Consider the following 64,843-nt stretch of genomic DNA (forward strand, 5'->3'; position numbering starts at 1 on the left):
GATAAGGATTTGGTTTGCCGCTGTTCTGTAGGTTTCAATCTGTTTACAAATGTAATAAAGAAATGTGCTGAAAAACCCCTGAGTGAGGCTTGTTGGAACCTGCTTTGAGGTCTCAGGGTGAGAAGTGGGCAATCAAACGTAAATGCTAAATACAGAAAAACTGCTTGTTAGCTGCACCTCCACGCCCAAGGAGAAATTAGCCAACCCATTCATTGGCACTAGCAGCTCTGCCCCTGGAGCTGCTGCCTGCGCATTCAATGGAGAACGGGAGCTCTTCTCTTTATTTTGGTTTTATTAACTGTACAGAAGAAAGAGGAGGCAGTAGTTACCTGGGTGAGCAGAAAGTTTTAGCTTACTGTAAGCATAGGAGCAAGAGAAATCTATACAAGTAGCCCTGGGCTGGCTAGCAGGACAGGTGAAAGCCCCAAAGAGAAGGGGGCTTCGTTTCAGGGCAGTGCTGGATGTTGCATGCACAGGACTCTGCTTTCTGGGGTTCCTCATTCCACTGAGGAGCACGGCAGCAGGGAGAGGAGGATCCGACAGGAGGGCACATATGTAACTGAACTCCTGATAGCTCTGCTCTGCTGTGCATGAGCCAGGGGCAAGCTGCATGGGTCTCCCTGAAAGTAAAAATGCATCTCAAAGCTGCCGACAGCAGCAAGAGACGCAGAGCCATCGGCTGCTGAGGGCCAATGGGTGGGGAAGAGGAGAGGGCTGTTTGAGGGAGAGACTGCTGGGTAGGTGTGAGAGACTGCTGGGCGTGTTGAGAGAGACAGCTAGGTAGGTGTTGAGACTGCTGGGAGTGTTGAGAGGCTTCTGGGGACTGGGGGTGGAGGTGATGAGAGAGACTGCTGGGTAGGTGTTGAGAGAGACTGCTGGACAGGTGTGAGAGACTGCTGGGTAGGTGTTGAGCGAGACTGCTGGGTAGGTGTTGAGAGAGAGGTTTCTGGGGACTGGGGGGTGGTGGTGATGAGAGAGACCAAGGGGTAGGTGTTGAGAGACTGCTGGGAGTGTTGAGAGAGACTGCTGGGAGTGTTGAGAGAGGCTTCTGGGGACTGGGGGTGGAGGTGATGAGAAAGACTGCTGGGTAGGTGTTTAGAGAGGCTGCTGGGTAGGTGTGAGAGACTGCTGGGAAGGTGTTGAGAGGTTTCTGGGGACTGGGGGTGGTGGTGGTGGTGGTGGTGATGAGAGAGACTGCAGGGTAGGTGTGAGAGACTGCTGGGAGTGTTGAGAGGTTTCTGGGGACTGGGGGGTGGTGGCGGTGATGAGAGAGACTGCAGGGTAGGTGTGAGAGACTGCTGGGAGTGTTGAGAGGCTTCTGGGGACCGGGGGATAGTGGTGATGAGAGAGACTGCAGGGTAGGTGTTGAGAGAGACTGCTGGGAGTGTTGAGAAGCTTCTGGGGACTGGGGGGTGATGAGAGAGGCTGCTGGAGGGTGGTGATGAGAGAGAGACTGCAGGGTACTGAGTCCGAGGGTTACTGGTGTGGCCAGGGTAGAGGAGAGGTCAGCCCAGCCCTTTTGGTTTTGTACATCTTAGTGTGGCAAAGGTTGGCCTCCCCTGTTATAAGGAAGGGAGAAAGGAAGAATGGCACAAGAGACATTTGGAATTCATGTTTTGTGCCAGGATTTGCTAGTTTGGGCTATTTTTGTTCAGAGCTGGAGGAATGAATGGGAATAAGTTTGCAATCGGCTGCTGTAGTATTTGTAGCTGCAGCAGGGGGAGAAGCTGCTTGCCGGCCCTGCTTCCCCTCCCTCGGTGCCTGCCCAGTCCCCACAGTGCTGCTGAGAGCTGCAGACACCTCTGCTGCCTCACTGCTATTATTCAATGCCCAGAAATAAAGGTTTCTTTTCTTCTTTATTCAGGGATCGGGCATTTAGTTTAGGCCTTTTCATTGGTAGCTCAAGGCGAGTCACATTCACGTACTGCACGTAGGTTAACAAATAAAAAAATATAAGCTGAGCCCTTTTTTATTGGCCTGTTGTGTGGATGAGCTTGCAAGCGTCCTTCCTCAGGACCTAACAGAATGGGCAGAAGATGACATTGCCAGAAAATGCAAGTGAATCATAAAATCATCAGAGTGCATTCTATGATTCAATCATATTTAATGCATTTGTTTTACTGACAGAGCACCCCAAGCAGGTACATAACAGCATGACACAAGAAGTCACATGGAATCATACTGTACAGAAAGTATAAATACATGAGAATTAGAGCAGGAAAAGCCACAGAAGCTGCACTTATTTCAGACCTCAAGCCTGGTAAAATGCCATCTTTTGCTCATTGCATTCTGACCTGAGGAACGGAGCACTGAGCCCCTGAAAGCTGGCATGAAGTTCGTCCCTCCTCCTCGCCTTTAGAGTGCGTTAAGCTTCCTTTCCTCCTCGCCTGGCTGAGCGCCGGTTTATAGCTGGAAGGCGGCGGGCTCCTCGGCGCGGGAGCTGGGCCTGAACTGCCGCCGCAGGAAGCCTCCGTAGCGCTTGGGGTTGTCCCATCTCTGCTTGGGCCGGATCCTGCGCAGGAAGCCCCCGTAGCGCTTGTGAAGCTGCTGGGCGCTCCTCTTGGGATACTTGCGCAGGAAGCCCCCGTAGCGCTTCTCCTGCTCCCGGAGGCTCGCGCTGCCCGGGCTGGCACTCGGCTTCTTCAGGCTGCCTCCTCTCTCCTTTTCCAGCTCTTTCATGAAGCTGCCGATCTGCCTGTCCACGCTGAGGCCCCTGGCTTGGGCCCCTGCAGGGTCCACGGAGAGAAGCTCCCTGCACCTTTCCCACTCCTGATAGGAGGGTAGAGACCCCTCACATTCCAGGGAACAGACCTGGAAGAGAGCAACAGACCACCCCAGGTTAACTCCCTTGTCTGCCTCCATTACCCACTCCCGCTGGGAGGGAACTCTCTTTACTCCTCTCACCCTGCCACAATGCCAGGACGCTTCTCCTGCCAGCTCCCAGAGCCCTCTGCACTTATGTTGGAGGCATTTTTGGTTACTTTTGCTGAGAATGTATATAGGAGGGTAGGCCTTACGGATTCAGAGTTCTCAGCCGCTGTGCCAGAGGACTCGGAACCACCACGGACCGCGGCCCCACCCCCTTCCCACCCCTTTTTTAAAGCCCCGGGACATATGCGCGGCCCGGGGCTTGCGCGTGCTGCCGAGCCTATGCAAAATAGGCTTCGGCGCACGAAGGTTTTTTTTTAAAGGGTTACGCACGTAAATTACGCGTGTAACCCTTTGAAAATCTACCCCTGGATTCAAGCCCCCAGGTATATTCCCAGTAATTGTGTGTGACTATTTGTGTAGGGGATAAGCTCCTGGGTTCAAGCCCCCAGGTATAATCCCAGTAATTGTGTGTGACTCTTTGTGTAGGGGATAAACTCCTGGGTTCAAGCCCCCAGGTATAATCCCAGTAATTGTGTGTGACTCTTTGTGTAGGGGATAAGCTCCTGGGTTCAAGCCCCCAGGTATAATCCCAGTAATTGTGTGCGACTATTTGTGTAGGGGATAAGCTCCTGGGTTCAAGACCCCAGGTATAATCCCAGTAATTGTGTGTGACTATTTGTGTAGGGAATAAACTCCTGGGTTCAAGACCCCAGGTATAATCCCAGTAATTGTGTGTGACTATTTGTGTAGGGGATAAGCTCCTGGGTTCAAGCCCCCAGGTATAATCCCAGTAATTGTGTGTGACTCTTTGTGTAGGGGATAAACTCCTGGGTTCAAGCCCCCAGGTATAATCCCAGTAATGGTGTGTGACTATTTGTGTAGGGGATAAGCTCCTGGGTTCAAGCCCCCAGGTATAATCCCAGTAATTGTGTGTGACTATTTGTGTAGGGGATAAGCTCCTGGGTTCAAGCCCCCAGGTATAATCCCAGTAATTGTGTGTGACTATTTGTGTAGGGGATAAGCTCCTGGGTTCAAGCCCCCAGGTATAATCCCAGTAATTGTGTGTGACTCTTTGTGTAGGGGATAAACTCCTGGGTTCAAGCCCCCAGGTATAATCCCAGTAATTGTGTGTGACTCTTTGTGTAGGGGATAAGCTCCTGGGTTCAAGCCCCCAGGTATAATCCCAGTAATTGTGTGCGACTATTTGTGTAGGGGATAAGCTCCTGGGTTCAAGACCCCAGGTATAATCCCAGTAATTGTGTGTGACTATTTGTGTAGGGAATAAACTCCTGGGTTCAAGACCCCAGGTATAATCCCAGTAATTGTGTGTGACTATTTGTATAGGGGATAAGCTCCTGGGTTCAAGCTCCCAGGTATAATCCCAGTAATTGTGTGTGACTATTTGTGTAGGGGATAAACCCCTGGGTTCAAGCCCCCAGGTATAATCCCAGTAATTGTGTGTGACTATTTGTATAGGGGATAAGATCCTGGGTTCAAGCCCCCAGGTATAATCCCAGTAATTGTGTGTGACTATTTGTGTAGGAGATAAGCTCCTGGGTTCAAGCCCCCAGGTATAATCCCAGTAATTGTGTGTGACTATTTGTGTAGGGGATAAGCTCCTGGGTTCAAGCCCCCAGGTATAATCCCTGTAATTGTGTGTGACTATTTGTGTAGGGGATAAGCTCCTGGGTTCAAGCCCCCAGGTATAATCCCAGTAATTGTGTGTGACAATTTGTGTAGGGGATAAGCTCCTGGGTTCAAGCCCCCAGGTATAATCCCAGTAATTGTGTGTGACTATTTGTGTAGGGGATAAACTCCTGGGTTCAAGCCCCCAGTATAATCCCAGTAATTGTGTGTGACTATTTGTGTAGGGGATAAGCTCCCAGGTATAATCCCAGTAATTGTGTGTGACTATTTGTGTAGGGGATAAGCTCCTGGGTTCAAGCCCCTAGGTATAATCCCAGTAATTTTGTGTGACCATTTGTGTAGGGGATAAGCTCCTGGGTTCAAGCCCCCAGGTATAATCCCAGTAATTGTGTGCGACTATTTGTGTAGGGGATAAGCTCCTGGGTTCAAGACCCCAGGTATAATCCCAGTAATTGTGTGTGACTATTTGTGTAGGGAATAAACTCCTGGGTTCAAGACCCCAGGTATAATCCCAGTAATTGTGTGTGACTATTTGTATAGGGGATAAGCTCCTGGGTTCAAGCTCCCAGGTATAATCCCAGTAATTGTGTGTGACTATTTGTGTAGGGGATAAACCCCTGGGTTCAAGCCCCCAGGTATAATCCCAGTAATTGTGTGTGACTATTTGTATAGGGGATAAGATCCTGGGTTCAAGCCCCCAGGTATAATCCCAGTAATTGTGTGTGACTATTTGTGTAGGAGATAAGCTCCTGGGTTCAAGCCCCCAGGTATAATCCCAGTAATTGTGTGTGACTATTTGTGTAGGGGATAAGCTCCTGGGTTCAAGCCCCCAGGTATAATCCCTGTAATTGTGTGTGACTATTTGTGTAGGGGATAAGCTCCTGGGTTCAAGCCCCCAGGTATAATCCCAGTAATTGTGTGTGACAATTTGTGTAGGGGATAAGCTCCTGGGTTCAAGCCCCCAGGTATAATCCCAGTAATTGTGTGTGACTATTTGTGTAGGGGATAAACTCCTGGGTTCAAGCCCCCAGTATAATCCCAGTAATTGTGTGTGACTATTTGTGTAGGGGATAAGCTCCCAGGTATAATCCCAGTAATTGTGTGTGACTATTTGTGTAGGGGATAAGCTCCTGGGTTCAAGCCCCTAGGTATAATCCCAGTAATTTTGTGTGACCATTTGTGTAGGGGATAAGCTCCTGGGTTCAAGCCCCTAGATATAATCCCAGTAATTTTGTGTGACTATTTGTGTAGGGGATAAGCTCCTGGGTTCAAGCCCCCAGGTATAATCTCAGTAATTGTGTGTGACTATTTATGTAGGGGATAAGATCCTGGGTTCAAGCCCCCAGGTATAATCCCAATAATTGTGTGTGACTATTTGTGTAGGGGATAAGGTCCTGGGTTCAAGCCCCCAGGTATAATCCCAGTAATTGTGTGTGACTATTTGTGTAGGGGATAAGATACTGGGTTCAAGCCCCCAGTATAATCCCAGTAATTGTGTGTGACTATTTGTGTAGGGGATAAGCTCCTGGGTTCAAGCCCCTAGGTATAATCCCAGTAATTTTGTGTGACTATTTGTGTAGGGGATAAGCTCCTGGGTTCAAGCCCCCAGGTATAATCCCAGTAATTGTGTGTGACTATTTGTGTAGGGGATAAGCTCCTGGGTTCAAGCCCCCAGGTATAATCCCAGTAATTGTGTGTGACTCTTTGTGTAGGGGATAACTCCTGGGTTCAAGCCCCCAGTATAATCCCAGTAATTGTGTGTGACTCTTTGTGTAGGGGATAAGCTCCTGGGTTCAAGCCCCCAGTATAATCCCAGTAATTGTGTGTGACTATTTGTGTAGGGAATAACCTCCTGGGTTCAAGCCCCCAGTATAATCCCAGTAATTGTGTGTGACTATTTGTGTAGGGGATAAGCTCCTGGGTTCAAGCCCCCAGGTATAATCCCAGAAATTGTGTGTGGCTATTTGTGTAGGGGATAAGCTCCTGGGTTCAAGCCCCCAGGTATAATCCCAGTAATTGTGTGTGACTATTTGTGTAGGGGATAAGCTCCTGGGTTCAAGCCCCCAGGTATAATCCCAGTAATGGTGTGTGACTATTTGTGTAGGGGATAAGCTCCTGGGTTCAAACCCCCAGGTATAATCCTAGTAATTGTGACTATTTGTGTAGGTGATAAGCCTCTGGGTTCAAGCCCCCAGTATAATCCCAGTAATTGTGTGTGACTATTTGTGTAGGTGATAAGATCCTGGGTTCAAGCCCCCAGGTATAATCCCAGTAATTGTGTGTGACTATTTGTGTAGGGGATAAGCTCCTGGGTTCAAGCCCCCAGGTATAATCCCACTAATTGTGTGTGACTATTTGTGTAGGTGATAAGATCCTTGGTTCAAGCCCCCAGGTATAATCCCAGTAATTGTGTGTGTTTATATGAGATTAGCCCCTCAGGTCAGAGCCCCTGGGCAGGATTCCATTGTGCACAGTGTGAACCCATAACAACTTACCAGCTGGTTGATGCGTTTTTCTGCCTCTTTAGTTTGCTCTGTGCAGATGGAGCACTGAGAAGTACAGTCTGCCCAGGCTGTATGCATGCAACCCAGGGATAATACCAGTGCCAGAACCTGCCATTCCATGGCTCCAGTGGGCACCTCCTGCAGAAGGAAAAACAAAACCCAAACGCGGCAGTGAGTATTTTTTACCAGAATCAGAAGTACTCTGTAATGAGTAATATCCTCATGCAGTGTAGGAATTCCTGCAACTCCACAAAGTGCACTGTGTGCACTCACTCCCAGGCTGCTCATTCTTAGGGTTTGCACACCCACTGTGTGCACTCACTTCCGGCTGCTCCTTCTTAGGGTTTGCACACCCACTGTGTGCACTCACTTCCGGCTGCTCCTTCTTAGGGTTTGCACACCCACTCTGTGCACTCACTCCCAGGCTGCCCCTTCTTAGGGTTTGCACACCCACTGTGTGCACTCAGTCCCAGGCTGCTCATTCTTAGGGTTTGCACACCAACTGTGTGCACTCACTCCCAGGCTGCTCATTCTTAGGGTTTGCCACCCACTGTGTGCACTCACTTCCGGCTGCTCATTCTTAGGGTTTGCACACCCACTGTGTGCACTCACTCCCAGGCTGCTCATTCTTAGGGTTTGCACACCCACTGTGTGCACTCACTCCCAGGCTGCTCATTCTTAGGGTTTGCACACCCACTGTGTGCACTCACTCCCAGGCTTCTCATTCTTAGGGTTTGCACACCCACTGTGTGCACTCACTCCCAGGCTGCTCATTCTTAGGGTTTGCACACCCACTGTGTGCACTCACTCCCAGGCTGCTCATTCTTAGGGTTTGCACACCCACTGTGTGCACTCACTCCCAGGCTTCTCATTCTTAGGGTTTGCACACCCACTGTGTGCACTCACTCCCAGGCTGCCCCTTCTTAGGGTTTGCACACCCACTGTGTGCACTCAGTCCCAGGCTGCTCATTCTTAGGGTTTGCCACCCACTGTGTGCACTCACTCCCAGGCTGCCCCTTCTTAGGGTTTGCACACCCACTGTGTGCACTCAGTCCCAGGCTGCTCATTCTTAGGGTTTGCACACCCACTGTGTGCACTCACTCCCAGGCTGCTCATTCTTAGGGTTTGCCACCCACTGTGTGCACTCACTTCCGGCTGCTCATTCTTAGGGTTTGCACACCCACTGTGTGCACTCACTCCCAGGCTGCTCATTCTTAGGGTTTGCACACCCACTGTGTGCACTCACTCCCAGGCTGCTCATTCTTAGGGTTTGCACACCCACTGTGTGCACTCACTCCCAGGCTTCTCATTCTTAGGGTTTGCACACCCACTGTGTGCACTCACTCCCAGGCTGCTCATTCTTAGGGTTTGCACACCCACTGTGTGCACTCACTCCCAGGCTGCTCATTCTTAGGGTTTGCACACCCACTGTGTGCACTCACTCCCAGGCTTCTCATTCTTAGGGTTTGCACACCCACTGTGTGCACTCACTCCCAGGCTGCTCAGACTCAGGGTACCCTTGCTCCAGGGCTGTCCATGATCAGGGTTTGTCCTTCCACATTGTGCACTCCCTTCCAGACTGTTCATTCTCAGGATTTTCATACGCATACTGTGCATTCACTCCCAGGATGTTCAGAGTTTGCACACCAAACCTGTGTACTCACTCCCAGGTTGTGGACACCCATTCTATGTACATCTTCACTGTAAGATCTCAGGCTGTGGACACCCATTCTGAACACCATTAGGCTATGTACAGTTTACACATATGCTGTGCAGTTTCAGGCTGTTACGCTCATGCCATGCACTGTCAGGCTGTATACATTCAGACCATGCACCATCAAGCTGTGAACACCCATGCTATACACTGTCAGGCTGTGTAGACTCACACTTTGTATGCTCCTGAGGTGCACTGTCTGGCTATGTATGCTCCACACTGTGCACACTTATGATGTACACTGTCTGGCTGTGTCCCCTCCCACTGTGCACTGCCAGGCTGTGTAGACTCTCACCGTGTACGCTCATGGGGACGGATTTTAAAAAGCATTTACATGCGTAAATCTGGGTTTTACGCATGTAAATGCACTTTACTCGAGTAAGTGGGCTTTTGAAAATTGCTACAATATATGCCATTGAATCGTCCATAGGATTTATTCGCATAAGTGCACTTTACGTGAGTAAATGGCTTTTGAAAATTGCTACAATAGTAGTTACATTTATGCGCGTAACTCCTTTGAAAATTACCCCCATGTTGTGCACTGTCTGGCTGAGCAGACTCACGCTGTGCACTGTCTAGCTGTGTACGCTCATGCTGTGTACTGTCTGACTGTGTATCCTCATGCTGTGCCCAGTTAGGCTGTGTATGCTCATGATGTGCAATGTCTGGCTGTGTACACTCATGCTGTGTAGTGTCTGGCTGTATACGCTCCCACTGTGCACTGTCCCTATGAGGAAAGTCTGAAGAGGTTAGGGCTGTTCAGCTTGGAGAAGAGATGGCTGAGGGGGGATATGATAGAGGTGTTTAAAATCATGAGAGGTCTAGAACGAGTAGATGTGACTCGGTTATTTACTCTTTCGGATAATAGAAAGACTAGGGGGCACTCCATGAAGTTAGCATGGGGCACATTTAAGACTAATCGGAGAAAATTCTTTTTTACTCAACGCACAATTAAACTCTGGAATTTGTTGCCAGAGGATGTGGTTAGTGCAGTTAGTGTAGCTGGGTTCAAAAAAGGACTGGATAAGTTCTTGGAGGAGAAGTCCATTACCTGCTATTAAGTTCACTTAGAGAATAGCCACTGCCATTAGCAATGGTTACATGGAATAGACTTAGTTTTTGGGTACTTGCCAGGTTCTTATGGCCTGGATTGGCCACTGTTGGAAACAGGAAGCTGGGCTTGATGGACCCTTGGTCTGACCCAGTATGGCATTTTCTTATGTTCTTATATTCTTATGTCAGGCTGTGTAGGTTCACGCTGTGTACGCTTATGATGTGCAGTGTTTGGCTGTGTAAGCTCCCACTATATATGCACATGCTGTGCACGGTCTGATTATGTATGCTAATGTTGTGCACTCTGAGGCTGTGTACATTCGTGCTGTGCATTGTCTGGCTGTGTACACTCATGATGTGTGCTATCTGGCTGTGTAAGCTAGGGATGTGCAAAAGGAAAAAAATTTGTTTCCATTCTTATTCATTTTGTCAGGACCCAAATTCGTTGCATTTGTTTCATGGGGCAAAACCCAATTCTTTTGATTCGTTGTATTCGTTTTCCGCTTTTCCATTAAAGTTAATGGAGGAAGTATTTGCAACCTATTTTTGGCTGCAGAATTGGGGTTTTCTTATCAATTCTGATGAAACTTCTGGGGAATAATCATCAGAATGAGAAAAGAGCTCCAAGGTACTTAGACTGTGGCAAAGTGGCATGAATAGCCTAAGGCACTTTAAAGGGGCAAAGGGGGAGCAGGAATGGCAAGAGTGCTTTAACAGAGGTGCAAAGCAGCAACGAGAGTGTCAAAAACACACCACAGCTTCAATAGAGAGCACCGATAACAGATGCATGAACCCTCGAAGGCAGCACGACAGGCAAAGTGGCAAAACAAGTGGCATCAACATCCTACAGCACAATGAATGGGGAACGTAGCAAGCAGAAAGACTAGCACCAACACACTGAGCAACCATGATAGTGGCAAGAGCACCACAAGGAGTTGAGTGAGTCATCTGGAGTATGGCAGCAAGGCAGGGTGGCAGAAAGTTGATAGGGGCAAAACAGGCTGGCAGAGCGGAGGTAGTCAGGTCCCTGTGGTGTTGATAGGGGAAAGACAAGGAGGCAAGATAAGACGAGGCTCAACATGCGGCGCGACTGTCAACCGAGGCATACTGTCCACCCGACCCGTCTTGAAACACGGACCAAGGAGTCTAACACGCGTGCTAGGACCTGAAACATGATGAACTATGCCTGGGTGGGGTGGAGCGTTGCTGCTGTGCACAGGGCCAGTGCAAGGGTATTAGGCACCCTAGGCAAACCTTACAGCCTGGCACCCTACCCCCCACCTCCCCATACACAATTTTAAATTATGCATTTAACACATATTTTACAAGAAAAGTGACATTCTGAGGTAAAATTAATATATACGTTATTGTGATAACTTCATGCACTGTTGTGATGCCAACAAGAAAACTTTGCATCTTGGAATTCATATGGCATCATACCTATTGTGATATGTTTCGGCATGGTCCTCCCGTATCAACCCAGTACTATCTGCCAACACTCAAAGAATAACAACCCCACCTATGAAAAAGAATACCACAAATATTACACCAGAATCTAAAATATTAATACACCTCCTATGAGGAAAACAGAACAGGCCAAGCTACTACAGATCCCTACAGAGAATCCACATGCTAAAAGAATGCTTCACCTCAGTCTTTGCATGCAGAACACAAACCCTCACCAAATACAGAATAAAGCCACATAAAGTATAAATAGAAATGTGCAGACAACAACTGAACTGTAAAACGCATCACGCCAGACTCTATACAGTGCAACAATGGAAAAACATAAATGTCACCATTCCTCATGAAACAATCAATAAAATCAAGATATATAAATCATTAATCATAATAGTAAATTCATACTAATTAAATAATTTCAAAACAATTATTGGATATTCTATTCATCAGCTAACGACTCATGCAAATTTTGAAAGCTTTACCAAACACCAATAAAATATTTCAAACAGCAGACACATCACATACTACCCAATAATTAAAATGGTAGTCAGTTAAGAAAAATGAACTTAAAAAGCCACCTTTACTTACCCTCTCCAGCAGTTCTCCTATTCCATTCCCTTGCAGGCCACACTAGAAGCAGCAGAGCTGCTGAAGCTGTCCTCACAGACCTCTTCCTTAGGGACCACAACCAGTCCCTTCTGTCTGTCACACACACAGACACCAGACACACCCTCAGGACCAGTTTCTGTCTCTCACACACCAATCATCTCCCCAACCAGTCTCTCTCACTCTCACACACACACACACCAGTCATCTCCCTGATCAGTCTTTTTCACACATGCACATGTCACCTCTCTGGCCAGTCTCTCCCAATCACACAATGCTCTCGCTCTCTCTTACTTACACAGGCTTTCAATCACACACAGGCTCTCTCTATTTCACTTACACACAAGCTCTCAATCACACACATGTTCTATCTCACTTACAAATAGGCTCAGTCACACACATGCCCCCTCTCTCTCACAGCCACAGCCAGCCAAAAACATTCTCCATCTCTCTCTCGCACACACACATTGACACACACAAGCACCCTCCCTGACTGACATATACACCACACACACACACACAGAAGCACCCTCCCTATCTCTCATACATGAAGCACCTTCCCTGTCTCACACACAGAAGCACCATTCCTTTCTCACATACACACCACACATACACACACAGAAGCACCATTCCTTTCTCACATACACATACACAGAAGCACCCTTCTGATCTCAAATACATATACACACAAAGGTCCCCAGCTGAACAGCTCGTCTCCATCGCTGGCTGCGCCAGTCTTCATTTCTCCGGCGGCAGTGGCTGGTAGTGGCCATCTTGTTTTCGTCGGCCCCGCCAGCCTGCTCTCCATCGACGGCTGACTGCGCCGGTCTTCATTTCTCCAGTGGCGGTGGCTGGCAGCGGCCATCTTTTTTTCTTCAGCCCCACCGGCCTGGTCTCTTCATTTCTTCGGCCCGGCGCCCTCAATGGCCCGGAGCAGAGGAAGCCACGTGATCTGCTAGTCTGGTCCACCGGGGGGAAGCCCGATCCCCTGATAGGCCAGTACTCTCACATGGCCTTCTATTTCTAAAACACCGCAGTGCGAACCAAAAGAATGGAAACGTATGATATGTTGCATTCGTGGGGGTTCGCCATGCGTTTTGCGGACCCACAAATGCAACGAATAGGGACCCATACGTTGCAGACTGCACATTCGTTCAAAACGAATGCACATTTTTATTTATTTATTTAACACTTTTTTATACCGGCGTTCGTAGGACACATCACGTCGGTTTACAAGTAACTGAGAAAAGGAAATTACAATGAAAGAGGAAAGGGCTAACTGGATAATATACAAAAGTACAATAGAAGAGAATCAACGAGCAGAGTTACAACTTTTTGCATTCAAGTTAGGATTAGAATTAGAATTAGCATCCCAAGTGTAAGCTAATGCTGTGCACTCTCAGGCTGTGTACGATCCCGTTGTACACTGTCTGCCTGTGCAATTCCACCATCTGTTCATTCAGTCACTTAGTGAGCAATTCACTGCGGAATTTAAGGATAGAAATTAGCATGTTTCTACAACTGTCAAACGTTTGCTTTCAGAGAGTGCATTTCAAGAGGTCTATGAAGAATTATCTGACTCCATGTTATCTGGAATGGCTGAGCCAATCCTGCCTTCATTTATACTTCCATTTCCTGTAAAAGTAGGGGTACAAAAGTTTAGGGATCAGAACTGGCTCTGCCTTTACAAATAACAAACCCAGAACTAAGAAATTTGTGAATGTTCTCATTGAGGGGCCAATGTCATGATGTGGGCCCTGCTCACTGTGCCTTAAAGTTACTGCATTAACCTAGTGTGTACTAACGTAATATGCCTAAACATGGGGCAAGAGACATTTCCACATTTCTTGCACAAAGCAGCACAATGGGGATCGCTTGGATCGGGAAAGACAGAAACACGATGTCAGAAAAGAGGCATCCAACCTGCTCATGCTCCCATTGCAATCACTACCACTCCCTCACGAATCCCCGGCATCATAAGAACATAAGAAGCTGCCATACTGGGTCAGACCAAGGGTCCATCAAGCCCAGCATCCTGTTTCCAACAGAGGCCAATCCAGGCCATAAGAACCTGGCAAGTACCCAAAAACTAAGTCTATTCCATGTAACCATTGCTAATGGCAGTGGCTATTCTCTAAGGGGCGGATTTTCAGAGCCCTGCTCGCGTAAATCCGCCCAAAACCGGGCGGATTTACGCGAGCAGGGCCCTGCGCGCCGGTGAGCCTATTTTACATAGGCTCACCGGCACGCGCAGAACCCCGGGACTCGCGTAAGTCCCGGGGTTTTCGGAGTGGGCGTGTCGGGAGGCGTGTCGGGGGGCGGGGCCGTAGCGCGCGGCGTTGCGGGGGCGTGTCGGCAGCGTTTTGGGGGCGGGTACGGGGGCGTGGCTACGGCCCGGGGGCGTGGCCGCGCCCTCCGTACCCGCCCCCAGGTCGCGGCCCGGCGCGCAGGAGGCCCGCTGGCGCGCGGGGATTTACGCCTCCCTCTGGGAGGCGTAAATCCCCCGACAAAGGTAGGATGGGGGTTTAGACAGGGCCGGGCGGGTGGGTTAGGTAGGGGAAGGGAGGGGAAGGTGAGGGGAGGGCAAAGGAAACTTCCCTTCTAGGCCGCTCCGATTTCGGAGCGGCCTAGGAGGGAACGGGGGTAGGCTGCGCGGCTCGGCGCGCGCAGGCTATACGAAATCGATAGCCTTGCGCGCGCCGATCCAGGATTTTAGCCGATACGCGCGACTACGCGCGTATCTACTAAAATCCAGCGTACTTTTGTTTGCACCTGGAGCGCAAACAAAAGTAGGCTGTTCGCGCTCGTCTGAAAATCTACCCCTTTGTGAACTTAATAGCAGGTAATGGACTTCTCCTCCAAGAACTTATCCAATCCTTTTTTAAACACAGCTATACTAACTGCACTAACCACATCCTCTGGCAACAAATTCCAGAGTTTAATTGTGCGTTGAGTAAAAAAGAACTTTCTCCGATTAGTTTTAAATGTGCCCCATGCTAACTTCATGGAGTGTCCCCTAGTCTTTCTACTATCCGAAAGAGTAAATAACCGATTCACATCTCCCTGTTCTAGACCTCTCATGATTTTAAACACCTCTATCATATCCCCCCTCAGTCGTCTCTTCTCCAAGCTGAAAAGTCCTAACCTCTTTAGTCTTTCCTCATAGGGGAGCTGTTCCATTCCCCTTATCATTTTGGTAGCCCTTCTCTGTACCTTCTCCATCGCAATTATATCTTTTTTGAGATGCGGTGACCAGAATTGTACACAGTATTCAAGGTGCGGTCTCACCATGGAGCGATACAGAGGCATTATGACATTTTCCGTTTTATTCACCATTCCCTTTCTAATAATTCCCAACATTCTGTTTGCCTTTTTGACTGCAGCAGCACACTGAACCGACGATTTCAATGTGTTATCCACTATGACACCTAGATCTCTTTCTTGGGTTGTAGCACCTAATATGGAACCCAACATCGTGTAATTATAGCATGGGTTATTTTTCCCTATATGCATCACCTTGCACTTATCCACATTAAATTTCATCTGCCATTTGGATGCCCAATTTTCCAGTCTCACAAGGTCTTCCTGCAATTTATCACAATCTGCTTGTGATTTAACTACTCTGAACAATTTTGTGTCATCTGCAAATTTGATTATCTCACTCGTCGTATTTCTTTCCAGATCATTTATAAATATATTGAACAGTAAGGGTCCCAATACAGATCCCTGAGGCACTCCACTGTCCACTCCCTTCCACTGAGAAAATTGCCCATTTAATCCTACTCTCTGTTTCCTGTCTTTTAGCCAGTTTGCAATCCACGAAAGGACATCGCCACCTATCCCATGACTTTTTACTTTTCCTAGAAGCCTCTCATGAGGAACTTTGTCAAACGCCTTCTGAAAATCCAAGTATACTACATCTTTATCCACATGTTTATTAACTCCTTCAAAAAAGTGAAGCAGATTTGTGAGGCAAGACTTGCCCTGGGTAAAGCCATGCTGACTTTGTTCCATTAAACCATGTCTTTCTATATGTTCTGTGATTTTGATGTTTAGAACACTTTCCACTATTTTTCCTGGCACTGAAGTCAGGCTAACCGGTCTGTAGTTTCCCGGATCGCCCCTGGAGCCCTTTTTAAATATTGGGGTTACATTTGCTATCCTCCAGTCTTCAGGTACAATGGATGATTTTAATGATAAGTTACAAATTTTTACTAATAGGTCTGAAATTTCATTTTTTAGTTCCTTCAGAACTCTGGGGTGTATACCATCCGGTCCAGGTGATTTACTACTCTTCAGTTTGTCAATCAGGCCTACCACATCTTCTAGGTTCACCGTGATTTGGTTCAGTCCATCTGAATCATTACCCATGAAAACCTTCTCCAGTACGGGTACCTCCCCAACATCCTCTTCAGTAAACACCGAAGCAAAGAAATCATTTAATCTTTCCGCGATGGCCTTATCTTCTCTAAGTGCCCCTTTAACCCCTCGATCATCTAACTGTCCAACTGACTCCCTCACAGGCTTTCTGCTTCGGATATATTTTAAAAAGTTTTTACTGTGAGTTTTTGCCTCTATGGCAAACTTCTTTTCAAATTCTCTCTTAGCCTGTCTTATCAATGTCTTACATTTAACTTGCCAATGTTTATGCTTTATCCTATTTTCTTCTGTTGGATCCTTCTTCCAATTTTTGAATGAAGATCTTTTGGCTAAAATAGCTTCTTTCACCTCCCCTTTTAACCATGCCGGTAATCGTTTTGCCTTCTTTCCACCTTTCTTAATGTGTGGAATACATCTAGACTGTGCTTCTAGAATGGTATTTTTTAACAATGACCACGCCTCTTGGACATTTTTTACTTTTGTAGCTGCTCCTTTCAGTTTTTTTCTAACAATTTTTCTCATTTTATCAAAGTTTCCCTTTTGAAAGTTTAGCACGAGAGCCTTGGATTTGCACACTGTTCCTTTTCCAGTCATTAAATCAAATTTGATCATATTATGATCACTATTGCCAAGCTGCCCCACCACCGTTACCTCTCTCACCAAGTCCTGTGCTCCACTGAGAATTAGATCTAAAATTGCTCCCTCTCTCATCGGTTCCTGAACCAATTGCTCCATAAAGCTATCATTTATTCCATCCAGGAACGTTATCTCTCTAGCGTGACCCGATGATACATTTACCCAGTCTATATTGGGGTAATTGAAGTCTCCCATTATTACTGCACTACCAATTTGGTTAGCTTCCTTAATTTCTCTTAGCATTTCACTATCCATCTCACCATCCTGACCAGGTGGACGGTAGTATACCCCTATCACTATAGTCTTCCCTGATACACAAGGGATTTCTACCCATAAAGATTCAATTTTGTATTTAGTCTCATGCAGGATGGTTATCCTGTTGGACTCTATGCCATCCCGGACATAAAGCACCACACCGCCTCCCGAGTGCTCCTCTCTGTCATTGCGATATAATTTGTACCCCGGTATAGCACTGTCCCATTGGTTATCCTCTTTCCACCATGTCTCTGAGATGCCAATTAAGTCTATGTCATCATTTACTGCTATACACTCTAATTCTCCCATCTTACTTCTTAGACTTCTGGCATTAGCATACAAACATTTCAAAGTTTGTTTTTTGTTTGTATTTTCATTCTGCTTTTTAATTGATAGGGATAAGTTAGAATTTTTTAGCTCAGGTGAGTTTTTAGTTACAGGCACTTGGACTACTTTTCTAATTATTGGAACCTCACTGTCGGGAAGCCCTAATTCTAATGCATCATTAGTATCCTTTGAAGATACCTCTCTCCGAACCATGCGCTGCTGAGCGACTGTCGGCTTTCCCCTTTGTTCTAGTTTAAAAGCTGCTCTATCTCCTTTTTAAAGGTTAGCGCCAGCAGTCTGGTTCCACCCTGGTCAGATACTGGGAGGCCGCTGCATGCATCCACCTCCCTCTCTGTAAAGAAATATTTCCCAAGATTACTCCTGAGTCTTCCCCTTTCACCCTCATCTCATGAGCCTCCTTCCCATTGCAAACGGCTCCCCTCCTGTGCATGGGAACCTCTGAGATATTTGAATGTCTCTGTCCTATCTCCCCTAGCTCACTTTTCCGCCAGGCTGTACATATTTAGATCCTTACACTTGGTTCTCACAGGCTTTAGCACGAAGACCACTGACCATTTTAGGGAGCTGAAGTGTTTATCACAAGTGCAGTATTTAGCAGCAATAAATACATAGTGGCACAGTAATATAGTAATAAACACAGAAAACGGCCAAAATGTCCATCCAGTCTGCCTAGCAAGTTGCTCACGGTAGTAACTGCTAGGGATGTGCATTTTTGTTACATCAGTTACATCAGTCTCGGCAGGTACGCGCATACCTTGTTGACTTTCTAGTACACGTAAGAAATGGATGTTACATAAGAACATAAGAAAATGCCATACTGCGTCAGACCAAGGGTCCATCAAGCCCAGCATCCTGCTTCCAACAGTGGCCAATCCAGGCCATAAGAACCTGGCAAGTTCCCAAAAACTAAGTCTATTCCATGTAACCATTGCTAATGGCAGTGGCTATTCTCTAAGTCAACTAAGTGTTGTTAGTGTAGCTGGGTTCAAAAAAGGTTTGGATAAGTTCTTGGAGGAGAAGTCCATTAATGGCTATTAATCAATTTTTACTTAGGGAATAGCCACTGCTATTAATTGCATCAGTAGCATGGGTTTTTCTTAGTGTTTTGGGTACTTGCCAGGTTCTTGTGGCCTGGTTTGGCCTCTGTTGGAAACAGGATGCTGGGCTTGATGGACCCTTGGTCTGACCCAGCATGGCAAGTTCTTATGTTCTTATATGTGTATTTTTAATAATGTTTTCCCACGTGTATTAGAAAGTAAGCAAGGTATGTATGTACCCACAGAAATAGAAGTAACAAATGCATATCCCTAGTAACTACTGCTCCGTACAGGTTACCCCCATGTTTCTGATAAGGGCAGTAACTGCTGCTCCATGCAGGTTACCCCCATGCCTTGTGTTAAGGGCAGTAACTGCCGCTCCATGCAGGTTACCCCCATGCCTTCTGTTAAGGGCAGTAACTGCCGCTCCGTGCAGGTTACCCCATGCCTTCTGTTAAGGGCAGTAACTGCCGCTCCATTCAGGTTACCCCCATGCCTTGTGTTAAGGGTAGTAACTGCCGCTCTGTGCAGGTTACCCCCATGCCTTCTGTTAAGTTTAGTAACTGCCACTCTGTGCAGGTTACCCCCATGTTTCTGTTAAGGGTAGTAACTGCTGCTCCATGCAGGTTACCCCCATGCCTTCTGTTAAGTTTAGTAACTGCCACTCTGTGCAGGTTACCCCCATGTTTCTGTTAAGGGTAGTAACTGCCGCTCTGTGCAGGTTACCCCCATGTTTCTGTTAAGGGTAGTAACTGCCGCTCTGTGCAGGTTACCCCCATGTTTCTGTTAAGGATAGTAACTGCCACTCCATGCAGGTTACCCCCATGTTTCTGTTAAGGATAGTAACTGCCACTCCATGCAGGTTACCCCCATGTTTCTGTTAAGGATAGTAACTGCCGCTCCATGCAGGTTACCCCCATGTTTCTGTTAAGGATAGTAACTGCCACTCCATGCAGGTTACCCCCATGTTTCTGTTAAGGATAGTAACTGCCGCTCCATGCAGGTTACCCCCATGTTTCTGTTAAGGGTAGTAACTGCCACTCCATGCAGGTTACCCCCATGCCTTCTGTTAAGGGCAGTAACTGCCACTCCATGCAGGTTACCCCCATGTTTCTGTTAAGGGTAGTAACTGCCGCTTCGTGCAGATTACCCCCATGCCTTCTGTTAAGGGTAGTAACTGCCGCTCCGTGCAGGTTACCCCCATGCCTTCTGTTAAGTTTAGTAACTGCCACTCTGTGCAGGTTACCCCCCATGTTTCTGTTAAGGGTAGTAACTGCCGCTCCATGCAGGTTACCCCCATGTTTCTGTTAAGGATAGTAACTGCCGCTCCGTGCAGGTTACCCCCATGTTTCTGTTAAGGGTAGTAACTGCCGCTCCGTGCAGGTTACCCCCATGTTTCTGTTAAGGATAGTAACTGCCGCTCCATGCAGGTTACCCCCATGTTTCTGTTAAGGGTAGTAACTGCCGCTCCGTGCAGGTTACCCCCATGTTTCTGATAAGGGCAGTAACTGCCGCTCCATGCAGGTTACCCCCATGCCTTGTGTTAAGGGCAGTAACTGCCGCTCCATGCAGGTTACCCCCATGCCTTCTGTTAAGGGTAGTAACTGCCGCTCCATGCAGGTTACCCCATGTTTCTGATAAGGGCAGTAACTGCCGCTCCATGCAGGTTACCCCCATGCCTTGTGTTAAGGGCAGTAACTGCCGCTCCATGCAGGTTACCCCCATGCCTTCTGTTAAGTTTAGTAACTGCCGCTCCATGCAGGTTACCCCCATGTTTCTGTTAAGGGTAGTAACTGCCGCTCCGTGCAGGTTACCCCATGTTTCTGTTAAGGATAGTAACTGCCACTCCGTGCAGGTAACCCCCATGCCTTCTGTTAAGGGTAGTAACTGCCACTCCGTGCAGGTTACCCCCATGTTTCTGTTAAGGATAGTAACTGCCACTCCATGCAGGTTACCCCCATGTTTCTGTTAAGGGTAGTAACTGCCGCTTCGTGCAGATTACCCCCATGCCTTCTGTTAAGGGTAGTAACTGCCGCTCCGTGCAGGTTACCCCCATGCCTTCTGTTAAGTTTAGTAACTGCCACTCTGTGCAGGTTACCCCCATGTTTCTGTTAAGGGTGGTAACTGCCGCTCCATGCAGGTTACCCCCATGTTTCTGTTAAGGATAGTAACTGCCGCTCCGTGCAGGTTACCCCCATGTTTCTGTTAAGGGTAGTAACTGCCGCTCCGTGCAGGTTACCCCCATGTTTCTGATAAGGGCAGTAACTGCTGCTCCATGCAGGTTACCCCCATGCCTTGTGTTAAGGGCAGTAACTGCCGCTCCATGCAGGTTACCCCCATGCCTTGTGTTAAGGGCAGTAACTGCCGCTCCGTGCAGGTTACTCCATGCCTTCTGTTAAGGGCAGTAACTGCCGCTTCGTGCAGATTACCCCCATGCCTTCTGTTAAGGGTAGTAACTGCCGCTCCGTGCAGGTTACCCCCATGCCTTCTGTTAAGGGTAGTAACTGCCGCTCCGTGCAGGTTACCCCCATGCCTTCTGTTAAGTTTAGTAACTGCCACTCTGTGCAGGTTACCCCCATGTTTCTGTTAAGGGTAGTAACTGCCGCTCCATGCAGGTTACCCCCATGTTTCTGTTAAGGATAGTAACTGCCGCTCCGTGCAGGTTACCCCCATGTTTCTGTTAAGGGTAGTAACTGCCGCTCCGTGCAGGTTACCCCCATGTTTCTGTTAAGGATAGTAACTGCCGCTCCATGCAGGTTACCCCCATGTTTCTGTTAAGGGTAGTAACTGCCGCTCCGTGCAGGTTACCCCCATGTTTCTGTTAAGGGTAGTAACTGCCGCTCCGTGCAGGTTACCCCCATGCCTTCTGTTAAGGGTAGTAACTGCTGCTCCGTGCAGGTTACCCCCATGTTTCTGTTAAGGATAGTAACTGCCGCTCCATGCAGGTTACCCCCATGTTTCTGTTAAGGGTAGTAACTGCCGCTCCGTGCAGGTTACCCCCATGTTTCTGTTAAGGGCAGTAACTTGTGCTCCATGCAGGTTACCCCCATGTTTCTGTTAAGGGCAGTAACTGCCACTCCGTGCAGGTTACCCCCATTTTTCTGTTAAGGGTAGTAACTGCCGCTCCATGCAGGTTACCCCCATTTTTCTGTTAAGGGCAGTAACTGCCGCTCCATGCAGGTTACCCCCATTTTTCTGTTAAGGGCAGTAACTGCCACTCCGTGCAGGTTACCCCCATGTTTCTGTTAAGGGCAGTAACTGCCGCTCCATGCAGGTTACCCCCATGTTTCTGTTAAGGGCAGTAACTGCCGCTCCATGCAGGTTACCCCCATGTTTCTGTTAAGGGTAGTAACTGCCGCTCCATGCAGGTTACCCCCATGTTTCTGTTAAGGGTAGTAACTGCCGCTCCGTGCAGGTTACCCCCATGTTTCTGTTAAGGATAGTAACTGCCACTCCATGCAGGTTACCCCCATGTTTCTGTTAAGGATAGTAACTGCCACTCCGTGCAGGTAACCCCCATGCCTTCTGTTAAGGGTAGTAACTGCCACTCCGTGCAGGTTACCCCCATGTTTCTGTTAAGGATAGTAACTGCCACTCCATGCAGGTTACCCCCATGTTTCTGTTAAGGGTAGTAACTGCCGCTTCGTGCAGATTACCCCCATGCCTTCGGTTAAGGGTAGTAACTGCCGCTCCGTGCAGGTTACCCCCATGCCTTCGGTTAAGGGTAGTAACTGCCACTCCATGCAGGTTACCCCTATGTTTCTGTTAAGGATAGTAACTGCCGCTCCTTGCACGTTACCCCCATGCCTTCTGTTAAGGGTAGTAACTGCCGCTCCTTGCACGTTACCCCCATGCCTTCTGTTAAGGGTAGTAACTGCCGCTCCGTGCAGGTTACCCCCATGCTCAATTAGCTTCAATTAAAAGTATTACTCCCACATTGCATTACACAGATAATAATTCCCCAATATCATGGAAAAACCAGGAGTCAAGAAAAGGAGATCCATTAGGCTCAGGTAGGACCCAAAGTCATCCATTCTTGACAGATGAGCAGCCAACAGGTACACCCTCCCACTCAAACAGGTCATTAAGAAATTCTTTACAATCCAGGATTACAGTGGGCTCTGGTAGAATTAGACCTGTGATAAGGAGACACACAATGTACCAAATGCAAAAAGAACAAGCCCTCTCTATATTAAAAACTGAGGAAGTTCTTGAGAAAAACATTGCAGTATTACCAGAAAAGAGAGAAAAAACACAATGCATGCAGTATTTCAAGATCCATAACCAAAAGAAAAATCTAATTGAGATGGATAACTCTGTCAACAGTGGCACAACTACAAACAGAAAGAGTAAAGTGAATAACGAATCTCAACTAATATCTCATAAGGAGTCCAGGAAAAGCAATAACCTTAAAGAGAGTACTTGGAAGGCTATGACCACAAATGCTCATAGTTTGGGAAATAAAATCCCAGATCTGCAGGCCCTAATGGCTGAGGCAGAATTGGACATTGTTGCTATCACAGAAACATGGTTCACAGAATCTCATGAATGGGATACAACAATACCAGGCTACAACTTGTTAAGGAAGGACAGAGAGGATAGAAAAGGGGGAGGTGTGGCTCTTTATGTCAGAAACAACATCCAAGCATCTGAGCTACAAGGAAGTTGGGGTAAAGAAGAAGCTCTATGGGTCGACCTAAAAAAAGATGACGGAGTGTCCATTTATATTGGAGTGGTTTACAGGCCTCCAAACCAAAAGGAAGAGCTGGACAGAGATCTGATTGAAGACATCCATAAGATAGGTAAGAAGGGAGAAGTGGTGATCGTGGGTGACTTTAATATGCCAGATGTAGACTGGAAAATCCCATCTGCAGAAACTAAAAATAGTAGAGCAATAATGGATGCCATGCAAGTATCTTTGTTCAAACAAATGGTGTTGGAACCCACGAGAGAAGGTGCTATACTCGACTTATTGCTCAATAATGCAGATAATGTCTCAGATGTCCAGGTGGGCGCCCACCTCAGCAGCAGTGATCATCGAACGGTATGGTTTAATATCACTAATAGAATAGGGGAAAGAACCACAAAGACCCGAGTTTTACAGTTCAAAAACACAGACTTTGAGGAAATGGGAAAGTACCTGGAGGAAGAACTTAAAGGATGGGAGAACGAGAGAGATGTGGATCAGCAGTGGACCAATCTAAAAGGAGCAATCACCAAGGCAACTGCTCTATATGTTAGAAACATAAAGAAAAGCAAAAGAAAATTGAAACCTATCTGGTTCTCAAAGGAGGTGGCTGACAAAATTAAAGCTAAAAGAACAGCATTCAAGAAATATAAAGGATCCCAAAGGGAGGAGCACAAAGAAGAATATTTGTATCAACTGAGGGAGACGAAGAAAACAATCAAGTTGGCAAAAAATCAAGCAGAAGAGAGGATTGCCAAGGAGATAAAAAATGGTGACAAAACATTTTTCAGATACATCAGCGAAAAGAGAAAGGTCCAAAGTGGTATAGTGAAATTGAAAGGTGGTAATGATCAATGTGTGGAGACAGATGAAGAAATGGCAGAAATATTAAACGAATACTTCAGCTCTGTGTTCACTAAAGAAGACCCTGGAGAAGGACCATCTCTACACAACAAGAAACTGGAGGGAAGTGGAATAGATGAAAATCCTTTTACAGTAGAAAATGTGTGGGAAGAGCTAAAGAACCTGAAAGTGGACAAAGCCATGGGGCCTGATGGGATTCATCCAAGGATATTGAGGGAGCTCAGAGATGTTCTGGCGGGTCCGCTGTGTGACCTGTTCAATAGATCCCTAGAAACGGGAGTGGTGCCGAGAGACTGGAGAAGAGCGGTGGTGGTCCCGCTTCACAAGAGTGGGAACAGGGAGGAGGCTGGCAACTACAGGCCGGTTAGCCTCACTTCGGTGGTGGGAAAAGTAATGGAGTCTCTGCTGAAAGAGAGAATAGTGAACTATCTACAGTCCGGAGAATTGATGGACCAGAGGCAACATGGATTCACCAGGGGAAGATCCTGTCAGACAAATCTGATTGACTTTTTTGACTGGGTAACCAAGGAATTGGACCAAGGAAGAGCGCTCGATGTCATATACTTGGATTTCAGCAAAGCTTTTGATACGGTTCCGCACAGGAGACTGGTGAATAAAATGAGAAGCTTGGGAGTGAGTGACAAGGTGGTGACCTGGATTGCAAATTGGTTGACGGACAGAAGACAATGTGTGATGGTAAACGGAACCTTCTCTGAAGAGAGAGCGGTTTTAAGTGGTGTACCGCAAGGATCGGTGTTGGGACCGGTCCTGTTCAATATCTTTGTGAGCGACATTGCGGACGGGATAGAAGGTAAGGTTTGTCTTTTTGCGGATGACACTAAGATCTGCAACAGAGTGGACACGCCGGAAGGAGTGGAGAGAATGAGACGGGATCTAAGGAAACTGGAAGAGTGGTCGAAGATATGGCAGCTGAGATTCAATGCCAAGAAGTGCAAAGTCATGCATATGGGGAGCGGAAATCCGAATGAACTGTATTCGATGGGGGGGGAAAGGCTGACGTGCACGGAGCAGGAGAGGGACCTTGGGGTGATAGTGTCTAATGATATGAAGTCTGCGAAACAATGCGACAAGGCGATAGCAAAAGCCAGAAGAATGCTGGGCTGCATAGAGAGAGGAATATCGAGTAAGAAAAGGGAAGTGATTATTCCCTTGTACAGGTCCTTGGTGAGGCCTCACCTGGAGTACTGTGTTCAGTTCTGGAGACCGTATCTACAAAAAGACAAAGACAAGATGGAAGCGGTACAGAGAAGGGCGACCAGGAAGGTGGAGGATCTTCATCACATGACGTACGAGGAGAGATTGAAGAATCTAAATATGTACACCCTGGAGGAAAGGAGGAGCAGAGGTGATATGATACAGACTTTCAGATACTTGAAAGGTTTTAATGATCCAAAGGCAACAACAAACCTTTACCATAAGAAAAAAATCAGCAGAACCAGGGGTCACGATTTGAAGCTCCAGGGAGGAAGATTCAGAACCAATGTCAGGAAGTATTTCTTCACGGAGAGGGTAGTGGATGCCTGGAATGCCCTTCCGGAGGAAGTGGTGAAGACCAGAACTGTGAAGGACTTCAAAGGGGCGTGGGATAAACACTGTGGATCCATAAAGTCAAGAGGCCGCCAATGAAGAGTGGGTGACTCGCCAGAATGATGGCTACTGCCTGGAGACAATACCCTTAGTCAATAAACATACACATGGTTACTGTGACTCCAACATCACTCTAAGCTTCAACAGCAAGAGGAAATGTGGAAAAAAGGATTTGCACTCACAAAGATGGGAGTAGCTGACTTGTTACGGCGGTTACTACCCCAAACCAAATATCCAAATTACTACCTCCACCTTCCTCTATTCCTGTTGCCTTTCAACTAGCTTGATCACTCCATTCTTATACTTCACTTTCAATGCATATCCAGCATAGTTCTCTGCTTCAACAGCAGGGGAAAAGAAAAACTGTTACTTCACACATCCAGCAGAGCTCTCTGCTTAAACGGCAGGGGAGAAGAAAAAAGGGTTCGCACTCACAAACGGGCCAATCCTGTAAAGTGCGGCTGCATTTACCCTGCTCCTAAGCCGCTTTTAACTCACGTTCCGGCCGCGTTAGCCCTTCCTGCAATCCCGAATCCCCTTTAACCTACTCCTACCGCGTCCTAAATTCCCCGGGTAACCCCTTCCGCCCGCGGCATGTATATTGCATGCAAACGAGCGAATTAGCGCGATATTGCATGCAAACGAGCGAATTAGCTATTCCCCTAGCATCCCGTAACCCGCGCCCCGACTACCGCTACCTTTCCCTGCCGCTTTGTCGCGCGTTTAACCTGCAAACTTACCGCCTACCCTGACCCAGGCGGTAGAGGCAGGGGTCAGGGTAGGTGGCAAGCTTTCCCCCAGCCCCCGCTCACCTGCCCCGGCCGCGATCATGGGTGCCGGTCTCCGTGGCAGCCCCAGTCCTCTCCCCTGCTCCCGAAGCCAAAAAAAAAAGCTTTTTTTTTTTTTTTGGCTTCGGGAGGAGGGGAGAGGACTGGGGCTGCCACGGAGACCGCTTTCCCCCGTGCAAGTAAGTTGTTTCGCCGCTTGTCTCTTCTCCCCCCTCCCGGAGCAGGGCGCGAAAAGCCGCCTTGCTCCGGGAGGAGGGGGGACACTGACAGCGGCGAAGCTTTCCCCCAGCCCGGACACCGGCGAAGCCAGAAGATAGCGGCGGAGAAACGGCGAAACGACTGTCAGTGTCCCCCCTCCTCTCGGAGCAGGGCGCGAAAAGCCACCTTGCTCCGGGAGGAGGGGGGACACTGACAGCGCACAAGCAGCGATGGAGAAACGGCGAAACGACTGTCAATGTCCCCCCTCCTCTCGGAGCAGGGCGGAAAAGCCGCCTTGCTCCGGGAGGAGGGGGGACACTGACAGCGGCAAAACTTTCCCCCAGCCCGGACACCGGCAAAACTTACAATTTTGCAGCCATGAGCCACGAGCAGGAACGCGAAGATCTGGCTCCGATAGCTCCTCCCGACAAGATGGCCGCCTGCACGGGGAAAGCGTGCAATTGGCCGCTGAAGACGTGACGTCACGACATCACGTCTTGAGCGGCCAATTGTACTCTTTCCCCGTGCAGGCGGCCATCTTGTCGGGAGGAGCTATCGGAGCCAGATCTTCGCGTTCCTGCTCGTGGCTCATGGCTGCAAAATTGTAAGTTTTGCCGGTGTCCGGGCTGGGGGAAAGTTTTGCCGCTGTCAGTGTCCCCCCTCCTCCCGGAGCAAGGCGGCTTTTCGCGCCCTGCTCCGAGAGGAGGGGGGACACTGACAGTCGTTTCGCCGTTTCTCCGCCGCTGTCTTCTGGCTTCGCCGGTGTCCGGGCTGGGGGAAAGCTTCGTCGCTGTCAGTGTCCCTCCTTCTCCCGGAGCAAGGCGGCTTTTCGCGCCCTGCTCCGAGAGGAGGGGGGACACTGAAAAGTCCTTTCGCCGTTGCTTCTGCGCTGTCGCCGCCGTTGCTTCCTGGTATCTGTCATTTCAAATGACATTTGAAATGACAGATACCAGCGTGGCGTGAAGCCTTAGGCCCGCGCACCCAGGATCCTGTATAGGCGCTCTATCCAGTATCCTGGGTTGCGCGGGACTAAGGCTTTTCGGACGCGGCTTACATTTACATATAATTAGGCTTCAGGATCGCGCGGTAGGTGAGCTGCTCTGTGCGGGCGGTAACCGCGGGTGCCGTAGGCACTAACGCAGCTCTTCCTACCGCACGATACAGGATTGGCCCGAAAGCGGGGAGTAGCTGGCTTGTTACGGCGGTTACTACCCCAAACCAAATGTGCCTGATACTTCACTTTCGATGCATATCCAGCATGGCTCTCTGCTTCAACGGCAGGGGAGAAGAAAAAAACTGATACCTCACGCATATCCAGCATAGCTCCCTGCTTCAACGGCAGGGGAGAAGATAAACAACCAATAAGGGCTGTATAACATAATCAGGGTAAAAACAAATAAGCATGGGTGTAGCTTGCTTATTGCGGAGGTTACTACCCCTACTACCTCTAACTAATCAAGCTAGATATTTCACTTGGATGCAGCTCCATCACCGCTCTCTACATTAATGGCGGGGGTGGAAGGGAATTAGAACCAAGAGCTAAGAGAAACAGATAAGTATGAGAGAAGAAATGAGGGAAGCTTGCTGGGCAGACTGGATGGGCCATTTGGTCTTCTTCTGCCGTCATTTCTATGTTTCTATGTTTCTATGTTAAGGGTAGTAACTGCCGTTCCGTGCAGGTTACCCCATGCCTTCTGTTAAGGGTAGTAACTGCCGCTCCATGCAGGTTACCCCCATGCCTTCTGTTAAGGACAGTAACTGCCGCTCCGTGCAGGTTATCCCCATGCCTTCTGTTAAGGGTAGTAACTGCCGCTCCAAGCAGGTTACCCCCATGCCTTCTGTTAAGGATAGTAACTGCCGCTCCGTGCAGGTTACCCCCATGCCTTCTGTTAAGGGTAGTAACTGCTGCTCCGTGCAGGTTACCCCATGCCTTCAGTTAAGGGTAGTAACTGCCGCTCCGTACAGGTTACCCCCATGCCTTCTGTTAAGAGTAGTAACTGCCGCTCCGTGCAGGTTACCCCCATGCCTTCTGTTAAGGGCAGTAACTACCACTCCTTGCAGGTTACCCCCATGCCTTCTGTTAAGGGCAGTAACTGCCGCTCCGTGCAGGTTACCCCCATGTTTCGGTTAAGGGTAGTAACTGCTGCTCCGTGCAGGTTACCCCCCATGTCTTCTGTTAAGGGCAGTAACTGCCGCTCCGTGCAGGTTACCCCCATGTTTCTGTTAAGGGTAGTAACTGCCGCTCCCTGCAGGTTACCCCCATGAGAAATGTCACCTTTAAATGTTACAGATGTTATCCCTTTTCTTCATTTCCATTCTTTAGCCACAAGGGATCCCCAGTGTTTGTCCCACATTCTTTTATTTATTTATTTGCAGTACTTATAATCCGCCTGTAATGATTCATCACGCACTGTTTCTGTCTTCACCTCCATGCATCCACCACCTTCACATTATTGCTGATTCATATCATGGCCCCTAATTCTACAGCTTCCTTTCCATCAAAAAAGGTTTGGGTCTTCTGCATCATTTACAGCTTTCAAGTATTTAAAAGTCTGTTGGAAACAGGAGGCCCTTTCTTTCACCTGACATTTACAGCGGCCATCGCATGTATTTGCAATTTAAATAATGTGTTTCAAATTCTATACAATATCGTTTTCTGACATTTGTGTCCGGTTAATTGATTTGATTCTTCATTAGAGGAAGAGATATTGGTGATTGGAGCTGGGGAGACAGGAGGGGAAGGGAATGGGAAGAGAGGAGATTGTAGTGGGGGGAATCTTAGGAAGGAGGGGAAGAGAGAAAAGAGATAGAGGGAGGAGAGGATGGGGATTCAGAGAGAATAAGGAAAGGGAATGAGAAGAGGAAAGAGGGGTCAGGGGTAGGGAGCTGGAAAGAACATAAGAACTTGCCATGCTGGGTCAGACCAAGGGTCCATCAAGCCCAGCATCCTGTTTCCAACAGTGGCCAATCCAGGCCACAAGAACCTGGCAATTACCCAAACATTAAGAAGATCCCATGCTACTGATGCAATTAATAGCAGTGGCTATTCCCTAAGTAAACTTGATTAATAGCCATTAATGGACTTCTCCTCCAAGAACTTATCCAAACCTTTTTTGAACCCAGCTACACTAACTGCACTAACCACATCCTCTGGCAACAAATTCCAGAGCTTTATTGTGCGTTGAGTGAAAAAGAATTTTCTCCGATTAGTCTTAAATGTGCTACTTGCTAACTTCATGGAATGCCCCCTAGTCCTTCTATTATTCGAAAGTGTAAATAACCGATTCACATCTACTTGTTCAAGACCTCTTATGATCTTAAAGACCTCTATCATATCCCCCTTCAGCCGTCTCTTCTCCAAGCTGAACAGCCCTAACCTCTTCAGCCTTTCCTCATAGGGGAGCTGTTCCATCACCTTTATCATTTTGGTAGCCTTTCTCTGTACCTTCTCCATCACAATTATATCTTTTTTGAGATGTGGCAACCAGAATTGTACACAGTATTCCAGGTGCAGTCTCACCATGGAGTGATACAGAGGGCATTATGACATTTTCCGTTTTATTCACCATTCCCTTCCTAATAATTCTTAACATTCTATTTGCTTTTTTGACTGCCGCAGCACACTGAGCCGACGATTTCAATGTGTTATCCACTATGACGCCTAGATCTCTTTCTTGGGTTGTAGCTCCTAATATGGAACCTAACATTGTGTAACTACAGCAAAGGTTATTTTTCCCTATATGCATCACCTTGCACTTATCCACATTAAATTTCATCTGCCATTTGGATGCTCAATCTTCCAGTCTTGCAAGGTCCTCCTGCAATTTATCACAATCTGCTTGTGATTTAACTCCGCCGAATAAGTTTGGTCATCTGCAAATTTGATCCTTTCATTTATCATTCCCCTTTCCAAATCATTTATAAATACATTAAATGGCACCAGTCCAAGTACAGATCCCTGAGGCACTCCACTGTTTACCCTTTTCCACTGAGAAAATTGACCATTTAATCCTACTCTCTGTTTCCTGTCTTTTAACCAGTTTGTAATCCACGAAAGGACATCACCTCCTATCCATGACTTTTTAGTTTTCTTAGAAGCCTCTCATGAGGGACTTTGTCAAACGCCTTCTGAAAATCCAAATACACTACATCTACCGGTTCACCTTTATCCATGTTTATTAACCCCTTCAAAAAAATGAAGCAGATTTGTGAGGCAAGACTTCCCTTGGGTAAATCCACGTTGACTGTGTTCCATTAAACCACATCTTTCTATATGCTCTGTGATTTTGATCTTTAGAATATTTTCCACTATTTTTCCCGGTATTGAATTCAGGCTCACTGGTCTATAGTTTCCTGAATTGCCCCTGGAGTCCATTTTAAATATTGGGATTACATTGGCCACCATCCAGTCTTCAGGTACAACGGATGATTTTAATGATAGGTTACAAATTTTAACTAATAGATCAGAAATTTCATTTTTTAGTTCTTTCAGACCCTTGGGATGCATACCATCTGGTCCAGGTGATTTGCTACTCTTTAGTTTGTCAGTTTGGCCTACTACATCTTCCAGGTTCACAGTGATTTGGTTCAGTTCGTCTGAGTCATCACCCTTGAGAATCATCTCCGGAACTGGTATCTCCCCAACATCCTCATTAGTAAACACGGAAGCAAAGAATTCATTTAGTCTTTCTGCAATGGCCTTATCTTCCCTAAGAGCCCCTTTAACCCCTCGATCATCTAAAAGGTCCAACTGACTAAAAGGTTTCCTTCTTCAAATATATTTAAAAAATTTTTTATGAGTTTTTGTCTCCACGGCCAACTTCATTTCAAATTGTCTCTTCACCTGTCTAATCAATGTTTTACACTTAACTTGACAATGCTTATGCTATTTCTTCTGATGGATCCTTCTTCCAATTTTTAAAGGATTTTTTTGGCTAAAACAGCCTCTTTCACTTAACCTTTTAAATATGACGGTAATTGTTTTGCCTTCCTTCCACCTTTCATAATGCACGGAATACATATGGACTGCGCTTCCAAGACTGTATTTACAAACAATGTCCACGCCTGTTGTGCACTCTTAACCTTTTCAGCTGCACCTTTCAGTTTTTTTCTATTTATTTTATCAAAGTTTCCCTTTTGAAAGTTCAGTGTTAGAGCTGCAGATTTACTTATTATCTTCCAGTTTAAATTTGATTATGTTATGATCACTTTTGCCAAGGGACTGTTGGGGATGTGAGCGAAAGAGACGGAGGGAAGATTGGGATGTACTGGAGAAGGAAGCCACAGCCCTCTTCCAGTCCCATCCCCTTCCAGTGCCCCTTTGATCCCCTCAATCTCCCTTCCCACCCATTACCTCCCTCTCTCACACAAACCCTTCAACCTGGTTCACTTCTCCCAACAAACCCCTCGCCTTTCCCAGTTCACTCTCTCTCCCCACCCTATGAGTCCCTCACTCTTCCTGGTTCATTCATTCCCCTTCCATGATCCCTGCTCTGTTCTGTCACTCCTGCCCCCCCCCCCCCCCTCTCTCCTTCCCAGCCCCATCCATCCCCCCCTCTCTCACTGGCTCCTATGACTGAACAGCCTTGCAGCTCCTCCCGCACACTCTCTGTCCTCCCGCACGCTCTCTGTCCTCCCGCACGCTCTCTGTCCTCCCGCACCGCTCTCTGTCCTCCCGCACCGCTCTCTGTCCTCCCGCACGCTCTCTGTCCTCCCGCACGCTCTCTGTCCTCCCGCACGCTCTCTGTCTGGGCCTGGATGGCAGCTACTGCAACCCACACTGAGTGTCGTGGCACCCCCCAGTTAGAAGAATGCTCCTCGCCTTCTCCTCATCCACTCATCTCTGTCATTTCTAGACCTTCATGCGTATTAATCTCATAAATCATCATTGCCATTCTGGGAGAAGCATTTTTCTTACACATTTATAAAATGCATTGGCAGCACATGCAGGGCAGTAGCAATCCAACCAACCACAGCCTGGGAATAGAAACCTTGACATGGCTGACCATCCCGATCTCCTTACTCTTTGGCTGCTCAAGAGGTTTTAGGCTGTTGTGTCACGGGCACAAATGAGATTCTGGAGCTGGTAAACAGACCCCAAAGTGATAGAATAGTAATCAGTATGTGCCTCAGCTTTTACAGCTCGTCCGGAGGTCTAAGAGTTCTTCTGCTTTAGGACAGACATTGGCATTCTCTCGCTCTCTCTGTTTTCCTTCTATTATCTGGGTAGGTGACATAGGTGTGATTTGCTTTCTGCTTGTGTGCTACTATGTTTGCATTATAAGGCTTAGCCACTGTAATAGGGGATCTTCCTAGTCATTTTGTCCGTCAGAGCCACTGAGGTGTTTGGCAAGGCCAGGAAATCTCCCATAATTTCATCATCTTCTACAGAACCAGATAAGCGCAAAAACATTGTCACCAGTTGATTAAGTGGCAATAGTTTACTGAGATAAGTACATTTTTGGATTTTCTTTGACAGTTTACTAAGCAGCGATGTTGAAGCTTATAATTCACTGAATAGAAGAAACCCTGGCCTGCACACAGGGCTTGCATGAAAGGCAGAATATTGAGAATCCGGCATTACATCTGATAACACTTGGGAGATGCCACAGAAAGAAATGGAGGAGATTTTAGAGATTAATTTGTACTTTATACAAAAGGAGCTTTTTTAAGATCAGTGATGGAGTTTATTTAGCAAGGTGTAGATTTCACACTAACCTTTCTCCGAGGTCTTTTTCCTCCTAAAAATACATCAATAAGTCATCAAGTAAAAATAAAAATTTGACTTCTCACTTTGATGGTTAGAATGATTTATAATTGTAAAAGTTTTTCCCTGAAGGAAAAGGGGATGGAACAGCTCCCCTATGAGGAAAGGCTGAAGAGGTTAGTGTTTTTTAGCTTGGAGAAGAGACGGCTGAGGGGGGATATGATAGAGGTCTTTAAGATCATGAGAGGTCTAGAATGGGTAGATGTGATTTGGTTATTTACACTTTTGAATAATTGAAGGACTATGGGGCACTCCATGAAGTTAGCATGTGGCACATTTAAAACTAATCAGAGAAAATTCTTTTTCACTCAACGCACAATTAAACTCTGGAATTTGTTGCCAGAGGATGTGGTTAGTGCAGTTAGTGTAGCTGGGTTCAAAAAAGGTTTGGATAAGTTCTTGGAGGAGAAGTCCATTAACTGCTATTAATCAAGTTTACTTAGGGAATAGCCACTGCTATTAATTGCATCAGTAGCATGGGATCTTCTTAGTGTTTGGGTAATTGCCAGGTTCTTGAGGCCTGGATTGGCCTCTGTTGGAAACAGGATGCTGGGCTTGATGGACCCTTGGTCTGACCCAGTATGGCAAGTTCTAATGTTCTTAAAAAAAGGTTCTTTGAAATTCAGTTGTGGTTGATGTGAGGGACTGATGGACTGACTGACTGCCCCTCACCCATTGCACCACATCTGCTGCTGCTCTTATACAAATTGCTTCTGGAACAAAAGTTTTAATTCTTGGCTTATTCAGCAATTAGGTAAACTGTTGATTCTTTAGCACTTTACTTAATTAAAGCTTCTTACAATCTAAGCCCATCTACAAGCAGCTACTTTAGTTCATTCCTGCTATAAATCTCCTGAATCATGGCCTTGCTCACTTAATGTAAAACCTCTGATTTGTTTTTGCTGTGTGTCTTGTCTGTCTGCCTGTGTCTTGAATAGGAGGCCATTCTGTGTCTCTGTACAGTGCTGTGTGCATCCTCGGCAGGTTTTCATGATGTGAGTTAGGTGCATATGAATGAACTGAATGCGGCAATATTCAGGCTCTAAGGAGCAGCTGAGCCAGTCCTGGATTTTCAAGGCCTATTTCCAAGCGATCTGTGCCAAACTGGGAGTCAGCAGGTGAGGACTCCCTGTGCTGCTGAGGAGCTGCAGCTGCCAGCTCCTGCAGGGAGTCCCTTCTGGCCTGTTGCAGTCTCTCTGCTGCAATCAGAAGTCAGGGCTGCAGGTAGGAGAAAGCAGACGTGGCCTGGAGTCTCCGGCCAGGGACTGGGGGACTCTTTCTGTGCATCTGGCATTCAGCTGCAGGGCAGGCGCTGGGGGAATGATTGAAAAGTGCTTTTTGCAGTAACACAGAGCAGGGTGTGAAGGAGTGTGGCTGCCCTGTCAGTTCACGTGAATAAGCAGAAATAAAGGTTAACCCATTTTGTTTTTTATGAAGTATATATAATGCCTTTGTTTTACTGCAGTTGTTGAGTGGCGCTGGGGGGTCGGCGCTCCCTTCCTCAGGTCAGAGTGGAATCTGTGAAGCGCAAGCCTCCTCTGTTCAGTCTTTGCGGGACGGTAACATCTTGTAGTGCGAAGCGCCCGGAGGACTGGGCTGTCCGAGGCGGAGGTTTGCAGCAGGGACTGAGCTCTGCTGAAGAGGAATGGGAGTCGCTGCAGTCTGCTCCGAGCAGAGGAGGCAGTGGGCAGGGCCCCCCTGAAGTGCCCTGCCTTCTCCTAAACGTCTTCCACTTGTGCAAACGACCTGGACCCCCCTAACATTTCCCACTTTTCTCTCATCCCTGTCTCCCACTCGTTCCCTCTGCCAAAAGATATTCCTTTGACACCAATGCCTGTTCTGGATATTGTTGGTTTCCTCCTTGGCCCCAGGCACGGTGCAGGTGGAGTCCCCTTTCACCCCCCGGTGCAGGTGGAGTCCCCTTTCACCCCCCCGGTGCAGGTGGAGTCCCCTTTCACCCCCCCCCCGGTGCAGGTGGAGTCCCCTTTCACCCCCCCCCCCCGGTGCAGGTGGAGTCCCCTTTCACCCCCCCCCGGTGCAGGTGGAGTCCCCTTTCACCCCCCAGGTGCAGGTGGAGTCCCCTTTCACCCCCCCCTCGGTGCAGGTGGAGTCCCCTTTCACCCCCCAGGTGCAGGTGGAGTCCCCTTTCACCCCCCCCCCCCCCCGGTGCAGAGAGGTTGCCCTCAGTCCCTTACGGTTTTAGTGCAAAGGACGTCGCTGTCCACTTTCTGTGTTCACCCAAGGCACAGGGCCAGCTCCTCGCCTCCCTCCGTCCCAGGACTCCCTGAGCTTTGTATTCGGGTTTCCGGGGAGGTCCTCAGCCGCCTGCTCGGGACTGCAGGCAACACAAGGCAAGGCAGATCCCAGCAAAGCGGAAAGTGAGAGGAGGAGCGGGGCTAAGGCGATCCTGCCTAACCCGTCTCATGCATCTCTAAGCACGGGGATGTCAAGAGCAAAGTTCCCCTTTCTGAAGAAGCAACGAGGACTGAGGAGAGCAACTTGTCCTATGGAGATAAAGTGGAAAGCGCTTACCTGGACTCGAACCTGCTGCTGTCTCTGCTGCCGCTGTCTCTGTCTCTGCTGCTGCTGCCTCTCCTGCCTCTGTCTCTCCTGCTGCCGCTGCTTCTGCCTCTCCTGCCTCTGTCTCTCCTGCTGCCGCTGTCTCTGCTGCCTCTGCCTCTCCTGCTGTCGCTGTCTCTGCTGCCGCCTTTGCTGCTGCCTCTCCTGCTGCCTGTGCCTCTGCTGCTGTCTCTCCTGCTGCCTGTGCCTCTGCTGCTGTCTCTGCTGCCGCCTTTGCTGCTGCTGCCTGTGCCTCTGCTGCTGCCTGTGCCTCTGCTGCTGTCTCTCCTGCTGCCTGTGCCTCTGCTGCTGTCTCTGCTGCCGCCTTTGCTGCTGCTGCCTCTGCTGCTGCCTGTGCCTCTGCTGCTGTCTCTGCTGCTGCCTCTGCTGCGGCTCCCTGCGATCCGCACTGCCTGCAAGCCTCCGTCCCCCGCTTTTTATGAGCGGGCAGTCCGGGCTCAGCCAATCAGCAATGGGAACCAGCACTCAGGGGAGGCGAGGGAGAAAATGTCCCAAATACCTCCCTCTGCACTCTCTCCTCTTCCATCTCCTGAGCTCTCTCACTGTAATTCTCCTCTTCCCCTTTTTATCTGAGCCACTCTTTCTCACTGCCCTCCCCCTGGCTCCTAGCCTTCAGTCTTCCTCTCACTGCCCTCCCTCTCTCTGAAGCATCCTCTGCGCCTTGCCTTGACCCTGTGCTGCACTGGATAGCAGCTTCTGCCCTCATGTCCCCATTACTCTCCTGACTGCATTCACAGCTGAAGGCTGTCAGCCTCTTCCCCCACCCCCACATGTCAAGCCATTCAGAATTACCTTGGAAAACACAAAGAACCAGGGAACAACGGATCCAGGGCTGGAAGTGAAGGAGAGCAGGAGAAATGCTTGTGAGCCAGGAGCCTTCTTCCTACACTGCACCATTAGCAAAAGAGATAGATGCAGGGTGAAAACCCAAAGTGGCAGTCTCAGATACCCCCAAGTCTTCCTTATCTTATTGCACCTGTTAATAAATGCCTGCTGCCCCTACCTACTAAAACAGAAAAAGACCAATGTGATTCGCAGTCCACACTGCTAAGGATATCTCCCAGATGCTGGCTACAGAGTGAGATATTACTCCTGAGGCAGGACAGGTTGTCTTTCTCATCTATATTCTACCCCACCTGGCAGGTGAGCATACACGATCCCTTCCTCTGTCTAACCACAAAGCTTTGCAGTAATCGAAATATCTACCAATCAGGCTGATGCAGAAAGCCACACGTTCAAGCTGCGTACTGACTTTCTAAGTTCTCAGTGAGGAAACTAATGCTATGGAAATGCATGGGGAGTTAAAAAGCGCATGACGGTCAGGCCGATTCCATATCGGCATAGGAAAAAGAGGTGCTCATGATTCAGCTCCCACTTTCCTAATGCGTAACCATCCAGCTCTCCCAGGTGTGCGCTGCCACTGCGCGTTAAAAACGAGTCGCTGGGGGACACGGTCGTCCCTAGCACCTCCTCGGCATTGGGTGCCCTGGGGAAGGGGCTCCGCGTGAGTTAGGAAATCGGACGCTCAACTTTATGAGCATCCTTTTCCGAAAACCGTGCACAGCCACAGATTAGGAAACGGACACTCATTAATTGAGCATCCATTTTCCTAACCTGACCGCTGGCAAGACATTTTTTTAAAACAATTTTTTTCTTTACTCCTGTTTTTGGTTCCTCAGACTTAACATCACCACAATATTAAGTTGGAGGAACTAAGGAAAAGCAGTATTTTCTGCTTTTCTGTTAACTTTAGGGGATCCTCAAGACTTAATGCCTGCTCCAGGGCAGGCGTTAATGTTTGAGAGTAACAATGTGAATATCGGATGCACAGATATTTTTTACACAAATGGGTAATAGCTAATAGCAGCGACGTGAGCGCCTGTGTTTCTCTAGGACTTCTAGTTATTACTGTACTTACAGCCTGCCAGACAGACCCGGCTACGTGAGCGCCTGTGTTTCTCTAGGACTTCTAGTTATTACTGTACTTACAGCCTGCCAGACAGACCCAGCTACGTGAGCGCCTGTGTTTCTCTAGGACTTCTAGTTATTACTGTACTTACAGCCTGCCAGACAGACCCGGCTACGTGAGCGCCTGTGTTGCTCTAGGACTTCTAGTTATTACTGTACTTACAGCCTGCCAGACAGACCCAGCTACGTGAGTGCCTGTGTTACTCTAGGACTTCTAGTTATTACTGTACTTACAGCCTGCCACATAGACCCAGCGACGTGAGTGCCTGTGTTTCCCTAGGACTTCTAGTTATTACTGTACTTACAGCCTGCCAGACAGACCCAGCTACGTGAGCGCCTGTGTTTCCCTAGGACTTCTAGTTATTACTGTACTTACAGCCTGCCACACAGAACCAGCTATGTGAGCGCTTGTGTTTCTCTAGGACTTCTAGTTATTACTGTACTTACAGCCTGCCAGACGGACCCAGCGACGTGAGCTCCTGCGTTTCTCTAGGACTTCTAGTTATTACTGTATTTACAGCCTGCCAGACAGACCCAGCTACGTGAGCGCCTGTGTTTCTCTAGGACTTCTAGTTATTACTGTACTTACATCCTGCCAGACAGACCCAGCTACGTGAGCGCCTGTGTTTCTCTAGGACTTCTAGTTATTACTGTACTTTCAGCCTGCCAGACAGACCCAGCGACGTGAGCGCCTGTGTTTCTCTAGGACTTCTAGTTATTACTGTACTTACAGCCTGCCAGAATGACCCAGCGATGTGAGCGCCTGTGTTTCTCTAGGACTTCTAGTTATTACTGTACTTACAGCCTGCCAGACAGACCCAGCTACTTGAGTGCCTGTGTTTCTCTAGGACTTCTAGTTATTACTGTACTTACAGCCTGTCAGACAGACCCAGCGATGTGAGCGCCTGTGTTTCTTTAAGACTTCTAGTTATTACTGTACTTACAGCCTGCCAGACAGACCCAGCTACGTGAGTGCCTGTGTTTCTCTAGGACTTCTAGTTATTACTGTACTTACAGCCTGGCAAACAGACCCAGCGACGTGAGCGCCTGTGTTTCTCCAGGACTTCTAGTTATTACTGTACTTACAGCCTGTCAGACAGATCCAGCTACGTGAGCGCCTGTGTTTCTCTAGGACTTCTAGTTATTACTATACTTACAGCCTGTCAGACAGACCCAGCTACGTGAGTGCCTGTGTTTCTCTAGGACTTCTAGTTATTACTGTACTTACAGCCTGTCAGACAGATCCAGCTACGTGAGCGCCTGTGTTTCTCTAGGACTTCTAGTTATTACTGTACTTACAGCCTGCCAGACAGACACAGCTACGTGAGCGCCTGTGTTTCTCTGGACTTCTAGTTATTACTGTACTTACAGCCTGCCAGACAGACCCAGCTACGTGAGCGCCTGTCTTTCTCTAGGACTTCTGGTTATTACTGTACTTACAGTATGCCAGACAGGTCCAGCTACGTGAGCGCCTGTGTTTCTCTAGGACTTCTGGTTATTACTGTACTTACAGCCTGCCAGACAGACCCAGCGACGTGAGCGCCTGTGTTTCTCTAGGACTTCTAGTTATTACTGTACTTACAGCCTGCCAGACAGACCCAGCTACGTGAGCGCCTGTGTTTCTCTAGGACTTCTAGTTATTACTGTACTTACAGCCTGCCAGACAGACCCAGCGACGTGAGCGCCTGTGTTTCTCTAGGACTTCTAGTTATTACTGTACTTACAGCCTGCCAGACAGACCCAGCGACGTGAGCGCCTGTGTTTCTCTAGGACTTCTAGTTATTACTGTACTTACAGCCTGCCAGACAGACCCAGCTACGTGAGCGCCTATGTTTCTCTAGGACTTCTAGTTATTACTGTACTTACAGCCTGCCAGACAGACCCAGCTACTTGAGTGCCTGTGTTTCTCTAGGACTTCTAGTTATTACAGAGCCTGCAGCCTGCCAGACAGACCCAGCTACTTGAGTGCCTGTGTTTCTCTAGGACTTCTAGTTATTACTGTACTTACAGCCTGTCAGACCCAGCGATGTGAGCGCCTGTGTTTCTCTAAGAGTTCTAGTTATTACTGTACTTACAGCCTGCCAGACAGACCCAGCTATGTGAGTGCCTGTGTTTCTCTAGCACTTCTAGTTATAACTGTACTTTCAGCCTGCCAGACAGACCCAGCTACGTGAACGCCTGTGATTCTCTAGGACTTCTAGTTATTACTGTACTTACAGCCTGCCAGACAGACCCAGCGACGTGAGCGCCTGTGTTTCTCTAGGACTTCTAGTTATTACTGTACTTACAGCCTGCCAGACAGACCCAGCTACGTGAGCGCCTGTGTTTCTCTAGGACTTCTAGTTATTACTGTACTTACAGCCTGCCAGACAGACCCGGCTACGTGAGCGCCTGTGTTGCTCTAGGACTTCTAGTTATTACTGTACTTACAGCCTGCCAGACAGACCCAGCTACGTGAGTGCCTGTGTTACTCTAGGACTTCTAGTTATTACTGTACTTACAGCCTGCCACATAGACCCAGCGACGTGAGTGCCTGTGTTTCCCTAGGACTTCTAGTTATTACTGTACTTACAGCCTGCCAGACAGACCCAGCTACGTGAGCGCCTGTGTTTCCCTAGGACTTCTAGTTATTACTGTACTTACCGCCTGCCACACAGAACCAGCTATGTGAGCGCTTGTGTTTCTCTAGGACTTCTAGTTATTACTGTACTTACAGCCTGCCAGACAGACACAGCGACGTGAGCGCCTGTGTTTCTCTAGGACTTCTAGTTATTACTGTATTTACAGCCTGCCAGACAGACCCAGCAATGTGAGCGCCTGTGTTTCTCTAGGACTTCTAGTTATTACTGTACTTTCAGCCTGCCAGACAGACCCAGCGACGTGAGCGCCTGTGTTTCTCTAGGACTTCTAGTTATTACTGTACTTACAGCCTGCCAGAATGACCCAGCGATGTGAGCGCCTGTGTTTCTCTAGGACTTCTAGTTATTACTGTACTTACAGCCTGCCAGACAGACCCAGCTACTTGAGTGCCTGTGTTTCTCTAGGACTTCTAGTTATTACAGAGCCTGCAGCCTGCCAGACAGACCCAGCTACTTGAGTGCCTGTGTTTCTCTAGGACTTCTAGTTATTACTGTACTTACAGCCTGTCAGACCCAGCGATGTGAGCGCCTGTGTTTCTCTAAGAGTTCTAGTTATTACTGTACTTACAGCCTGCCAGACAGACCCAGCTATGTGAGTGCCTGTGTTTCTCTAGCACTTCTAGTTATTACTGTACTTTCAGCCTGCCAGACAGACCCAGCTACGTGAACGCCTGTGATTCTCTAGGACTTCTAGTTATTACTGTACTTACAGCCTGCCAGAATGACCCAGCGACGTGAGCGCCTGTATTTCTCTAGGACTTCTAGTTATTACTGTACTTACAGCCTGCCAGACAGAATCAGCTACTTGAGTGCCTGTGTTTCTCTAGGACTTCTAGTTATTACAGAGCCTGCAGCCTGCCAGACAGACCCAGCTACTTGAGTGCCTGTGTTTCTCTAGGACTTCTAGTTATTACTGTACTTACAGCCTGTCAGACAGACCCAGCGATGTGAGCGCCTGTGTTTCTTTAAGACTTCTAGTTATTACTGTACTTACAGCCTGCCAGACAGACCCAGCTACGTGAGTGCCTGTGTTTCTCTAGGACTTCTAGTTATTACTGTACTTACAGCCTGGCAAACAGACCCAGCGACGTGAGCGCCTGTGTTTCTCCAGGACTTCTAGTTATTACTGTACTTACAGCCTGTCAGACAGATCCAGCTACGTGAGCGCCTGTGTTTCTCTAGGACTTCTAGTTATTACTGTACTTACAGCCTGTCAGACAGACCCAGCTACGTGAGTGCCTGTGTTTCTCTAGGACTTCTAGTTATTACTGTACTTACAGCCTGTCAGACAGATCCAGCTACGTGAGCGCCTGTGTTTCTCTAGGACTTCTAGTTATTACTGTACTTACAGCCTGCCAGACAGACACAGCTACGTGAGCGCCTGTGTTTCTCTGGACTTCTAGTTATTACTGTACTTACAGCCTGCCAGACAGACCCAGCTACGTGAGCGCCTGTGTTTCTCTAGGACTTCTGGTTATTACTGTACTTACAGTATGCCAGACAGGTCCAGCTACGTGAGCGCCTGTGTTTCTCTAGGACTTCTGGTTATTACTGTACTTACAGCCTGCCAGACAGACCCAGCGACGTGAGCGCCTGTGTTTCTCTAGGACTTCTAGTTATTACTGTACTTACAGCCTGCCAGACAGACCCAGCTACGTGAGCGCCTGTGTTTCTCTAGGACTTCTAGTTATTACTGTACTTACAGCCTGCCAGACAGACCCAGCGACGTGAGCGCCTGTGTTTCTCTAGGACTTCTAGTTATTACTGTACTTACAGCCTGCCAGAATGACCCAGCGATGTGAGCGCCTGTGTTTCTCTAGGACTTCTAGTTATTACTGTACTTACAGCCTGCCAGACAGACCCAGCTACTTGAGTGCCTGTGTTTCTCTAGGACTTCTAGTTATTACAGAGCCTGCAGCCTGCCAGACAGACCCAGCTACTTGAGTGCCTGTGTTTCTCTAGGACTTCTAGTTATTACTGTACTTACAGCCTGCCAGACAGACACAGCTACGTGAGCGCCTGTGTTTCTCTGGACTTCTAGTTATTACTGTACTTACAGCCTGCCAGACAGACCCAGCTACGTGAGCGCCTGTGTTTCTCTAGGACTTCTGGTTATTACTGTACTTACAGTATGCCAGACAGTTCCAGCTACGTGAGCGCCTGTGTTTCTCTAGGACTTCTGGTTATTACTGTACTTACAGCCTACCAGACAGACGCAGCTACGTGAGCGCCTGTGTTTCTCTAGGACTTCTAGTTATTACTGTACTTACAGCCTGCCAGACAGACCCAGCTACGTGAGCGCCTGTGTTTCTCTAGGACTTCTGGTTATTACTGTACTTACAGCCTACCAGTGAGACCCAGCTATTTAGTTACATTTGTTTCCATTAGGATCTATTTGCTATTACCCCCTGAGCAGTCATTCTGGTAGCTTCAGTGCATGTTGATGAATAATGTTAGTGTGGCATTTTATGTTCTGATGCTCTTTCCCCTTTGCCTTACTCCATGTCTTGTTAAGAACATAAGAACTTGCCATACTGGGTCAGACCAAGGGTCCATCAAGCCCAGCATCCTATTTCCAACAGAGGCCAAACCAGGCCACAAGAACCTGGCAATTACCCAAACACTAAGAAGATCCCATGCTACTGATGCAATTAATAGCAGTGGCTATGCCGCAGGTGAACTTGATCAACAGCAGTCAATGGACTTCTGCTTTTGCCTCCACCACTAATTCTCAGAGGGCCCTCCAGGCATCCATTGTCCTCTCTATGAAAAAATAGCTCCTGAGTTTGCTGCTGAGGCTACTTTCAGAGTCTCATGACCCCTGGTTCAAGATCCTCCTCTTCACTGAGAAAAGTTTGTTTCTCCTGCTCGACTAATACCTGTCAAGCATATGAATGTATCTTCTCTTGTCTAACATAGAAACATAGAATCATAGGAATGATGGAAGAAAAGGTCCATCTAGTCTGCCCAGCAAGCTTATGGTAGCACCAACCGTGCCATACAAGTTACCCCCAAGCATTCATTTCTTCATTCCCATCCTCGAGCCTTTAGGGATCCACAGTGTTTATCCCACGACCCTTTGAAATCTTTCACTGATTTTGTCTTCACCACCTCCTCTGGAAGGGCGTTCCAGGCATCCACCACCCTCTCCGTGAAGAAATATTTCCTGACGTTGGTTCTGAGTCGTCCCCCATGGAGTTTCATTACATGACCCATAGTTCTACTGATTTCTTTTGAACGGAGAAGGTTTGTTGATTGTGCATCATTAAACCATTCAGGTATCTGAAGGTCTGTATCATATCCCCCCTGCACCAGGGGTATATATTCAAATCCTTTAACCTCTCCTCTCCTCTAGAGCAGACAACTTTAGATTCTTAAGTCTGGTGCAGACCTGCAGTATTTTGTTTGTTCTTCTCTGAACTGTCTCCTGAGATACAGCGATTAGAACTGAACACAGTACTTCAGGTGAGGTCTCACCAATAACATGTACAGAGGCATAATCACTTTCATTTCACTGCTAATGCCTTTCATCACCCTGAGGCCTTTTTCCTGCTCTCTGTCCATCAGCATCTCACCCCCACTCCCTAAGATTTCTACCCTCTGAATGCATAACTCTGCATTTGTTATTACTGAAGCACCTGCCAAGCAGTGGCCAACAACAACTTGAGATTTTTAGATTGCTTTGCTTCCTGTCTACTCTCTTACACAGAATGAGGCTCAAACCCGCAAACAGATGGTAGAGTAGTAATGAAAAGAAAGAAACAAGTATGCTGCACAAAGAATAATAAATACATTTATAAATATATTAATATATAAAAGAAAAAGGTCAAAATATACTGCTTTATTGTCTATTTTGTTCATCTACCCATAGATTTTAGTGTCATCTGCAAATGTATTTATTTTATTTATTTGTGGGTTTTTTATATGCAGTCATTCGGGTTTGCCATCACAACGGTTTACAAAAGTGTTAGCAGGTTAACATATCAACGTGTTCATATTCAAGGAAACAATATACAATTACAGATTTAAGTTAGATAGTACAATATGTTCTGTGAGAGGTTATAGTAATGTTATGGTTGGGATGGCTGTCAAGTTTGTCTCTTAACCCTGTCACAGTATTGTTCACTGAGATACTGAACAGAACCAGCCCCAGAACCAATCTCTGAGGATCTCCACTAATCACCTTCCTTCAGAGTGAACTCCATTTACCATCTCTCTCTCTTGTCTGTTCCTCAAGCCATTTCTAATCCAGTGAACCACCTTAGGTCTCGTTACCACATTGCTCAGTTTAATTATGAGCTTCCAGTGTGAGACAACAAGAAAAGCTTGCTGAAATCCAAGTATTTATTTATTTATTTTATTTATTTATTTATTTATTTAAAGTCTCTTCTATACCGATAACTGTTCGCACATCGTATCGGTTTACATCAAACAATTAACTTATGGGCGGGGCCCTTACAAGTAACAGTCAAATAACTGAGTAAATATATATAAATACATGGAACTATAATAAAATAAAATAACTACAATGTACAGTATATATAATATAATAAAATAACTACAATGTACAGTATATTTACAGCATTCTTAATCATATTTGGCGGATGGGTAACAGTTCAGCTACTCGGATTGTTACTCGCTTGTTGTTGGAGATTTTTATGCGTGGGAGGGGGGAAAGGGGGTAAGCTTGTTGGAACAGCCAAGTTTTGAGTTTTTTTTTTAATTTAGGGGTAGAGGTCTCAATGCGTAATTCAGGCGGCAAGGAGTTCCATATAGTGGGGCCAGCTAGGGAAAATGCTCTGCTCATGGTAGATGAGAGTTTGATTGATTTGATTGATTGATTACAGAGGGTTCCTTGTAGGGCTGGGCGTGTAGGTCTCTTAGAAGTACGGGGGAGGAGGGGGGGGGTTGATCCAGTTGAAGTTAGCATTTAACAGACTTTTATGGATGAGGGAGAGTGCTTTGTAAAGTATTTGGGAGGGTATTGGGAGCCAGTGGAGCTCAATCAGTGTGGGAGTAATGTGGTCTCTTTTTTTAGAGTTTGTCAGTATACGTGCTGCGGCGTTTTGTAAAAGTTATAATGGTTTGGTATGTGTTGAAGGGATGCCAAGGAGGAGTGCGTTACAGTAGTCTATTTTAGACAGGATAATAGACTGAAGAACTGTGCGAAAGTCAGAAAAGTGAAGTAATGGTCTGAGTTTTTTTATCGTTTGTAGCTTAAAGTAGCAGTCCTTTATGATAGAGTTAATAAATGGTTTGAAAGTGAGATGGTTATCAATGAGGACACCTAGGTTGCGAGTGTGTGCGGAAAAAGATGTAGATGCATGTGAGGGTGGAATAGCTGGGAGAGGATCCTTATTAGAGATGATTAGAAGTTCAGTTTTGTTAGGATTTAGAGCCAAGTGCATGTCTGTGAGGAGTTGGTTAATGGCTGAAAGGCAGGATTCCCAGTTTTGTAGGGCAGTTTGGAGGGAGTCAGAAAAGGGGAAGAGAATTTGCACATCTTCTGCATAGATGAAATGCTTGATGTGAAGTTTTGAGAGAAGGGTGGTAAGGGGAAGCATGTAGATATTAAAGAGAGTAGAGGAGAGGGAGGAGCCCTGGGGAACACCTTGCGGGAGACTGATAGGTTCAGATTCATTGTTATCAACTAGGACAGTGAAAAAGCGATTTTGGAGATAGGATTGTATCCAGGAGAGTGCGTTACCAGAGATCCCAATACTTCTGAGGATGTTGAGGAGGATAGAGTGATTGACAGTGTCAAACGCAGCAGAAATGTCTAACATGGCAATCAGATAGGAGGATCCTGAGTCTGTACCTCTGATAAGGGTGTCAGAAAGAGATAGTAGCAGGGTTTCGGTACTTAAATGCTTCCTGAAACCATGTTGGGTTGAAGGGAGAATGTTATGTTGTTCAAGGTGGAGAGAAAGGCGAGAGTTAACTAGTTTTTCAAGAATTTTGGCTAGTAGGGGTAGGTTGGAAACAGGTCTGTAATTGGACAATGTGGCAGGATCAAGATTGGGTTTTTTGAGTAGCGGTTTCACTACTGCTTGTTTGAGAAAGTTAGGGACTGTGCCTTGCTCTAGGGAGCAGTTGAAGATGTTGGATAGGGGTTTGGCGATAACTTTGGGTATAGATAGTAGGAGCTTAGAAGGGATAGTTTCAGAGGGAAGAGAGGAGGGTTTCATCTTTTTTAAGATGTTCTCAATTTCCAGGGAGGAAGACGAGTCAAAAGAGGAAAGAGTTGCTGCGGTGCTGATAATAGGAAGAGGAACATTGTTGTTATTGTGGGAAAAGTGTGCCGTGATGGATGCAACTTTATCTCTGAAGAAGTGTGCTAAATCGTTGCATCGGTTCTTGGAGGAGGTTGCTCGTTGTTGGGTGTGAGAGGGAGTGGTAAGGTCTGCAACCATAGTGAAAAGGGCCTTGGGGTTATGTTGAAGACCGTGTATTTTTCTGGCATAGTATTCGCGCTTAGTATGGAGGATGGCATTTCTATATTCGTGCATGCGTTGGTAATATTTGGTCTTGGCTGCGGAGGAGTGGTGTTTGCGCCAACACCTTTCGGCAGCTCTGAGCTGAGTTTTAAGAATTTTGAGATCATGTGTGTACCAGGGTTTTCTGTTTCTACGGTTCGGTTGAGGGTTTTTGTTGTTATTGGGCAATGCTTGTTGGCAATGCTCCGGGTGATGTTAATCCAAGAGGAGAAGGCGTTGTCTGGGGAAGAGAGGTCAATTTGACTGTCTATGTCAGAGCATGCTTGTGTGATAGTGTCCACATTGCAGGTTTTGCGGTATTTAAAGGATATGGGCTGGCAAGGTAAAGTGGGGGAAAATTGTGGAAGAGTGAGCTTAGTAAGGATCAAGGAGTGATCAGACCAGGGTACTGCCAGGCATGATGGGGGGTTGCTTATGTTGATGGGTGAGTTGATGAAGATCAGATCTAGGGTGTGGCCAGCTTTGTGTGTAGGGGAGTGAACAATTTGTTTGAAGCCCATAGCTTCGAGGGAGGAAATGAAAGCTTCACAGGCCGGGGATTGTGGGCGGGCATCCACGTGTAAGTTAAAGTCTCCAAGGAGAATCGTGGGTATGTCAGCAGAGAGGGAATTAGCAAAGAATTCAATAAGGGGGGATGAGTCTTTCTCTAGTAGACCTGGGGGGGTGTAAATGAGACAGATTTGAAGCGACTTTGATTTTAAAAAGCCTACTTCGTACTGTTTTGGGAGATCGCACTTCTGTGATAGAAGTTGGAGATCCTTTTTTACAGCTAAGAGTAGGCCACCGCCTCTCTTCTTTTTACGTGGGATTGAGAAAACGTCGTAGTTGTCTGTGGGCAGTTGGTTGATGAGGGGAGTTGTTTAAACCAGGTTTCAGTGACAGCACATATTTCTGGTTTGGAGTCAGTTAGAATGTCATGTAGGAGATGGGTTTTCTTCTGGAGGGATTGGGCGTTGAGCAATATGATGGAAATGAGTGAGAGACTGATGGCTTGTTTGCGAGTGAAAGTGGGGATCAGAATAAGCCTTCTTTTATTGTGTGTGGTCTTGTGGTGTGTGGTCTGGTGGAAACTTAAGGGAGGAATTTTTGCGTGGTGTCCGAGTTGATAGGATAATGAGCAGTCGCAGATTAAAGGAGGCATTGTTGACTGGTGGGTTAGACCAACAATGGAATGGAAATTACAGGTTATTCACAATGCATGTTGTACAGCGTATACTCGATAATGACAATGCACGTTATACAGTACTGACTAGCATACAACTTTTCATAGCGACTAGCTATGGGATGCAGTACAATGCATGTTATAGCACAGCGCAGGTTATACAGATGCTTACTAAGTCACAATATAAGCGTGTCTATGGAGGGATGGTTGCTGCGAGTTGCTGCTTTAACCTCACTTCAAGGTTGAGGAGGAGCACAGGGAGGAGTAGATCAAAGGATGGGCGGTCTGAGCTCATGCAATAGTGGATAGTGAGTGAATAAGGGGGAAAACACTTAGGCCTCAGTTAGGCAAAAAGCTGCTATACTTCAGAGACACTGCCGGGGGGGCTTCGGAGCCAGGCCTTGCTTGGACAGGTAGCGTGGAAATCTCTGCACTCTACAGTCTTGGGTGCTAGAATGATTGCTTGAAAAATATTACCTCCTTGGACAGCTGTGGGAGAGTCGGACCGATGAAAATGATAGCGTTGGAGGGGGAGGCAAAGCGGTCCTTCAGGTCTGCTCGAATGGGCTGCTCAAAGGGGCGGGCCCCTTTGGTGCGCGACGCATGGTGTGCGGCGCCGGATTTCCTGTGAATTTAAAGGGCCTCAGTGCCCTTTCCGATTGGCTGCAGGTAAGTGTTGTGAGGCGGGCCTTCTTTCCGGTCGGGGCGACGGCAGGACGGCGCAATAGGCCGCGTGGTCGGCCTCGGACCCAGCGGGGGCAAGGGAGAAATTTAATGGCCTTACCCCGATGGGTCTGTGGCGCCGATCGCGCAGGCCCTCCCTCGCTCCGGATGCCGTGTAAAGAAGAAGAAATCGCCGGTGCTGCTGGAGCTGCTTGCCGCGAAGAAGGAGGGAGATCGCCGGATTTGCTGTGAATTTAAAGGGCCTCTGTGCCCTTTCCGATTGGCTGCAGGTAAGTGTTGTGAGGCGGGCCTTCTTTCTGGTCGGGGCGGCGGCAGGATGGCGCGATAGGCCGCGTGGTCGGCCTCGGACCCAGCGGGGGCAAGGGAGAAATTTAATGGCCTTACCCCGATGGGTCTGTGGCGCCGATCGCGCAGGCCCTCCCTCGCTCCGGATGCCGTGTAGGGAAGAAGAAATCGCCGGTGCTGCTGGAGCTGCTTGCCGCGAAGAAGAAGGAAAGTATGTCACATCCATCACCCTATCATTTCATCAAGAAGAGTCTCCATTAATTTTACAATCACCAAGATCAGATTAACCAATCTGTAATTGGCAGACAGAGAGGTTTATAGATGAGACCTTCAGGGACATAGTAGCCAAGTCCCAACTCCAGTCTGGCAGCCCTGGTGCTGCCTTGGAGGAAGAAGGTCTCATGATGGGAGAGCACCAACCTGGTGCAGCAGGAAAGGATCCTGTAGCAAGGACCTGCTCTCCAGGTGATGCATTGTCCTTTCACACTGAGGATATCTCCCCAAGGCCTACTGCCCAGGAGGGAAGGGTTAGGTTGGCCATCATAGTTGGTGATTCGATTATTAGGAATGTAGATAGCTGGGTGGCTGGTGGGCGTGAGGATCGCCTGGTAACTTGCCTACCTGGTGCGAAGGTGGCGGACCTCACGCGTCACCTAGATAGGATTTTAGACAGTGCTGGGGAGGAGCCGGCTGTCGTGGTACATGTGGGCACCAACGACATAGGAAAATGTGGGAGGGAGGTTCTGGAAGCCAAATTTAGGCTCTTAAGTAGAAAGCTTAAATCCAGAACCTCCAGGGTAGCATTCTCTGAAATGCTCCCTGTTCCACGTGCAGGTCACCAGAGGCAGGCAGAGCTCCGGAGTCTCAATGCGTGGATGAGACGATGGTGCAAGGAAGAGGGATTCAGTTTTGTAAGGAACTGGGGAACCTTTTGGGGAAGGGGGAGTCTCTTCCGAAGGGATGGGCTCCACCTTAACCAGGGTGGAACCAGACTGCTGGCGCTAACCTTTAAAAAGGAGATAGAGCAGCTTTTAAACTAGAACAAAGGGGAAAGCCGACAGTCGCTCGGCAGCGCACGGTTCGGTGGGAGGTATTATCAAAGGATACTAATGATGCATTAGAATTAGGGCATCCAGACAGTGAGGTTCCAATAATAAGAAAAGTAGTCCAAGTGCCTGTAACTAAAAACTCACCTGAGCTAAAAAATTCTAACTTATCCCTATCAATTAAAAAGCAGAATGAAAATACAAACAAAAAACAAACTTTGAAATGTTTGTATGCTAATGCCAGAAGTCTAAGAAGGAAGATGGGAGAATTAGAATGTATAGCAGTGAATGATGACGTAGACTTAATTGGCATCTCAGAGACATGGTGGAAGGAGGATAACCAATGGGACAGTGCTATACCGGGGTACAAATTATATTGCAGTGACAGAGAGGAGCACCCGGGAGGCGGTGTGGCGCTTTATGTCCGGGATGGCATAGAGTCCAACAGGATAAACATCCTGCATGAGACTAAATACAAAATTGAATCTTTATGGGTAGAAATCCCTTGTATGTCGGGGAAGACTATAGTGATAGGGGTATACTACCGTCCACCTGGTCAAGATGGTGAGACGGACAGTGAAATGCTAAGAGAAATTAGGGAAGCTAACCAAATTGGTAGTTCAGTAATAATGGGAGACTTCAATTACCCTACTCACACAAGGGAGTCAGTGGTTAACCACAATATAGTATCAAATATCCAAAAATGTAGAACCCAAAAAACAACTTTAATAGTGGCCTATGAAGGTGTCAGCAAGCCTTGACGTTATGTGTCACTTACAAATAGACACTAACCAGTCTTATCAATCATTCACCTTCCTCATTTATTTAATGCAACAAAATATTTTTGCTTTGTCTTTTTTCATTAAATTAAAACAGTCCTCCGTTTCCATTAACCAGAATGACTCTTTCACAGAGCAATGTTGTCAACTATTTGTGAAAGAGTCATTCTGGTTAATGGAAACGGAGGACTGTTTTAATTTAATGAAAAAAGACAAAGAAAAAATATTTTGTTGCATTAAATAAATGAGGAAGGTGAATGATTGATAAGACCGGTTAGTGTCTATTTGTAAGTGACACATAACGTCAAGGCTTGCTGACACCTTCATAGCCACTATTGAAGTTGTTTTTTGGGTTCCACATTTTTGGATATTAGTATTCAATTACCCCAATATTGACTGGCTAAATGTATCATCGGGACACACTAGAGAGAGAAAGTTCCTGGATGGAATAAATGACAGTTTTATGGAGCAATTGGTTCAGGAACTGACAAGAGAGGGAGCAAGTTTAGATCTAATTCTCAGTGGAGCACAGGATTTGGTGAGAGGTAACGGTGGTGGGGCCACTTGGCAATAGTGATCATAATATGATCAAATCTGAATTAATGACTGGAAGAGGTACAGTGTGCAAATCCACGGCTCTAGTGCTAAACTTTCAAAAGGGAAACTTTGATAAAATGAGAAAAATAGTTAGAAAAAAAACCTGAAAGGAGCAGTTACAAAAGTAAAAAGTGTGCAAGAGGCGTGGTCATTGTTAAAAAATACCATTCTAGAAGCACAGTCCAGATGTATTCCACACATTAAGAAAGGTGGAAAGAAGGCAAAACAATTACCGGCATGGTTAAAAGGGGAGGTGAAAGAAGCTATTTTAGCCAAAAGATCTTCATTCAAAAATTGGAAGAAGGTTCCAACAGAAGAAAATAGGATAATGCATAAGCGTTGGCAAGTTAAATGTAAGACATTGATAAGACAGGCTAAGAGAGAACTTAAAAAGAAGTTGGCTGTAGATGCAAAAACTCACAGTAAAAATTTTTTAAAATATATCTGAAGCAGAAAGCCTGCGAGGGAGTCAATTGGACTGTTAGATGATCGAGGGGATAAAGGGGCACTTAGAGAAGATAAGGCCATCGCAGAAAGATTAAATGATTTCTTTGCTTTGGTGTTTACTGAAGAGGATGTTGGGGAGGTACCCGTAATGGAGAAGGTTTTCATGGGTAATGATTCAGATGGACTGAATCAAATCACGGTGAACCTAGAAGATGTGGTAGGCCTGATTGACAAACTGAAGAGTAGTAAATCACCTGGACCGGATGGTATACACCCCAGAGTTCTGAAGGAACTAAAAAATGAAATTTCAGACCTATTAGTAAAAATTTGTAACTTATCATTAAAATCATCCATTGTACCTGAAGACTGGAGGATAGCAAATGTAACCCCAATATTTAAAAAGGGCTCCAGGGGCGATCCGGGAAACTACAGACCGGTTAGCCTGACGTCAGTGCCAGGAAAATAGTGGAAAGTGTTCTAAACATCAAAATCACAGAACATATAGAAAGACATGGTTTAATGGAACAAAGTCAGCATGGCTTTACCCAGGGCAAGTCTTGCCTCACAAATCTGCTTCATTTTTTTGAAGGAGTTAATAAACATGTGGATAAAGGTGAACCGGTAGATGTAGTGTATTTGGATTTTCAGAAGACGTTTGACAAAGTTCCTCATGAGAGGCTTCTAGGAAAAGTAAAAGTCATGGGATAGGTGGTGATGTCCTTTTGTGAATTACAAACTGGTTAAAAAACAGGAACAGAGAATAGGATAAAATGGACAATTTTTTCAGTGGAGGGGGGTTGGCAGTGGAGTGCCTCAGGGATCTGTATTGGGACCCTTACTTTTCAATATATTTATAAATGATCTGGAAAGGAATATGAGTGAGATAATCAAATTTGCAGATGATACAAAATTATTCAGAGTAGTTAAATCACAAGCGGATTGTGATAAATTGCAAGAAGATCTTGTGAGACCGGAAAATTGGGCATCCAAATGGCAGATGAAATTTAATGTGGATAAGTGCAAGATGATGCATATAGGGAAAAATTGCCCATGCCATAGTTACACAATGTTAGGTTCCATATTAGGAGCTACCACCCAAGAAAGAGATCTAGGTGTCATAGTGGATAACACATTGAAATCGTCGGCTCAGTGTGCTGCGGCAGTCAAAAAAGCAAACAGAATGTTGGGAATTATTAGAAAGAGAATGGTGAATAAAACAGAAAATGTCATAATGCCTCTGTATCGCTCCATGGTGAGACCGCACCTTGAATACTGTGTACAATTCTGGTCACCACATCTCAAAAAAAATTTAGTTGCGATGGAGAAGGTACAGAGAAGGCAACCAAAATGTTAAAGGGGATGGAACAACTCCCCTATGAGGAAAGGCTGAAGAGGTTAGGACTTTTCAGCTTGGAGAAAAGACGGCTGAGGGGGGATATGATAGAGGTGTTTAAAATCATGAGAGGTCTAGAACAAGTAGATGTGAACCAGTTATTTACTGTTTCGGATAATAGAAAGACTAGGGGGCACTCCATGAAGTTAGCATGTGGCACATTTAAAACTAATCGGAGAAAGTTCTTTTTTACTCAACGCACAATTAAACTCTGGAATTTGTTGCCAGAGGATGTGGTTCGTGCAGTTAGTATAGCTGTGTTTAAAAAAGGATTGGATAAGTTCTTGGAGGAGAAGTCCATTACCTGCTATTAATTAAGTTGACTTAGAAAATGTCCACTGCTATTACTAGCAACAGTAACATGGGATAGACTTAGGTTTTGGGTACTTGCTGTTGTGCCTGAGGTGGACTCTTGGTCTGGTGCAGGATTGGTACCGCCCTCTGGTCAGAACTAGAGAGCGCCTGCTACCAGCAGGCGGAGCACCCAAGGAGACAGAAGTTAGCTGGAGCTTCACCAATAGCAATCTGGGGTTTCCGCAGGTTGAGCACTTGGGTACCTGGACCGCCTGGGCTTAGGTGGACCTCAGAGGGTCTCCCGGAGCAGTGTGCCCACCACGAGCACAGATGCACAGCTGGTGAAAAAGGAGAGACTAGACCCAAACAAGGATCACCGGAGACCTCAGGAAGGCAACAGGAAATGAAAGTCCTCCGGGCGAGATAGGCAGCGCCTAGTGGTCTAGTTTGAGGCGTATTCCAAGGGGGCTCCGCATTCAGAAAGATCTCTGTTTACATGTGGATAATCCATCTTTCCAGACCCGATGGAATCAGATCCTAAATAAATGCTCATTCGATCTGATGGTCTTAATTATTGAAGCAACCAAACAACTGCAAACCACCTTACAGGAGGATCTTTCAAGTCAGTTGAATGCCATCAAGAATAGTTCTCCTGTTGAAGCCTTTGATAAACAGTTGTGTGACTTTCATGAAAATCTGACCAAATTTAAGAGTGACTTAAAGGCGGTCAAATTCAAGAAATTTCAAAGGGACGAAACTGACTACAAGACAGATTATATTTACCAATGGATGTCCAAAAATCGCCAACAGCAAAGAAAAGTAACATTTGCACAAGATTCTTCAGACAACTCTTCGGGAGAAGAATTGGGTCAAAGTCACTCATGGTCCAGCCGGAGGGACACTCATCCGGCAACAGATTCCTCTATAAACAATGTGGCACCGACTTCTACATGTTACTCCTCTATTGCAGAGTCTTTTTTGGACTCGGGACAGGCACCTCGAGACAACCGCAGCACGTGATCCCGGGGACGAATGACCTCACAACAGTCCCAGAGAATTACCAGAGCCACCCGCCAACAGCTGGACCCCTGGCAATAAGATCTGATGCTGTTTTCAATCTTTCATCTCGACCATTATCGAAGGATGAACTGTCAGTTTTGGAGAAGGGAGTGTCATTTGTACCGACAGTAAAATGTAACGCTTTTGATTTACAGGTACACTTATATCGTTTTTTTAGGTCCCTTAAACTTAAGCCAAAAATTCAGGATGAGTCTCTTGTTTACAATAGATCTAGATGGATCCCTCCGGATCCCACGGATCCTATGGTACTAGCTTTTGAGAGACTGGTGAAAATGGATGTCCAGAGTCTCTTATCAAGCAATACGTATATACATTATAATTTATCCAAAAATGAAAGTCTTTCTGTAAGAACACTTGAAAATTATCCGGATATTGTGATTAAATCTGCGGATAAAGGGGAAGGGATTGTTATTCATAATAGGGGTGACTACGAAGCAGAAGTTTTACGCCAACTAAGTGACTCCTCTTTTTATTTGCCCCTGGCCTCAGATCCGACGGAAGATTTAAAAAGACAGATCAATTTTTTGGTCCAACAAGATCTGGCCCATAAGGTCATCACTAATCGTGAAGCAAAATTTCTGGCAGTAGAGTTTCCAATCACTCCGGTTTTTTATACTCTCCCCAAAATAAATAAAACAATGGTTAATCCACCAGGTCGACCCATAGTGTCTGGTATTGGGTCGATTCTGGAACCTCTTTCCAAATTCGTGGACTTGTTTTTAAAACCATTTGTATCTAAGATTAGATCATATGTACGGGACTCGGCTCATCTTATTTCTATTCTGGAGGATTTAGTCACATCATCCGGATCATTTTTCTTTGCAACATTCGATGTGATTTCTCTGTATTCGAATATCCCACAAGATGAGGCACTAACAGTGATTGAAGTTTTGAACTCACGTCCCTCTCCTAATCATGTACCAACCTCTTTCTTATTACAATTGGCTGAACTAGCCTTGACAAAAAAATTTTTTCGTTTCGATAATAAATTTTTCCAACAAATAAAAGGCACAGCCATGGGGGACACCATGGCCCCTAGCCTGGCATGCCTGTATGTGTCAAAATTTGAAGAAGCATATGTTTATCCAGCTGAGTGGTTTAAATTTATACATCTGTGGTTGCGATTCATTGACGATGTATTTATCATCTGGCTTGGCACGGATATCCAGTTTTTTATGTTCATTGACTGGCTTAATGAAGGGAACAAAAATTTACAGTTCAATTTTACTATAGATTCCTCTCGGATTGCTTTTTTGGATATTATGATATCATCAGATGGGGAGAAGTTTTCTACCACAATTTTTAGGAAGGACACTGACAGAAATACGTTACTGTTGTTCAATAGCTGTCACCCTAGAATACTTAGAAATAACATACCAACTGGCCAGTTCTTGAGATTACGGAGGCTTTGCTCCTCACGAGCAGATTATCTAACTCAAGCCAGAGAGATGACAGCTCGGTTTTTTCGAGAGAGGGTATCCCATTAAGATAATAAAGAAAGCCTTCAAATGTGCACTATACATTAATAGAGATCTTCTGTTTCTGCCTCATAATCATTCATCAGATACTGTTAATAATTGTATATTACCATTTTTTACCCTGAGTAGGGCAGTCACCAACATTGTCCGGAAGCATTGGAATGCTTTATCTTTACAGAATATGTTCCAAGGTCCGTTGAGATTTACATATCGAAGGGGAAGAAATCTGAGGGATAGATTGGTACATACGGAATTCACTTGCACAAGTTTCCAGTTTAACACGAGCGGTTTACATAAACCCTGCGGACACTGTATTATGTGCCCTCTCACTGACACGTTGTCCTCTTTTGAGAACCCCTTACAGAGGAGAATCTTTAATTTGAAAACTTTTTCAGACTGCACCTCACAAGGGGGGTAGTGTACACTATTAAATGCCCATGCCCTATGCTATACGTGGGAAAAACAACTAGGATGGTAAAAACCCGCATCATAGAACATTGCTCAAACATTAGAAACTCTCGGGAAAATGCTCCTTTAGTCGAGCACTGGGCACAATCCTCACATACCATCTCTGATCTTTTCTTTTTTGTTTTAGAAGCGGTCACTCGCCCTTCACGGGGGGGGAGTGAATTCTGAATACTTTGGACACAAGGAACAAAGATGGATACACATTTTAGACACTGTAACACCGAAGGGTCTTAACAAAGAATTTAAATGGCACCTGTTCATTTGACTGTGATTGGCGCTTTGGGGTCAGGAGTGTTCTGATTGGTTCCTTACAGCCTCGCGATTGGTCAACCCTTTTCGCGCCTTTTCTGTTGGTTTTAAAGGTCTCCTTGTTTCAAGTTTCGGCACACTCCCTGCCAGGTATGAATTCCATGTACTAAGGTATGTTGCTATTTCAATTACATTATGTTTGATATTGGTCGGAATGTAAGTCCATTGTTGGATACAGTCCTGATTCGTATGTACTTTATTTCAGATTGTTTTTATGAGCTTCATGTCCCTCCCAACACAGCCTCAGCGAAACACGGGTCCGTGTCGGGGGACCCCCTTGAATTTGTGATGTTCTAAGCCAGTGGAGTTGCCGCTGAAAAAATTGAAAAAATAAATACCCATTTGTGAATTTGAATTGGACTATGACATTTGTCTGCACTGTTGTGTTGCATATCTGGTCTGAGCTAGGCCACGGACAGTGTCCGAGCCTGCTGGTCTGGTAGTCACAGGAGGAGGGAACAGAGTATCCGAGTGGAGCGCAAGGGTCATAGCCAGGGTATCCATCCGAGGGTGGTCAGCCAAAGCTAGGGTCAGTTCCGAGATCAGTCTGAGTGTAGTCAAGGCAAGCAGAGGTCAGTTCCAGGTGGTGGTCAACATGGTCAGGCAAGCAAAGGTCAGTTCCAGGCAGCAGTCAGCATGGTCCAAAGTAGGCAGAGGTCAGTTCCAGGCAGTGGTCAATCATGGTCAGGCAAACAGAGGTCAGGTCCAGGCAACGGTCAAACATGGTCAGGCAAACAGAGGTCAGTACCGTGTATCAGTCCGAGAAGGTACTACGAGAGGAGGAACGTGGAGCAGGAATCAGGACAAACGCTGGGACACAGAGAGGACCATGGGAACACAGGAACGCAGGAGTACTGGAACAGGGACTGGATCAAGGAAGCAGGAACAACACAGGAACGTAGGACGGCAACTAGCTACACCGGAGGTGTCGACCCAATTGCCAAGGCGAGGTCCTGGGGATAAGGCCTTGCTTCTTATAGTCCTGCTAGGTGATGTCATCGGGAGGCATCCGGACCGAGGTTCCCGCCCTCGGCCCTTTAATGAGGTTGCTGAAGACGCGAAGCCTCTACGGGAGCTCTGCTAAGAGGCCTGTGGTGTGGAGGAAGCCGGAGAGGCCCGAGGAGAGCGTCGGGGATGTAGGGAGCTGGCAGCCACGGCAAGGGAAGAGGAGCCGGAGCTTGTGGAGGGAAGCGCGAGGTGAGCAGGCCCAGTCGTGGCACCAACGCGGCCGGGATGTGCAACACTTGCCAGGTTCTTGTGGCCTGCATTGGCCTCTGTTGGAAACAGGATGCTGGGCTTCATGGACCCTTGGTCTGATCCAGTATGGCAATTTCTTATGTTTTTATGCTCTTAATTTTGATAAAGAAGGACAATATCTACCCTTCTCCTGCCCACAGGAGAAGGGTAGATATTATCCCATTATAGAGTTTCAGTGGACTCACTAGAATCTCTCTGAGCTCCCTTAACATCCAGGAAAGAATACCATTTCAGTTTTTCTAGTTCCATAAATGACCTGGCATCTACCCTGTTACTGTAAGTACCCCTGCCAACAATCAGGAGGCCATCTCCAGTACTTTCTAGATGACAAAAAAAAATTGACATGTCACCCCCAGAATACTGGAAGTGGGGGGAGAAAATACCACAATCAACCAGCTCAAAAAAGCAAAAAAGGTGTCTAGGAAGTGCAACAAATCAAAGAAAAAATTGGAAAGTTATGACTACAAATGCTCATAGTTTGATCAATAAAATCCCAGACCTGCAGGCCCTAATGGTGGAGGCGGACTTGGACATTGTTGCTGTTACAGAGATGAGGTTCTCAGATTCACATGATTGGGAAACGGCCATACTGGGCTATAACGTATTAAGGAAGGACAGAGAGGACAGAAACAATATCCAAGCAATTGAACTGCACTGAATAGGGGGTAGAGAAGAAGCACTATGGGCCATCCTAAAAAAAGATGAGGGTGCATCCATTTTTTCTGGAGTGGTTTACAGGCCTCTGACTCAAATGGAAGAACAAGACAGAGATATGGTCGAAGATATCCAAAAGGTGAGAAAGAAGGGAGAAATTTGATTGTTCCTCCAGTTAAGGAGGAAAGTGTCCTGAGCTAGTTTGAATTCACTGGCCAGAATTAAACAAAGTTGATTTAGTTTTCTATTCTGTTCAGAGGCGAACAGGTCCATCGATGGTAGACCCCATAAGTCGAATAGTCTGTTGACCACTGATTGCTGCAGTGGATGAAAAGCTCTGCTGAGTCTATCCGCTAGTGTTTCAGAGATCCCTGGAAGATAGGTGGCCTGTGGACAGCTCGATTTCTGACTGCCAAATTCCAAATCTTCAGCGCTTCCTGGCAGAGAGGCCATGATCCTGTTCCTCCATTTGTTGACATAAAACATGGTGACCTGATTGTCGGTTTGAATCAGGATGGTTCCTCCTTGAAGAAGATGTCAAAATGCTGTTACGGCACATCATATTAGAGATGTGAATCGGAACCAGAATCGGATCCGATTTCAGTTCCGATTCACATCTCTACATCATATTGCCTGTAACTCCAGTAGGCTGATTTGAAAACAGCTTTCCTTGAGAGCCCAGGTATCCTGGGTACAAAAGGATCCTGTGCAAGCGTCCCATTCTTTGGTAGAGGTATCCATCACCAGTGTCACTTGATGGGAAAGTGTGGGAAGAGGAGCTCCTTCCTGGAGAATGCAGGGATGCAACTTCCACTGCAGTTCTCGCATCATGTCCACTATAACTGGTACCACAAATCAGCAGTGGTTAAGTTAGCTGATCCCATTGAAAAAATAGCTTCCATTGAAGATAACAGATCTGAAAGCGGGTCAGCGGGATCAAATGGATGGCTGCCACCATATGTCCTAAGATCACCAGGAGCATTCTGTTACCACTGCAAGGCGTTTTGTAAAGATTCTCAGAGCTGCCAATAGGCCAAATGAGTGTACTTTGTACTAGTGGTGGGAAGAATTCATCTTGAAGTGAAAAATATCGCCAATATGAAGGGTGGATGAGTATGTGAACATATGCATCCCTTAGGTCCAGGGCACACATCCATTCATCCTTCTGCACATGAGGGAGAATCATAGAAACATAGAAACATAGAAACATAGAAATGACGGCAGAAGAAGACCAAATGGCCCATCCAGTCTGCCCAGCAAGCTTCCCTCATTTCTTCTCCCATACTTATCTGTTTCTCTTAGCTCTTGGTTCTAATTCCCTTCCACCCCCGCCATTAATGTAGAGAGCGGTGGAGGAGCTGCATCCAAGTGAAATATCTAGCTTGATTAGTTAGAGGTAGTAGGAGTAGTAACCGCCGCAATAAGCAAGCTACACCCATGCTTATTTGTTTTTACCCAGATTATGTTATACAGCCCTTATTGGTTGTTTATCTTCTCCCCTGCCGTTGAAGCAGGGAGCTATGCTGGATATGCGTGAGGTATCAGTTTTTTTCTTCTCCCCTGCCGTTGAAGCAGAGAGCTATGATGGATATGCATCGAAAGTGAAGTATCAGGCACATTTGGTTTGGGGTAGTAACCGCCGTGACAAGCCAGCTACTCCCCGCTTTGTGAGTGTGAATCCTTTTTTCTTCTCCCCTGCCGTTGAAGTTATGCTGGATATGCGTGAAGTATCAGTTTTTCTTTTCCCCTGCCGTTGAAGCAGAGAGCTATGCTGGAAATTCGTGATGTATCAGTCTTTCTCCCATGCCGTTGAAGTAGAGAGCCATGCTGGATATGCGTCGAGAGTGAAGTATCAGGTACATTTGGTTTGGGGTAGTAACCGCCGTAACAAGCCAGCTACTCCCCGCTTTGTGAGTGCGAACCCTTTTTTCTTCTCCCCTGCCGTTTAAGCAGAGAGCTCTGCTGGATGTGTGAAGTAACAGTTTTTCTTTTCCCCTGCTGTTGAAGCAGAGAACTATGCTGGATATGCATTGAAAGTGAAGTATAAGAATGGAGTGATCAAGCTAGTTGAAAGGCATCAGGAATAGAGGAAGGTGGAGGTAGTAATTTGGATATTTGGTTTGGGGTAGTAACCGCCGTAACAAGCCAGCTACTCCCGTCTTTGTGAGTGCAAATCCTTTTTTCCACATTTCCTCTTGCTGTTGAATCTTAGAGTGATGTTGGAGTCACAGTAACCATGTGTATGTTTATTGACTAAGGGTATTGTCTCCAGGCAGTAGCCATCATTCTGGCGAGTCACCCACTCTTCATTGGCGGCCTCTTGACTTTATGGATCCACAGTGTTTATCCCACGCCCCTTTGAAGTCCTTCACAGTTCTGGTCTTCACCACTTCCTCCGGAAGGGCATTCCAGGCATCCACCACCCTCTCCGTGAAGAAATACTTCCTGACATTGGTTCTGAATCTTCCTCCCTGGAGCTTCAAATCGTGACCCCTGGTTCTGCTGATTTTTTTCTTATGGTAAAGGTTTGTCGTTGCCTTTGGATCATTAAAACCTTTCAAGTATCTGAAAGTCTGTATCATATCACCTCTGCTCCTCCTTTCCTCCAGGGTGTACATATTTAGATTCTTCAATCTCTCCTCGTATGTCATGCGATGAAGATCCTCCACCTTCCTGGTCGCCCTTCTCTGTACCGCTTCCATCTTGTCTTTGTCTTTTTGTAGATACGGTCTCCAGAACTGAACACAGTACTCCAGGTGAGGCCTCACCAAGGACCTGTACAAGGGAATAATCACTTCCCTTTTCTTACTCGATATTCCTCTCTCTATGCAGCCCAGCATTCTTCTGGCTTTTGCTATCGCCTTGTCGCATTGTTTCGCAGACTTCATATCATTAGACACTATCACCCCAAGGTCCCTCTCCTGGTCCGTGCACTATCACCCCAAGGTCCCTCTCCTGCTCCGTGCACGTCAGCCTTTCCCCCCATGCTGAGGGGATTTATTATTAATTTCTCTCAGAGCAGCTGTTTGTTCAATTGTCTCAAGTTCAGAATAGGCCTCAATCCTCCTGACTTCTTGGGGATGAGGAAATGTATTTATTTATTTATTTGTACAATTTTCCTATACCGTTATACAGAAAACCAGGTTTCTATCTTTACGGTTTACATGTTAATAATATAAATAAAAATAAATTTAAAAAAATTAGATTGGAATAAAAAATACATAAAAAACATTCAATAAAAAATAAAATCCAACTAAATAGTAAATGAAATAATAAACGCATGAAACCTGCACATCATTGATTTGCAGCCTGAAATTCCACCTGCATCTTGTACATGAATCCCATAGGCTTGCTGAAAACACCAGGTCTTTAGGTCCTTTTTCAATTTTCTCAGATTGGGTTGAACTTTTAAATTTAGTGGTATACTGTTCCCGAGTTTTGGTCCTGCGATTGATATCGCACGATCTCTGACCTCGCTAAGGTGGGCGGATCTAACCGTAGGAATTGTAAGCAGATCTTAACTCACGTTGAGGTATGTGAAGTCTGATGTCTGTCTCTTCACCGTATAGAATTTTCTGTATGATGCAACGTGTTTTATGTTTTATTCTAAATTCTACCGGTAGCCAGTGCAGGCTCTGCAGGACTGGGGTAATGGGTTCTCCTCTTCTAGTATTTGTTAAAACCCAGGCTGCAGCATTCTGTAGTACCTGTAAAGGCTGAATAACTGTCCTGGGAAGGCCTAGCAAGGTAGAATTACAATAATCAACTATTGTGAACAACATGACCTGGAGCACATTTCTGAAATTATCACAGAAGAGTAGCGGTTTCAAACGTTTTAACATCCTCAATTTGCTAAAGCCTTCATTGACTTTTTTCTCTGTTGTGAGAGGAAGCCCTGCTCATGTTGTGATGCAGGGATTGGCTCTGTTGCTCATTGTTGAAGCAGCAATTGCACTTCCAGGTGAAGTTGTGCTAGGTGAGATGGATCAGGATAGCGAGTCAAACAATGTAGAAGGAATGGTAACTAGGAGAAATGTAAACAATATCCAGAATGCACAATTTTGAAGACCCAGGGGTCCTTGGTTATCTGATGCCACATTTCCAAGAAAAGCTGGACTCTTGTTACAACTGTCGCTGCCCGACGTCTCCACTCCGCCCTCCTTACCTCTTTGGCGACTCCTCCCGTGGTTGATGGAAGTCTGGCTGCCGCGGCGTCTGCCTGCCGTCCTCTCCGGCGTCCCCGGACCGGCTTGGGCGCTGCATCCCGCCATGTTGTTCAGCTACCCTAGAGTGCGCACGCCGCGTGGCCCTGCTTCTTATTCCTTCTTTGGCGCGAACCTCAGGGGCGTCCCCTGTGATGATGTCACGCATCCCGGATACAAAAGCCTACTCTGTTGCTAGCTATTTGAGTTAGCAAGGGACTCCTTACGGATGGCATTTGCTCTCCGTACCTAGCTACTCTGCCTCTCCTTAATTGGACTTACTCTATCGGGGTACCCGCTCCTCGGGGGCCTCTCTCTTTTCTTTCAGGTCACTGTCTGGAACCAGGTACTCGCTCCTCGAGGACCTGCCTCTATTCCAGCTTCTGTGTTACCTTCCGGGAGAAACCGCTGTGTGAGTAATCAACCAACGAGGCTCTATACCAGAACCCTGTGTATGCTCCACTGTACTCACTATCTCAGTTTCTATCCACTGCAGCACAGCTATTGAGGGATCACTGTTCCAGTGTCCTGAGGGACTACAAGCCCAGCCGGGCTTCATCTCTACTCACTACTGCCACCTCTGGTGGCTCCTCAATACTGTTAATAAAAGATATAACTGTGTTGTGTGTCCTAAAGCTGAGCCTGACCTGTGGCCCCTCACGGGACTTCCCCCCGTGGGCATGGTCAGCAGCCACAGTGTCCAAGGGTCCACCCAAAACCTTAAAAACAATAACAACTCTTCTCCAACTGGAACAGAAGAATGTGGATTGTTTTATTGGAATCAAAAACTGGACCTAGGTTTGGGTGGGACCTTTTGTGTGATTTTAGTCTGACGGCATTCCCATTGTCGAGGTCTGACCGGAAGTAGCTGCTGACATTGGGCCAGAAGAGGCAGCAATGGTACTTTTGAAAAGACTGGGAAGGATGTCTGTGAAAGTGCAGCTGCTTGTATGTGAAGAAGGAACATCTCGACATAGAGGGTTATTCAGGAGCCGTAGAGAGGAACTGTACTGCTACATTCTGGTCTTTTATTTGAAAAACTGTTTTCCTGAGCTTTTCTCCAAATATTTGTCTCCTAAGTCAGGGAGGTCTACCAACTTCTGGTGGACATTGCGTATGCTGCTCACTTTAAGCCATGCCGTATGCCAAGCCCCGTTAGAAGCTCAGGAGGTACATGAAACAGAATCAAACAACTCATAGACAAATCAGAGAAGATGATGAATGCCTTCTTTCATAACTAAAAGTGGTTGGAGATAACAACTACCCCCATGTGGATGTGGAAAAGGATTTAGTTCCTGAGTCATGGAGGTATTGCACCGTGTAGAATTATTGGATAGCGATGTAAGCGATAAGCATGGAGCTTTGAAAGACATTCCTGCTAAAGGTGTCAAATAGTCTGTGGTCTTTTCCTGGGGATGAATTTGAGTGAACTCTTGTCTTTTTCACTTTTTTTTTATAGAAGATTCGACCACTGCAGGCTGGTGTGGCAACTAAATGATGCCGAATCCCAGATACTTTTGGACTCTGATTTTGAAGTCGATAATGTTTCCCACATCCTCATTTGTAAGATGTTGAGGATGCTGGTCCTGATGAGGTATCCA

General features: G+C 46.7%; 1 protein-coding gene across 1 annotated transcript; it reads right to left on the reverse strand.

Annotated features, from left to right (window-relative positions):
* Nucleotides 1-347: 347 nt before the first annotated feature.
* PDYN (prodynorphin) lies at nucleotides 348-36,011 on the reverse strand. The gene is made up of 3 exons (XM_029612668.1): nucleotides 35,956-36,011; nucleotides 7,014-7,160; nucleotides 348-2,811 (listed from the first exon to the last, which is right to left on the reverse strand). Exons 2-3 carry the CDS (start codon nucleotides 7,140-7,142, stop codon nucleotides 2,404-2,406), a joined length of 537 nt encoding a protein of 178 aa, XP_029468528.1. The 5' UTR covers nucleotides 7,143-7,160; nucleotides 35,956-36,011; the 3' UTR covers nucleotides 348-2,403.
* Nucleotides 36,012-64,843: the final 28,832 nt, after the last annotated feature.

The sequence above is a fragment of the Rhinatrema bivittatum genome, chromosome 8, assembly GCF_901001135.1.
Source record: "Rhinatrema bivittatum chromosome 8, aRhiBiv1.1, whole genome shotgun sequence".
NCBI lineage: Eukaryota > Metazoa > Chordata > Amphibia > Gymnophiona > Rhinatrematidae > Rhinatrema > Rhinatrema bivittatum.

Bases quoted from the DNA above. Each gene is read 5' to 3' on its own strand.
- PDYN (XM_029612668.1), bottom strand. From the start codon at position 7,142: ATGGAATGGCAGGTTCTGGCACTGGTATTATCCCTGGGTTGCATGCAT. The intron at 2,812-7,013 runs GTAAGTTGTTAT...GCTCTCTTCCAG, and splicing joins AAAAACGCATCAACCAGCTG to GTCTGTTCCCTGGAATGTGA.